General features: G+C 38.9%; 1 long non-coding RNA gene across 2 annotated transcripts; it reads right to left on the reverse strand.

Moving 5' to 3' along the window:
• Positions 1–8,957: 8,957 nt before the first annotated feature.
• On the reverse strand, positions 8,958–58,827 carry LOC138921819 (uncharacterized). 2 transcript variants are annotated; one of them, XR_011434688.1, is made up of 5 exons: positions 58,710–58,827; positions 50,437–50,503; positions 13,696–13,859; positions 11,566–11,626; positions 8,958–9,813 (listed from the first exon to the last, which is right to left on the reverse strand). It is a non-coding gene; the product is annotated as an uncharacterized lncRNA (long non-coding RNA). The 2 variants fall into 2 exon arrangements; XR_011434687.1 differs by having other exon boundaries at positions 58,691–58,826.
• Positions 58,828–72,089: the final 13,262 nt, after the last annotated feature.

Here is a 72,089-nt window from a genome sequence, read left to right on the forward strand (position 1 = left end):
GGATAAATCTCAAATGTATTATTCTAAGTGAAAGAAGGCAGATTTACAAAGTTACATACCATATGATTTCATTTATGTGGCATTCTGGGAAATGCAAATCTCTGAGGATAGAAAATAGAACAATAGTTGCCAGGGGCCAAGAGTAGGAGAGGGGTGTTGACTATAAAGGGGCGGGAGGGGACTTGGGGGGACTGATGGTAATGTTCTATATGTTAATATAATGGTGGTTGCTATGTGCACTTGTCAAAATGTATAGAACTGTACACTAAAAGGGTAGATTTTATTCTACGTGAATTATACCTCAGTAAACCTGAGGTGGGGGGAGATTAAGTTCTAGGGCATGGCCAGTGTCCTTTAGGACCTATCACCTTGTGTCTATGTGTGTTAGAAAAATGCTTAGGGCTGTGAATGCATACAGGGATGCAATCTTTGGGGTAATATGTATTTATGCTAAAGGCAGAGGCTAATGGGATAAATTGCAGCTGTGACTTGAATTCTGAATGGGAACAATTATTTCCTAATGTTCTAACTGAAATTCTCTAATTATTAGAAAGACAGTGAAGTGGAGTAACTGAGGGCCTGGCTTCTGTGACCAAACTGCCTGAGTTTGAATCCCAGCCTCATCAGTCATTAACTGTGTGACCTTTGTCAACTTACCTATTAGAAAACTACATGTTGGTTTGTTTTCAGCTGCATCAGCCAGCCAGTGAAAGGATAAATAATTATGTTTGCCTTCCTATTTAAGGAAGTGAAGGGAAGCTATACTGCTTGAAGGTGAAGGATAAAAATGATGATAAGCTGATAAAGCTGATTATGTGCTAGGTACTCTTTTAAGGATTTTACATGTACGAATTATTTAATTCTCACAACAACCCTATGATAGGTGCTATTGTCATCCTTGACCTACAAACGAGAAAACTGAGGTGTGGCCTAGGAGGTAAGCTGCCAAAGTTCACACAATTAGTGACTAATGGGGCTGGGCTAGCCTCTTATCCACTCCACTCCGCTGCCTTTCTAATAATTAGAGAATAGTAGATCATTAGAAGATAATTGTTCCCATCCAGAATTCAAGTCAAGTTTAATTTCCAGGATCACTTGTAATAAATGAGGGGCAATGTTCTCCCCACCCAAATTCAAAGGGGGAAATCAGGCAGTGTTCATAAAGTTGCTCATCCCCAGCCATGTTATCTCAAACTACACAGGACTTCATTTTTGCCAGGGAAATGAAAGATAAGACAATATTTTGGAAAAAGAGGAAGCAATCTGTGGGAAGGCCAAAAGGCAGGTTATGTCACAATTTATTATGAGTGTCAGCTATTTACACACTGTCCCTACCCTTGACAATTCAGTTTCTTATTATGTGACTTTTTCATAGCTGCAACTTGTCCCCTTAGCCCCGTGTGTCCTAATATTACAGCAGTGTCTTCAAAATTGTGATCCAATAGCAGAGGTCTTGACTCTACTACACACAAAAAATCCTCAGCCATATGTTCCTCTTCTTGAATTTTAGTTAAGTGAAAATCTGTAGAAAATAAATTCATTTGGATATTGTTATTTATTTATATCCTATCCTGTTCCAATAAAAGATGTGGGGCATGGTATTTTTTCTGCAATATCCATAAACATACAAATTTTCAAAAATGTATATTTCTGCAGTCTCACAATGGATGATGCACTGACCAAAAATGCTCCATATTAGAATTCATATTGGATATCACTTTCATCTTCAACCTGCAATCTTTTCCCATTTTTCTTTGTCAAAGACTTCTGGAAATGTTATGCTAAAAATAACAGACTTTTAATGCGAGTAACAGGTTAACAAAATGAAAGTTGCTATAGAAACAGGATGCACACTTTAGAAAATGGAACTGCAGGGAGAAATGGTATTTATCGACTACAGTGAACTGGCTAAAGCTTATCAATATATATCCTATAGTTTGTTTCCGGTAGTTTGGTCGCTGCTGATAGCGATATTTCCTGATATTTTCCTGAGTTTTAAGAATGTTTGGGGGCCGGCCCCGTGGCGTAGCGGTTACGTTCGCACTTCCGCTTTGGCAGCCCAGGATTCAGCGGTTCGGATCCCGGGTGCAGACATGGCACCGCTTGGCAAGCCATGCTGTGGTAGGCGTCCCACATATAAAGTAGAGGAAGATGGGCAGGGATGTTAGCTCAGGGTCAGGCTTCCTCAGCAAAAAGAGGAGGACTGGCAGTAGTTAGCTCAGGGCTAATCTTTCTCAAAAAAAAGAAAAAAGAATATTTGCAATCAAGTCAAGAGGGGGGAAGAAAAAAATATGGCTACTTCATGAATTCCTGCACCACTCAGCATAAGCAGAAGTGGGTCTATTAGGGCAGGGCCCTCATGTCTCCTTAATGCTCTGTTTTATTTAGATGTCTTAACCATTAGTACTTGAAGGGTTGTCAGAATTATTCATGTCAACAGTGGGGAGTTTCCGAATCTCTAAGAATTATCATTTACATGGGGTTTGGTGCACTTGGTTTGCTCTGAGTAGTAAGCTGGCAGTGTACTTAAGCAAAGCTTTAATGATTGGATATTTCCTGCTTAACTGCATTATTAAGGAATATTTTATTTATTATTACTCTCCAACTGCAATTTTTGACTGAATGTTGCCATGGTTTGACCGTATTCTATTAAAGAGGAAAAAACAGCAGTTTTTATATGGCATGCACCACTCTGCTTTTATAGCCTGCAGTTTTCATGCAATAAATCCAGACACTTTACAATCATTAAGAATGTGTAAGAAGAGTTGCCTCCATAACATCCTCTCTTCAGACTTCTACCTGTGCTATAAAACAAGCCACCACACAAAACATACTTTCAGGCTCAGCTCTCTAAAAGCCAAAACCCTCTGTTGTAAATAAGTCATTTCTGGTAGGAAAGTCATAGGCCCTTTGTGTTGGATGTTTTGCTACCTTGGATCCAGATGGCTGTTGCTTCTTGCCTGCTAACTTCCTTCAAATTACAATTTGCCCTCTTTCTCAGCTCATTAATAATGAGCCTCTGGTAAATTCACAGGCCTTAAATGAGATGACTATATTGCAGGGGTTAGGACGTAGCTGATTTCTGCACTGAGGTTATGTAAGGCTCTAACTAGGCGGATTTTCCCCTCCCTTCATACGTCTGGAAAACTTTCCTCTGAGGCTTTTTGAGAGGATTGTGATGAGTGCTGCTCTGGAGTTCACTGAAGTCGCCCTGGGACTCCCTTACTCTCATCCTGTCTCCCCAGCACCTGGCTCCTCCTGTGTGAGAGAGTAGTGATGGTACCAAATGGGGCTGTTTGGGCTAGATAGACAGAGGAAAAGCAAATAGGCTTAGACTTACTTGCTTTCCTACTTGAGACTGCAATTTTCTCCAAGATATGGGAATGGCTTTCTGGAGAAAATGGAACCAAGATAGATCATGGTGATTTTCCAATCTATGGAATTCCAGACTTGCAACAGTGCAAATGGCCTTTCTTTCTTCCCTTGACCCCAAGAGGCAATCCTCACAATAGGAAAGGGTCAAGTTCAGAAGCATCAATATCTGATGAAGATTTGCCACATTGGAGCATAAGCACTGTTCATTGAGCCTTGACTATATGCTGGGCATTGTCACTTATCTCATGCTTAGCTCATTCCATTTTTACAACTGCCTTGTGAAGTAAGAATTATTCTTATAATGGTTAATCAATTTTTTTCAACCCATTTCTTTTGAATGCTGGTTCTCTTTCTTGTTGAACACAGAAAGAAGTCAGAACTACTGAATTCTCTTTTTCCTTCTATCATTTTTTAATGTTACATCTTCCTTGAGCAGGAATCCTAGTCTTTTCTTCTTCATAATGTTGCTCTGAAAATAATAATTTTAAAACTCTCTTTTTGGGGTGTTTATCTTTCGATTTAATTTTGGAGACAGTATGGTATAATAGCACAGAGGTCAGCAAACTTTATCTATAAAGAGCCAGATAGTAAATACTTTACGTTTTGCAAGCTATATGGTCTGTTTCAATGACTCAACTCTTCTGTGGTAGTATGCAAAAGCAGTGTAGATATTACGAAAAGGAATTGGCATGGCTTTGTTGCAATAAAACTTAATTTACAGAAACAAGAGGCCTGCCCATGAGTCTTAGTTTGCTGACCCCTGGATTAAAAAAAAAAAGGTGGCAGGAGATGGGGGCAAAGCAAAGGGATAATCTTCAATTAATTAATTTCTAGGACCACATTATTAGCTGTATGCCTTGGGCAAATTACTTTATTTCTTTAAGGCTTAGTTTCCTTATCTGTAAAACAAGGGTGATAGTTTCTTCATGGGATTATTGTGAGGATTAAAAGACAGAAACGTGTCCTCCTGGGCTTCTCCCCTCTTTCAGTTCGGTTAACACTGATTGTTTACAATATTCTAGGCACTTGTTTAAATGCTGATGATACAACCATAAGACAAGGCCCTTGTTTCCTGCACCACCTCCCAGGAGTTCAAGGAGCATTAATCCTGCCTCAGAGGATATAGGAAGACTTCAGATCAGAGGCATTCAAGGTCAGCCTTGAAGGACGAGTGGAATATTATAGACTGAGAAGCAAAACAAAGACATTCCAAGTAGAGATAACAGCTGGAGCAAAGAGAGAAAAGTTTTGTAGAATTATGCGGTATTTCAAGGAACTATGAAAAATAGTCCAATATAGCTAGAGAACATGATGGTGGATGCTGAGGTACAAAATAATAGAGCCTACCTGATGTCTATTTCCCCTGCTTCCTTACTCATAGGTCCATGCTTTTGTCCCGGGCAGAAAATGTACCCAGCTGAAAATATTCAATCTCTCTGTCTCCCTTGTAGCTAGAGGTAGCCATGTGACACAGTTCTAGTCAATGAGATGTAGGTAGAAGTCTCTGGTGATGAGGGCTCAGTGAGCCAAGGAGTCAAAAGAAAGATTTCTTGGATTCTCAAGTTCTGGTAGTAGTGCTCCTTTATTCAGAGAATAGCATGGGGACAGGACCCACAGGGAGTGAAGAGCTGCCAGCATGGGGACTGGACCCATGGGCAGTGAAGAGTTGCAGTGAGTTGAGGGTAGGGCTAAATTTATAAGGCATAGGTATGTGAATTATTTCTTTACAAGACAAAGGAAAGATTATGTAAAAATGTCATTAAAATGGTATCAGTGCAGGTGGGGTCTGGTTATCGGGTGGTCCTATAACTTTGGCTAGGAAGCAGGTCAGATCAAGTCAGGATGTCCTATGCTTCCTGGAGGATGATATAGATCAGTATGTAGGGCAGGACGCCTTGGGCTTCTCTCCCTGGGGCAGCCTTGATCAGCATCATCTGGGAAGGGCTTCTTTTTCTGAATAAATAGAAAACAACTATATAGGAGAAGGCTGTCTTATGATCTTGAAAGTGGATGCAACACTTGGAGATTCAGTAGCCCTTTCACAATCGTGAAAACAAAAGCCACATATTAACAGTGGCCAGGCAGAAAGACAAAAGGAATCTGTGTTCCCTGTGGCATTGCTTAGCCACCACACCGGCCCTAATGACCTATTTCCAAGTTGTGAAGAGTGTCAAACGTTATACTAACTGATATACAACGGAGTTGGAAGTGGTAAGAAAGATGCTGAAAAAGTAGATTAGGTTCAAATTGCGAAGAGTATCAAATGTTATACTATGGAGTTTAGACTCTTTCCTTAGACAAATGAGAAATACCAAGAGTTTTTATGCAAAGGAGAGATATAAAATGATTTATTTAATGGTAGACCATTAAGCTCTAAGTATATGCCAGGCACTATGGGGAACTACACAGACAAAACAAAACAAAACAAATAGACACACTAACAAATACAATTATTACAAATAAGGATGTCTTATGAAAGAAACAATTGGTTTTGCTAAAGATTAATCAGAGTGGCCTACTTTAGATGTGGTAGGAAGGCCTCTTAGGAGTGGTAACTATAGAGCTCAGACCTAAAAGATGAGAAGCTGGTCATGCAAATACTGATAAAAATAGCATTCTAAGCAGAAGGGCCAGCATTTGCAAAGGCCTGAAGCAGAAAAGAGTTTAGCAGCTTCTAAGAACTTTAAGAAGCTCATCGTGACTGGAGATTATTCCCCAAATCGGGAGTGGAAGGTTTGAGATGAGGTTGGAGAGATAGGCAGGGCCTTCTAGGTTATGGCAGGGAGTTTTAAATGAACAGGAAGCCATTGAGGGGTTTGAAGCAAGTGATATGATCCAAGTCATGATTTCAAAGAGTGTCCTTGATATCGTGTAGAAAATGGATTAGAAAGGAGCAGGAATAGAATGGTGTAGACCAGATAGCATTTGTTGTAGTAGTCTAGGTGGAAGATGATGGAGGGATAAGGGTTGCCTAGTCCAAGGTGTTGACTATGGGATGAAGAAATGTGGATACTTGAGGTACATTAGCATGACTTGCTGTGTAGATTGGATGTAGGAGGTTAGCGAAAAGGAGGAATCAAGGATGATTGTTTCTAAACTGAGCTTCTAGGTGGAGAGTGATACCATTTATTGGGATGCAGAGGATTGTGAGAGGGAATATATTTTGCATGAGAAAGTAATTGTTCTGTTTTAGGCATGTTAAGTTTGAGATGCTTATGAGACATCCAAGTGGAAACATCAAGTAGGCTGTTGGATATGTGGGATGTGTGAGTCTGAGATTCAGAGAATTCCTCTGGCTGGAGAAAAAATTATGACTCATCAGCAAAATTATAATATTTTAATCCAAGAGAATAGATGAGCTCACCTTGGAATATTGCATAAAGAAAGAGAAGATATGAGGTCTGTTTGGGAAAAGTAGGTGGAGAATGAGTTAGAGAGAAGAGAGACCAGGAACAGGAAAACCAGCTTAGAAATTGCTGTGTTGGTTTTGCGTGAGAAGTAAAGGAGGTCTGAAGTAGAGTAGGAGCAGTGGAAATGGAGAAAAAGGAATGGATTTAAGAAATAATTCACAGGAAGAATCCACAGAACTTGCAGCCTGATTGGCTGCAAGAGCGAGAAAGTTGAAGTCAGAGGTTGGTCTGCGATTCCCCCTTGCTTGCTTGACTGAATCTTGATGCTCTCAATCAGTCTGTAACACACAGAAGGAATAGACAGTTCCAGGGTGAGACAACAAATTTAATTTGGGTACTACGAGGGTGAACATCAGAGAGGCTTAAAGGCTGGGACTGCTGGGTAATGTTTCTGAAACATCACCTAAACCTTAAGCAAATGCTCGGGAATGGTCTGTAGTTGTTTTGAAGCTGATGGGAAGGTGGACAGTTTCCAGAAGAGTCTTGTGGGTTGTGGAGGACTTTTAGAAGGCTGTGAACCTGCATGAGAATAGCAAGGAGAATTTCTTGTGTTTAGTGAAACACTTGGTCCATGTTGGCTGTGTCATCCACAGCTGAACGTCCCTGTAGGGAGCTTTGGGGAGCTAGAATGCCTTCCCTCCACCTGGGGGTATTTTATAGATCTTCTACTTCATTTAACCATCTTCATAGAAACTTTACATTTCCAGCTGCATCTATTGTTGTCTTTCTGTGGATTATACCACTGATTCACAGTTCAAATAGAATTGCTGCAAAGTCCTTGGATCCTGATAGTTGAGTTGACAAGGAAAACTTGAGAAACCACAAAGATGTTAATAATAGAATGCTAAGACAAGTGGACCATCTTTGTTGAAAAAAAAGGAGAAGAAGAAGAAGTATGGCTAGGAATAAAGGAAGAAGTGTTTCAGTGAAGTATGTGAATTGTCTCCTTGATTCCACACAGCTTGGCATCCTGGAGTGAATACTGGAAATGGTCACAGTCATAATTTCCTGCTTACTTCTATTGGTTCAAGCCAAAGGGTCAAAGATACCTGAGGTACAGCAGAAAATGAGATTATGAAATCCAGTCTGGGTAGTAGCGGAGATTGAGACCAAAGCTGTTTGTCGGCGGAAATTGGACACTCCTGGCATTTTAGATTTGGACAGGGTAGAGTGAAGATTAAGTAGAGAAAATTCCTTGCCTTTTCTTTTAGATTTTGTCAGAGGCAGCAGATTTTTAGAACAATAAGAATTTAAGAAATAAGAAGTTTTAAACATGGGAGGAAGTGGTGGTAATGATGATAAAATTAAGTAATGCTCTATCTTCACTGACCTTACATGAAAAAGTAGATAAAGAATACCTGGGTCCACATTAGAGTTTTAATTATGAATAACTATGCTTTAAATTTTGTGTACTAAATCTTTCCCTTTGCTGTCAGCTCTGACCTTGGAGCTCTGTGATTTGTGCAATCTAATTGGGGTTTGAGAAATGTGTTCAAAGACAGCTACTCCAGAATAATTTTCTCTTTGGGTCAGGCATTCTTCAAGTGGAAATCACAAGTGTTTCAAAGAGGTATAAAACGTCCATTGATTAAGGTGTACAAGAACAAGAAGCAATTTCTTTTTGAAACTTCCGGGTGAAAGATAAATATTTGGCTGCATAGAGGCAGGCCAGGAGGTGTTGTTTTAAACATGATTGAGAAATAGATAGCTACGTGTCATCATTTTCAAGATAACTCACGGTTACTGAGTATTCTAATTGAAATGGCATGTGGCAATGCAACTAAAATGCTAAATAATTGACTTTATAATTATAGATATAATTTTGCTTAGGACAATCAAGCGTCCTAAACTAAAAAGGGGGAGGTTGGCCTCTCCAACGTTACAAATCTTGAGACTGCCAGAAGGGGACACATGTATATGTTTTCAGCAATCTCAGACCTAGGAAATAAGGAAGGATTTGACAAATACTCTTCCCTGATACTTTAGGGTAAGATGGAGAAATAACACAAAAGTATTTTTTTAAGTTGCACGAAGTGGAGAGAGTCTTAAAGAATAAGCGGACACTAGTGAGAAAAACAAATGTCAAAGTGAGTTAATAGAGGGTCAGGCACTCTCACACGGACGGCTTGTGCTAGTCTGCTCAGGCACTATAATAAAATACCACAGACTGAATGGCCTAAACAACAGACATTTATTTTCTCATGGTTCTAGAGGCTAGAAGTTCAAGCTCAAGATTCTGGCTGATTCAGGTTCTGGTGAGAAGTCTCTTCCAGGGTTGCAGACAGCCACCAGCAGGGAATCTAATGTCTTGGCTCCTGCTTTCTATAGGTATCTCCATAAGTTTTCATGTCCTTTGCCATTGAAGAAACTTTACATCTTCCATAACAGTGTCTGTTGGTGTCTTTCTGTCAATCACATCACTGTCCTGTTGTGACGACTGAGCAGGTGCCTTTTGAATTTTCTATGCCTTTCTTCCATCCTGCGGTGTTGTGTATTAGGCATTAGAAAATGTAGAAATGAAACCTAAATTGGCACCACTCTCCTGTATTTCCCTTTGGTTTTTTTCTCCTCCTTTTATCTTTTGGGCACATCAGAGGACCCCTGTGTAGTCACATGGCTTTCTTTAGATTCCTCCTTCTTTTTACTTCTCTTTAGTCTAATTCCTTATTACATTATAAGAATTTCGAGAACCTCTCATCTCTCTTGAATACTTTTTAGAAACCCTGATCATGAGATTGTAATCACATTCTATCTGACTTTTTAAGCATATGATATTCTAAAGTCTGGGGTACTTTTATTTATGTTGCCAACATTTCACTTTTACAAACTCCAAGATAACTTTCTTCCAAAGTTGCTGTCATATTCATTTTAAAAACTCTATTATTCTTGTTGGTAGGAATTAAGCCCAAAGTCAGAGTTCAGCTTGATATTCTCCTCTATGTGTGGATATGACGTTGTCAGTAAGAAAAGTCAAGAGTGTGTCAAATACTTAGTGGACTGAAAGGTCCTTGAGATGTAGGTTCCTTGCCTATAAACCAGATATAGAGACAGTATTAGGAAAGTATAGTCTATTTATGGAGTTGTAATTGCTGAAATGCTTTTTATTCTGTTTTTAACTTTTATATTTACATCATTTCAGACCTACAGAAAAGTTGCTACAATTACAAAGAACCCCCATATACCCTTCATCCGGATGCCCAAATACCCCACATTTCCTCTAAATTTGCAAACAATTTTAAATGAAAGACACAGGCAGAAACACAAGATGCTTCTAAGCTGTGCAAATGATGACCCCAAATATTACATCTCCCTCCATCACACAAACCCCTCACCTGCCGCACAGCCAGACCTTGGCAGCTTCCTAGTTGCTCCCTTCCGTTTAGATCACGCTGCATGTGTCTGTCACCCTCACTAGACATTGTCTTACCACTTGGATAGTAGCAACTGTCTGTTATCTATCTTGTAATCCTTAGCCTACTATTCAGTGCCCAGCACATTGTAGAACTAAGCTGTGGGTGTGGAATAATTTTATCCTTTCATAGGTTTGGGTTTGCTGTTGGTTTTGTTGTTTTAGCATTGGTTCCCTTCTGAAACAGATGGTCCCTTTCATACACAGTTCTTCCAGTAAATATAGACTTTTAGGCATATAAAGCCATAGCTGAGATTCTTATGTCCAGAATCCATGAGTTGGTGCCAGAGAATATGGGCATGGGAAACAATTTTGATTCAAGAAAGAGTAAGGGTGTTGACGGTGTTCAAGAGAGCCTTAAAAAAGCAGTTTGGCAAAGGACATAAAAGTTATAAAAATGTTCCAGATCGTTATGTGTTTCAATAGGGTAGTATTGCTGGTTAACTAAAAATTGAAGGTTTGCAGGGTTCAACAGTGAACTTTTAACCTAGTCAATACAGCTCAGATTGTGGAATGAAAGCTAGTTAGGTTCCACATGCAAATATTCAAGTCTAAAAATATTGGGAAATATAGTATAGCGCTGATGACATCATGTGCTAAAGAAGTGACTGGAACACAAATACGAATGCAAGAAAAAAAGAGAGATAACCATCCATTGTTTTAGTAAACATCTGTTATAATCATATCTTGCCATCATCTTTCAAAAGGCTTTTCTACATTTGAGGAAAACCCTATCTCATGAGTCCTGCCTCCACAATGTTGAAGTCTGAACTCAAATTCTCAGCATCCTTTAAAGCAAGCATGCAGTCATGTGACTTAGGCTCGGTGAATCAGACATATCTATAACAGACTTTAATTTGAAAATAAGCAAAAAAGGAAACAATCCAGGTATGGAGTTTCTGTTCGTGCCGGCCCAGATAGTAGCTAAGGCATTTGGCTTTCAAATGGCAGTGGGTTCTAGTGCTGCAAACTTGCGCTCCTGATGCAGAAGTAGCATTGTGGCTGGCAGCAGTAATGTTGAGTAGAGTCAAATTTTCGGCATTTAGTGGTTTTTCATCAGGCCAATTCTGGGATATGGTTTTGACCATTTCTCTAGGAGATAATTATTTGAGCTAACCCTTTGTCTTTACCTGTAATCTTTTTTACAGTTGAAACCACTAAATTAGATTTTGTTGTTTGCAACTACCTTATAAAATATTAGAAATATTCCCCACTTAATTCTTCGTCTAGGAGGCAAGTAATCAACAATGTTGAAGCTATCAAGAGAGAAGAAGTGGAAATACAGCCTTTAAGAAAAGTAAATACAGAAACTCAAATGGAATAAAGGCATTCTTGGATAGCTTATATTTCATTTGACTCCTCAGCTCTTACCTCACACCCACCTTGAATTCATAGTTGGCCTTTTATAGGAGTTCCCCAAACAGAACCAACTCTACAAAACATGATCAGAAGTGGGTATTATCTCTAAGGAATTCATGGACAGATAAAGGAAAGGTCTCATTTTACCGTCTTAAAATAGTACACATGTTCCCATTAGACATCTCTAGTGCTTTCCTAAAGTTCTTATCCGGGCGACAGAAAGGATAGAAGGGGTGGATTCTGATATCAGAAACAGGAATTTTTAACCATGTTTTAAATGTGGAGAATACCTTGAAAATACACTTCCCATGGAATGGGTACCATACACTTACAAATTCTTCTCTTTTAAAGATCTAAGCAAATCTCTTAAAATTCTATATCAATTTTCAGGGGTATTAAATATCTGGAAAATATTTTCTCTTCTTTTCATTTTTTAAATGGGGATATAGCCAACAATAACTGTAGAGTGAGGGTGAAGGGGAAAGTAGAAATTGTTCTTTGTTGTCTTTTTTTTTTTCAGTCTATGTCTTCTTGTGTTTGTGTGTGTGTGTTAGGGATAGAGAGGTTACATAGATATATTTAAGTGGCCATGGGCCAGCATGCTTTCTGTGAATTTTCCTGGCATTTCTCCCAATTATTTAAATGTTCCATGCTAATAGGCTTGCTCATCACAGCCCTCAGGAAGATCAGACCCGGGTCCTTTAGAAGAGCCAGAGAGTGTCTTTTTTTCCCCATAGCTGACTGCCTCTATTTGTTTTCATTAGTGGAAATGAAAACAAATGGAATCCCTAGGTGCCCCAGGCAGAAGGGATGCGGCGGCCCCCACTGCTGCTGCCTGCAGATTTCCAAGCTCATTCAGAAACCTTCCCAAGAGAGGAACGCTAGGGCTCTCCCCTTCAGAAGCTCAGGGCACATTATTCCGAACTATTTCAAAAGAGGAGAATCTCGGCCAATCAAAATGCAGCACTAATATTAGCTTATTTTCAACCCGAATGATAGCTCTGTAGAATAAAAGCCTCCTCAGATCTCACCATTTCTAGGCTGCTTGCTTCCTCAGCCCGCATTTAGCCGCCATCTTCAGAACACTGAATCTATGTTGCTGTCTTTGGAATTTTGCATGAACAAAGGATCTCATAAATAGCCGCAGTTAATTGTTGGAATTTATGTTTACAAAAGTTCCTTTCCTGTTTTGCAAACTCAGGCTCAGCTCTGCAGCTTTGAAAAGCTGCTTCCCCTCAGCAGATGTTCTGACACTCACTGGCTGTGTTCTTGTCTGCACTCATTTGTCTCACCCAGCTATCCACTTCCACAACACCAGATCGCCTGGAAGTGCAATTTCTTCTCTCCTCTGCACAGCCCCCTCCACTAGTGACTTACCCACTGCTTCACTCCACAAACCACAGCTACGGAGTTCTGCATCACCCTCTATATTGCAGTTATTTCTGCTTCTGTGGCTTTTCACAGTTGGACACTAAAGCCTTCATTTTTTTTCTGCTGACACCATCTCCCCATGCTTAAGCTTTTCTGTCACAGTGGGAGAAATGACCACTATAAAAATTCAGTCGGCCATCAAGAAAGTCTTAGAGTAATATTTGACCCTTTTCTCTCTTTTGTTTCTTTAATATGTAAAGTAATCACTATATGCTGTAGAAACATGTTTCCTCTAATCTTTATCACCTTATCCATTACTATAGTCAAATGCCTGGCCTTATCTCTAATCCAAGCGCTAGTAATAGTATCCTCACTGATCATCACATCTGGGGCCTTAAGTCAATAAATGTTTATTGATAGGCCAGGAAACATTTATTGAGAAGTTGCTTCTGGATGCAGACTCCCTTTTTGTCCATGTTCTCAGGCTTTTAGAGAAGTGTGAAGACCACACATTTTTTGTTTTACAGAATATCTCCTTTCCTATTTTCCTCCAAATGGTCATATGATCAGACCTCTCTTCCTCGAGGGGTCGATGTGGGGGTCAAAGATGGGAATGAAAAGAGGATGAGCAAACGATTCAAAGAGAGGGACTGAGACCTGTCACAGCTCTGTGATAGGTTAACAGCATCTGTGTGTCAGGGGAGTAAGTTTACATATAGCAGGTTGTGAAATTTGACAATGTGTAGTAAATCAAGTGTTTTCTTTGTTTACCGAACTGTCTTTAATATTCTGTGCCAACCAATGTGTTTGAGGCTGTGGGAGATATAAAGATGTGAAGATGCGGTTTCTTCCTCTCCTCATTTATTGCATATTCTCACTTAGATCAGGGCCTCTTTCTTCTTCAGCAACCACCTGCACAGATAAGCCTACAGCAGCTGCAGAAAGGGCAGAGAGTTAGGAGGGTAGATGGGGCTTCCCAAACCATACACTGAAGATGTCAACATCTGGTCTGATGTTCTGTGGCGTCTCACCATTGTCCCTCCCTCCGTGTATCTGAGTGGTTTTCAAAGCTTGGTATGCATTGGAATTACTGGGAAACATAAAAACTAAATATAACATCTAAAAATTGGTAAATTTTATGCTGTGTGTATTTTACCATAATTTAAAAATATGTGGTGGGTCTTCTATGTATCCTCAAGGAAGTGGAGCATAACTCTCCACTCCTTAAGTGTGGGCTGTGCATAGTAACTTTCCTCCAAAGAGGACAACATGGAAAGGGGGAAGAAAGTGTAACTTTACAGTGGAGAAACCCGACAAACACTATCTCAGTCAGATGATCAAGGACAACATCAACAGTGATAAATCATGTTGATAGCATGCATCGTTGACATTTTACCTCTGTGCTCTTTCTCTCCAAAATCTATAACCGCAGTCTAACCATAAGAAAAACATCAAAACAATCCCAATTGAGGGACAGTCTACAAAATACCTGACCAGTAATCCTCAAAATTGTCAAGGTCATCAAAAACAAGGAAAGCGTGAGAAACTGTCACAACTCAGGAGCTTAAGGAGACACGACAACCAAATATAATGTGGTATCTGGATGGGATCCTGATACCAAAAAAAAAAAAGAAAAAGAACATTAGGGAAAAACAGAGGAAATATGAATAAAGTATAGACATTAGTTAATAGTAATGTTTCAGGATCAGTTCATTAATTGTCACAAGTGTTCCATCCTATTGTAAGGTGTTAATAGGAGAAACTAGATGTAGGATATACAGGAAGTCTCTGTCCTATTTTTTGCATTAATTCCATAAATCTAAAACTGTTCTAAAAGAAAAGGTTCATTAAGTAGATAAATATGCTTGGATCTCACCCCAGGTAGATCTATATCTTTGGGTGTGGGATCTGTGCAGCTGTAGTTTTACAAGCTCCCCAGGGGACTCCAATGCAAGCAAAGTTTAAGAATCATTGATTCATCTGGCCCTGCCCTCGGCAGGTCAAAATTCTGATGTTAGCTTGCTGTCTCACTTCACCTACCTTTGCCTTCCTCAGCTCTTACAACTAGATTTATGGATAAGCCTCATCTCTTGGCCCAGACCCAGCCCATTTCCTAGGTCAAATCTGAGCACACAAAGAGATCCAGCTTATAACGAGAGTGAGCTCAGGCTGGGGCTGGACATTTTTTTCCTGTATCCCACTCAGATTTTAGATGATGTTCAGTAGTTCCTGTCTCCTCTTAGCCAGCCAGGAACGAGTGTGTAGGAATGTCCTTCCATGTTGATTCCTTTTCTGTGGTCTCTTTAGGGAACTGCTAATATCAGGACTTTCTCTTGGGTAGGGGCCTCAGACCTCTTATATAGAGACCTCACCTTTGCTAGTTTCCTTCACTGAAGAATCTGGCCTTCCTCCTCAGTCACTGATTAGACCCTCGTGAGAGTAGACAGAGCCTCTACAATGATTCTGCCATGACTCTTGTGTCATTGACTTCCAGTCGTCTGAAAGTTTCCCCTACGAGGTACCATCTGCCAGGTGAGACCTCTTGAGCTCTGTGTCGTGAATTGTCCAACTTCCTACCCCAGGCTCTTCAGGCTCTGGATAAGGTTCCCCACTCCACACTTGGAATGTTAGAAATGATCCTCTCTCAACTTCATCTTGGTGGCCCTCTTTTGCTCACCATAACATGTTAAGACTTGAGTCCATTCCCATTTTAACAACAGTTCTGTCAAGCCAAACTTCCTTTTCTCCTCTGATGGATGTGCTACCCCATTATTGAAATACTTTAGTCTGGTAACAACACTTTCACATCTTCTGTCCTCCACTAAAACTTCATCTTTATCCCACACTCACTCATTCCATTCTGCTCCATTTCATCTATATATTCTTCTCTTTCTTTCTGCCATCACTAGTGGAATTCCTTCAATTCTCTCTCCCACAAATATTATCAGATATTCGAAGAAAATCTATAATTTGAAAAACAGAAAACAAACAAACAGAAAAACGAAGGAATTTAGAAGAAACAGAGACAATACAGGAAATAGAAGAAAACTTAAAAGAGAAGGAAAAGATCTATAATTATTGTCCTAAAAGAGAAGAGTGAAAATATTTCATCTATAAAACAAAACAAAATCCTATATTAAAAAAATGCAAAAATAATAAAGTTCTTGGAATGTAAAATTTATACAGAAAATTTAAAACATCATTAGAAAATTTGTTCTGTTTGGTTTTTGCTTGTGCTTTTACTGCTGGGCAGGAAGTTGATAGGTCTTCTTGAATTTCTTGCCTACTTGAAATGAACAAATCAGCCTTCTTTAGCTCCTGCTGCTGGATGTGTGAGGCTGCTCTGGGGTCCTTGACCATGTAGCTAGTTTGATAAATGGACCTGAAATCTACACTGCAGGGCCATTCATATCTCAAGGACCACCTGAGCAGGTGGGTCTCAATATCAAGATTTAGACTGAGGATCAGAAAGTTCCCTTTTAGCTTCAGGCTCAAATCAGATTCTTAAACCTGGATCTTACCTGACATTCCTGTACTTGGTGGGTTTTTTGGGATCAACTGTCAAGCTATTAATGAAGTCCTATTTGGGCTCCATCTGATTCCTGACCTTTGTGTGTTTGCTTTAACAGACAGAATCCCAGATGGGAAGAGGAGTGAATGGTAACCGGAACGCTTGACATATCCTTTCCCTCCAATAACTAGAAAGAGGTGTCAAAAAACTAAGGCATGTCTCAAACATGGATGCTGTGGGGGCCTGGAATTGGCCACCCCAAGATATGTCTCTTTGGCATGAGGATTTAGGGCTGGTTACTTTGCAGACAGGAAAGCAACTGAAAAGTAGAATTTACTTACCCTTTGTTAGGAGACATTTACACTGTAAAGGAAATCTCCATCTGTAAAGATGCCTCCCTCTCCGTACCAGGAAGAAGGGGATGACCTTATCTCTAGAAACTCCTATCGATACAGAATGCAAGGACTTAAATCTGCATAATAATCTTATTCCTGTTTCTGGTAACCTCCTGTAACTGACTCCCCCCACCCCCAACATCCTCCTTTGTCTTTAGCTGGATCTGATATTTAAGGTGGTGGCTTCAGCCATTTTGGCGAGTTGCTCAGCTTGCCTGAGCCTCTCCCATGTATGCATGTTATAAAGCTTTGTTTAATTTTCTCCTGCTATTCTGTCTCATGTGAATTTAATTCATTCTCCGGCCAGAAGAACCCAGAGAGGATAGAGGAAATGTTTTCCTCCCCAACATTGTTTAAGGAACTTTTAGTGACCAAAAATAAAATAAAATAAAACAAAATATAATAAATTCCAAACATTTTATCAGGACATCCACATGCCTCTACAGTCTGCCTCTGCAGAGGGCTTATGTTCTATGCTCCCACCCATTACTCTTATTAACCAAAACAATACCAACAAAAATGATAGTTTTATGGAGTACTTACTTTATGTCAAGCATTGTACTAAGTACTTTACAAATGCTATTTTATTTATCCCTCATAAAAAATATTTCAATAGGCAAGTACAATTGTTATTGCCATTTTACAGATTAGAAAACTGAGGTACAGAGAGATCAAGTAAATTGCTCATTATAAAGTAAGGAAAGGGGCTTGAATTAGAATATAGGATGACTGACTCTGGGCTATTTTCTCATTCCTAAACTTGCTTGGTGGTGCCTTAGCAAAATACTGGTTCTTTTCCTAGAGTCTTTCTCCCTTCCATCTCTCTATTGAAAGCTTGTTTGTTACTCAAAGACCAACTCAAATGTCATTTCTTCCAGGAAACATTCTTCTCTCAAAATTTCTCTCTCTTTCTCCTCAGTATTCTCATCATTTTTTTTTGAAGTACCCCTATGACTTAGGTCTAGTTCCCCATAAGCAGACCCAAAGATGAAGTTTTGTGTGTGAGTGATTTCTGAAGGAAGTGCTCCCAGGAGAAAATGCTATGGGTGAGGTGAAGCAGGACAAGGAAGGGGAGGAAGGCAAGCAAAGGAGAGATTCAGGCAGAGCCACAGCTTCTGTTTGAACTCTGAAGTGTAAGTTACACCTTGGTTTATCTTGGCCCAAGGCAAGCAAGCTAGAATTTCCCCCTCGCCTGCCAGTCATTGGCTAAGCCCCTGATCCCTGGAAGACAGAAACTCCCAGGCGGTTTAGGCTTTCGGTATCTCAAGGCAAAGTGGCCTTAATAGCCAAGGGGAGTTCTCTAGTAAGAACACAGAAGCCATGGGCCCTTAGATACAAAACCACCCAAAAACTGGAGAGGGGTTTGCAGAAATGGTAAAAGGGGTCTGAGGGTATCTGAGTGGAACCTCAATAGTGTCTAGTAATCTCTCTAATAGAATTTATGATATTACTACATCTTCTCTATTATTTATTTCAGTAGGTATATTCTTTACTACACTACTTGATGACACCCCCTGCGTCTTTTTCTTTGCACTTAACAAATATTATTTGGGTTTAATTCACCTAAATTGTGAAGAGAGGCTGTGACAGACTTATCAATTCTCAAGGTTCCTCTGAAAACTCCTCCCTCCCACCTATGCTGGGTCCCATTCTGGTTAAAATTCCCAAAGACATCAACCTCTACTGAAAGTTCCCTTTTAAATATGATGAGGGGAGAGTGCAGAGGACTTAGCCAAGGACTACCTCCAAGGGCTATTTCCATTTTAATAGAGAAATCATCACTGCATGGCCAAGTTAGCCCTTCTACCCTTCTAGAACCCAAGAAGTTTCTGCCTTCTCAATACCATCCTTTACTCCCTTCTTAATCTCAATACTGAGTAAAGAAAATTTGAGGGTGACTTTGTAGGTGACGTAAGGTAAAAACAGACAGTACAATCATAATAGGCATAAGTGAATACCTCATTTCACAACATAAAGATGGGGAGAAAGCTCTGCATGTTGAGTTGCTGCCACTGTGAATTGCTGTCTGTGAGACAGTCTGCTCAGAGGCTCAGAAAACCGTTCTGCGTCAGCGCCTGCTCATGGCTGGAAGCTGACACTGGTGCAGAGCCACTTGGTTTTCAAAAAATACAGGCAGCAAGAATAGAAGTGAAGAGGGATCCCTGAAATTACTTGTGTTATAAGGTAGAAGCAGGAGATCATTCTTTATCAAATTTCTGCGTAATAATATTCAACATTATTGAGTACTCACTGTTGGCCAGCCGATACATGAGTGTTAGAGATGTTATCCAGTTTATCCTCATAACTACCCTTTGATATAAGCCCTTAACAATATCCTTATTTTCAAAATGAGGTAACTGGGATTTGGGAACTTAAATCACATGACAAAGGTCAGATAACGTAGAAATTGTAGAGATGTGAATACAAGAATAAATGACTGATGTCAGCATCTGCTCTCAGAACCTTCTGCCCTTCTCCCTCCCCACACAGAATCAGAGGATGGGGCTCTTCCTTCAAGCTCTCTCATCAATATCATCCAATTATTTGAAAGTCCCACATTGGAGATAATGTTCCTCCCAATGGAACCTTAAAATATCTAGAAAGCACTAAACACAAACTTCTTAAGTCCCACCTCAGAATCCCTGATCGTGTACAGCTCCGCTGAAGTTTATGTTAATTATAAATAGAACATTGGTGTGTAAAAATAATAGAAATAAGAATTCAGGGAAAGTATTCATCTTATTAAACAAAATGACTTGGTATTCATGTGTTTGAAAGCATTGGAATTAGGTAGTAATGTTCGCTAAATTCTAAAACTATGTAGATCGAACTGTGTTCTAGAATATGTGGTAAACAATTCATCCATATGTGTCTACATGTAGAGAATAACACATTTGTAATTCTATGGTTTAGGCCTTTTATTATTTCAAGCTGGTTTTACCTCTACTAATCTTATTCAATTAAGCTTTTAATTAAACAACTTTCAAGTAAACTATTAATTAAACGATGTGCTATTTTTTTCTTAAAGCAATGATAATTTCTGGTATATGCAGCTGTTGAGGGTAGACAGAGTTCTAAATTTCATTCAATATTTTAAATTTTGTTTCATTCTTTCTTCAGTTAAATTTAACGACCAATATTCAAGGGCAGAAAATGTTGCATGCCTGTTTTTCTTATGGTATGAGGGCCCCACTAGGAGACAGGTGGCATGCTTCAGTTACAATTTTTGAGGGGAGGTTAATGAAAAGACTATTTACAAAGACGTGGCTGGGGTTTATGGAAACCAGAAGGGATAGCACAGTACCTGGGGCTAGTAACAAGGGTTTAGGCCCATTACTTATTAACTACCCTAGGCCCAAAAAGCCTTGGAGTCTAAGATGTTACCAGGACGTGGGGACCTAGGGAGAGGATTGTGCAGAAGGGCTGTTGACAGGTGCTAAGACACAGATGGCTTGCTGTGTCCCTGCAGGAAGACAGCTGAGACAATACATCCCCAAACTTGCTCTCGTCTCTCCTTCTGATCTCCCCCCACTAGTGGAGCCCAAAGGGAAGCCAGAGGGTAAGGGAGACTGTTGATGGTCCACCCAGGTCCACCCTCCAGAGCATTGAGCAAAGATACTGGCACACTTAGGAAACAGTGTCCCTGTGGTGTGGGCACTAGGTTCCCCTCATCTTTGTACCTCCTAAACAAAGCAAGGACTTAGCTAAAGCGAGATGAAGAAGTGACTTCCTCTCATTGTTGGAAAAGAGTTCACCTGTGTAATCTGTGGAATATCAAGAGACCAAACCAGAGCTTTTGTGTTATTCTGAAGTACAACAATCAGATTTACTTCAAAACCCACTAATTTGATGCTTTCTCAAATAAGAAAATGAGGGGCCTACTTACGACTATTTCTATCTCCTGAGTTCACTAAGAGTCAGAAATTGAGTTTATTAATTAAAGAATTTTTTCCTTTACTTGTTCTAACTTAAATGCCCACCTTTTGGATCTGTGCACAAAATTGAAGTCTCACTTTGGAACTTTGTTTTGTATTTTCCTCCTTTTCACAGTTTGCTTTCTGTTTCTCTGTCTTCTCCCTCCCTTTCCCATTCAGTGGTTGAGATCCTGGAGATAGAGCATAACTCATTTGGGACAAAATCCAAGAAATCAAAGGCCACTTTCTTATTTCACTCAGCCCAGTTAAGTGACAACCACTGCAAGATGCACTCGATGCCCTCATCTCCTCTTTTGCTCTTAGGTTTATATGATCTCCAAATCCCCATCACCATGATTTTTTCTCACAGAAGCAAGGCAGAAACCAATTAGAATGCTCGCCTGGCTACATCCCATCCATACACAAATTACCTGATAGTGGAGAAGTGGGGTTCCACTGGCCTCTGGTTCAAGTTGCCTTCATATCTTTTATCTTCTCCAGGGCTGTATCCAAAAGGAACACTTTCTAGCCCCGCATCACATAGTTTGATCTTATTTTTCCTCCTCAATTCCCACTTTCTTCTTTACTACTTTCTGCAAATAGTCCTTGCTCTACCCACCTCCTTCTTGTCTTTCTGTGTTAAAACTCATTGAATAAGTGTCCACTGGACACGTAGTTGTGTTAACTACAAATAAAGCCTCCTTCTGGCCTAGCCCCCTCCTTTAACACAGAAGAGTGTTTCTTTGTTGCTTAGAGTCTGCCATTCCACTCCACCTCCCACTGTACTTGCTGGAAATCTCTCATCTTCTTCTTGCCCACAAAATTATTTTCTCACTTTCTTTGATTTCAGCTCATCCTCTCTCCTTAACCTTGCTTAATTTGTATCTTTCCCCCTTTATCTACTCAATGCTTATACAGTAGTCTCCCCGTATCTGTGGTTTCACTTTCCACAGTTTCAGTTACCTGCTATTAACTGTGGTCCAAAAATATTACATGGAAAATTCCAGAAATAAACAACTCATAAGTTTTAAATTGTGCTCTGTTCTGAGCAGCATGAGGAAACCTCACACCGTCCTGACGTGAATCATCCCTTTGTCCAGCGGATCCACGCTGTATACGCTACCATTAGTCACTTTTGTTGCCATCTTGGTTATGAGCTTGACTGTCGGGCACCACAGTGCTTGTGTTCAAGTAACCCTTATTTTACTTGATAATGGCTCCAAAGCTCGAGAGTAGTGATGCGGTAATTTGAATATGCCAGAGAGAAGTTGTAATGTGCTTCCTTTAAGTGAAAAGGTGTAAATTCTTGACTTAATAAGGAAAGAAAAAAAATTATATGCTGAGGTTACTAAGATCCATGGTAACTTTTATTACAGTATATTGTTCTATTTTATTATTAGTTGTTGTTAATCTCTTGCTGTACCTAATTTATAAATTAAACTTTATCATAGGTGTGTATGTATAGGAAAAAACATACTATCTATAGGGTTTGGTTACTATTCCCAGTTTCATGCATCCACTGGGGGTCTTGGTACTTATCCCCTGAGGATAAGAGGGGACTACTGTATATTCACTCTGAAGTAATTTATTTCATGCCAAATTATTGTACTATTGATAATTGTTTTATTTTTATAATTATCCTTATGGCTATGATTATCATCATTGTGAAACCAATGTATGTATTTTATTCCTAAAACTAGAAAATGAGTTTCCAGTAACTATGCTGTTTGCTGTGTTTTATACTGAAGGAATACTGAAAGAGCTATCTTGCCTGCCTTCTCAACCCTGCAACCCAACTTTGTTTATAGGACTTTCTTCAGTACACATTGTGTATTGATGACGGAATTAGGCATTAAGTGCTCTGTGACATGGCAACAAATAACCTGAGAGAGGCAGTGCTGATTTAGAAAAGAACTGTATAGACCAACTAATAGGAAAAACAACAAACATTTAACTTTGTAAATTAAGTATTTGTGTTCCTAAGAATGAAAGTAGTAAGAAGATAAGGCAAGTGAAGGGACAACTGTGACTTGTTGGAACAGGACAAAGAAAGAAATCCCAGCCTCTCCTCCTGGTATGGTCTAACAGCTTCATGGGAGAAATAGGGTATACTTCTGGTTGATGAAGACATCAAGTCAACCTGCTCACTCTCTGGACAGACTGGTGCAGTTCAGCCCACAATCATACTAATAGACCTACTCAATGAGAAATGGAAATGTGAACTTAATGCTTATTTAGTCCTCTTTGTCTGCCTTCCAAGGCTCTCTCGATGTTGGTTCTTCATGTAGCCTGTTTGGAAATGAGGTAGCTTCATTGAGAAACTATTCATTCATTTTCTTTAGAGGAAATACATGATTATATTTCACTTTATAAACAAGAGAAAGTCACGGTAAAGATAGATCAAGCATAGGGTTTTAGAGTTTGGAAAGTTCTCTCCCGTGACAAATGCCATTTGTAGGCTATGGAGCGCTTTGTTTGCAAGTGAGCACAAGCCATTTTTTGACCAATTTGGTACAAATGCCAAAAGAGAAGAGTACACTTTACAAAAGGAATATAGAAAATATCAGCCATGAACCCTTTTGATGGTAAGAGGAGGAGGGTCAGTAAATTAAAAAGTATCATTGAAACTAGAATTATTTACTAAAGAGATTCAAAACAATTATTTTCTCATATAGATGTTCTCACACTACCCAAGGCCTGGGCATTTGAGTTTTAAAATCAACATCATTATCATTATTATTACTCATCATTAATTGTGCACTATGATGAATTTGGCTCTTCTGCTCGCTAGCTGTGTATTTACTTCTCTATGCCTCAGAGCCCTCATCTGTAAAATAGGAATTGAAATAATACACACTTCATGAGGTTGTTGTAAGAATAAATGAACTAATCCATATAAAGTGCTTCAACAGTGCCTGATATTTACTGTTCTCAGTGGCAACTATTATTTGAATAACTGTAATTATTATCACTTTTCTCTTTTCCTGTTAGTTCATCTGTGAAGATTAAAATAACTACAGTTATGTGTTGCTTAACGACAGGGATATATTCTGAGAAATGAGTCGTTTGGCGATTTCGTCGTTGTGTGAACATTATAGAGTATGTTTACACAAACCTAGATGGTATGGTCTATGACACACTTAGGCTATATGGTACTAATCTTAATGGGACCACTGTCGTATATGTAGTCTGTCGTTGACTGAAACGCCACTATGTAGTGCATGACCTTATTATTATTGTCCTAGTTTTACAGACGAAGAAAATGAAGCTCAGAGAACTTAAGCAATTCTCTCAAGATGATACAGCTGGTCAGTGTAAGAGCCTGTGCAAATGACTGTGTTAGCAATTATAATCTAAATTTCATTAGTAAGGTAAGTAAATGCTTATTGTTTTAACTATGTTGAAAATAGGCTGTGTTTGGTACTATTTATTCAATGACATTTTCATCACAAAAAGATCTCTGCCTACAGGCTTCCTAGGCCCCATTTATTTTCCCATCTTTACTTCCCAGGCCCTCCCTCAGCAAGTAGAGGTGGACAGGGAGAGAAGAGGTTAGGGTGGCAAGCAAGCAGCAGAACCAGGATGGAGGAGAGTGCTGATACTCTTTGTCCATTTATTCTCAGAACTCAAATGTTAACTCGGCTTCAGCAGCAATTCATCTTGTAAATCAATTTGGCAAGGCATCAGCTTTAAAATCCATTACATTGAATCAGGAGTGGAGTTTACGGCTAATATGCCAACAGGACACTCATACACGGCAGTGACCTTTTAAGCTGGCGTAAACCAGTGTTCTTGCTCGGCTCTGCCTCTCTCCACGACACTGAGTCACTTATGTTCCTGCCTGTTACCTCAGGCAGAACGAAGGGCTGAAGTGTTGACTCATTCTCCTTAGAAAACTAGATATTAGTAGAATGATGACATTGTTTCTTATTCCAGATTCTCTCTTCAAATTCTACTTACCATAACAACTGTCATCGAATCATTTTTCTTAACGGAAAGAAGTTTAATGTTTTTTTCTTTTTACTCATTTGTCAGTTACTTAAAATCTGGCTTCTCTCACTGAAACTTGACAGAAAGTGTTTTCTGGAAAGCCACTCATGATGTCCTAATTACCAAACGCTGGAACTTCTTTTTCTTCTTATCTTTTGCAATGCTTATCCAGCACTTGATCACGTGAACCAATCTTTCTGTCTTGAAAATCCCTATTCCCTTTGCTCCGTAGCATTCCGATATTCTGGAATTTTGCTCACCCATCTGAAGACTAGTCAATATCAAGCCTTTCAGTCTCTTGTAGATAATTCATGAGCTTGTTTCATGAACTTCTATGGTAGACAGAATACTGGCCCCCAAAGATGTCTATATCCTTATCCCAGAACCTCCAAATATGTTACTTTACATGGCAAAGGGGAGTTTGTAGATGTGATTATATTAAGGATCTTTAAATGGGGAGATTATTCCTGAATTATACAGGTAGGTTCAAAGTAATCACAAGCATCCTTATAAAAAGGAGGCAGGAGGGTCAGAGTCAGAGCAGGAGATGTAACAATGGAAGCAGAACAATGGAAGCCGAGGTAAGACAGAGTTAAAAAGAGAAAGATTTGAAGATGGTACATTCTAGCTTTGAAGATGGTGGTAGAGCCCATAGCCAAGGAAAGTACATGGAAATGGATTTTCCCCTGGAGCCTCTAGAGGGAATACAGCACTGCCTACACCTTGATTTTAGGACTTCTGACCTCCCAAACTATAAGGTGATAAATTTGTGTTGTTTTAAGCCACTAAGTTTGTGGTGACTTGTTATAGCAGCAATAGGAAACTAATACAATTGTCTTTTTCAACTCCTTACGTCTCACTCTGAAAATTCTCCAAATTCCAGAACTGGCTTTTCAATTGAAGTAACCAAGTAGATACTTCACCAGCACTTCAAACTCAATTAGTCCAAAATTAAAATTATCATCTTTCTCCAAAAATTTATTCCTCCTATGGACTTTTCTGACTACATTCATTCATTCACTTATTGGCTGTTTAATTAATTTATTTATTCACAAACCAAATGTTTAATGAGTGCCTACTATGCCAGATACTGTTGAGATTCTTAGAATGCAGAAGTGAACAAAAGACAAAATCTCTGCCCTGATGAGAATCACATTCTAGGGAAGAAATAGACAAAAACAGGAAACAAACAAATAAATAAAATAGTTTCATCTTAGTGAAAGTTTTATGAAGACTTTCAAGCAAGGTAAGGGGATAGAGAATAATGTGAGGTAGAGTGGGGAGTGGAGGTGATGGCCGTTTGAAATAGGATAGCCAGAGAAGGCCTATCTGTGGAGGTGATATTTGAGTAGAGACCTGATTAAAGAGGAGCAAAAATGAGAATATCAGGAGGAATAGCATTCTAGGCAGATGATACAGCAAATAGAAAAGCCTTGAGGCAGGGATGAATTTGGATTGTTCATGTTCAAGTGATTGTAAGAAGATTGGAGTGAGCAAAGCGGAGAGTGGTAAAGAGATGGGGACAGAAGGATAGGCAGAGATTTCTTCAGCCGTAAGCAGGAATTCTGATTGTTTTCTAAGTGTGATGAGAAACCATTAGAGAATTTTGAATGAGGGCATGGTATGATCTGATTTGTAATTTAAAAAAATCACTGAGGCTGCTCTACAGGATGAAGGGAGAAAGGGCAAGTCCAGTTAGGAAGCTAAGTAATGAATGATAGTGGCTTCACCCAAGGTGGTAGCAGTGGTGGTGGTCAGAATCAGGATATATATCAAAGGTAGAGCCAATCATAACTGCCTAAGGGCTGATGTGGAGTGAGGACAGGAAAGAGTTGAGGATAATCCCCTAAGTTTTGAGAAACTGAAAAAAAATGTAGTTGCCATTAACTGAAATGAGGAAGACTGCAAAAGTAGCAGGTTTGGGAACAAATACCAAAAGTTTGGTTTCTGACATATTAAGATTGACATGCCTTTAGACATCAAAGTGGAGATGTCACATAGGTGGTTGAATACTGATATGTATGTAAGTTTGCTGCTCAAACGGGCACTCTGGACTGAAGACAAATTTGGAAATTATCAACATACATGGTGTTCAAAGCCACAAGACTCGATGAATTCACTTAAAGAAATACTGAAGATAAAGAAGAGCAGCTGTCTAAGGGGTGAGCCCCGAGGGACACTAATATAGAGAGATAAGAAGAGGAGGAGAGGGGCTGGCCCCGTGGCCGAGTGGTTAAGTTCACGCACTCCGCTGCAGGTGGCCCAGTGTTTCGTCAGTTCAAATCCTGGGCGCAGACATGGCGCTGCTCATTGAGCCATGCTGAGGTGGCGTCCCACATGCCATAACTAGAGGGACCCACAACTAAGAATATACAACTATGTACCGGGGGGCTTTGGGGAGAAAAAGGAAAAAATAAAATCTTTTAAAAAAAGAAGAGGAGCAGATGCCAGCAAGGGAGATTAAGAAGGACCAGCCAATGATGTAGGAGGAAAGCCAGGAGAACGTAGCTCAAACACCAAATGAAAAATGTATTTTCAGGGGCCTGCCCGGTGGCACAGCAGTTAAGTGCGCAGGTTCTGCTTCAGCAGCCCGGGGTTCACTGGTTTGGATCCTGAGTGCAGACATGGCACTGCTTGGCAAGCCATGCTGTGGTGGGCATCCCACATATAAAGTGGAGGAAGATGGGCACGGATGTTAGCTCAGGGCCAGTTTTCCTCAGCAAATAGAGGAGGATTGGCAGCAGTTAGCTCAGGGCTACTCTTCCTCAAAAAAAAATGTATTTTCAAAAGAGAGGAATGGTCATCTCTGTTAGATGCTGTTGAATAATTTTGTAAAATGAAGACAGATAATTTAGCACTTGACTTGGTGATATGGAGTTCTGTTCACCAAAAGTAGTTGCCATGCAATGGAGAGGGAAAATTTTTGGTGAGAGTGGGTTAAAGAGAGAAAAGGAGATGAGGAATTTGAGACGCTATGTATAGACAACACTTGGCAGAGTTTTGCTATGAATAGGAAGAGGAAAATGAGATCATAGCTGGATGAAACATGAAATAATGTCAGTTATCTACTTTTTAATATTGGAAATATTATATCTAAGGTGTGAGATTTTATAGCAAGTTTATATGATAATAAGAGTGATAAGAGAGAGGATCATTTCCAGAGCAAAGACCTCAGGCGGTACAGAGAAAGGCGATTCAGTGTATAAGTATAGGAGTTATTATTATTCACTCATTTTTACAGGTAGCAGAGAGAGAATATCAGTTATGATAGAAGAGGCTATGGATTTGATGAGAATAACAAAGGATGTGGGTATGTTGGAAGGTTGGAGAACAGAAAAAAAGGTAGGGAAGAGACATCGTAAAAAGTAGCACAGCAACTTTACAAGCAAAATGAAGCATATTTGCTAAGCACTGATGAGGGCCCACTTGGCCGATGGTTAGGAGTACAGATAAGATTTAAGAATAGTTGGAATGAAGGTAATGGGTTAGTGATCTGGAGACATAGAAGGCTGTGCTGAGAGCTTCCGATGTTTGAAGTTAGGATCATGAATTAGGCTGAGTGACCAGGAGTGCAATATATGATGACTTCTGAAAGATGAGCCAAGGATTGTGAGGTCTGGGGTAATACAATTGAAAAACCTGTGATTTTTGATAAAGAATGGAGGCAAAATGATTGGGAAGCAAGAAGGACACCTTCCTGACCTCATTGTCCTATAAGTAGCATTTAAAAGGGCTGCAAAGGAGGTATTGTTCTCAGGAAACAATGTGCTTCTATTATGATTAGAACAAGAAGGGAAAGAGAACATTAAGAGATGAAGTAAAGGGTGTAGGGGATTTTGCTGACGAAAAACCATGAGTTTCAGAGGATGTAGGACTGAGGATCAGGGAAGTGTGGGCCATGAGATCAGACTTAACACATGTACAGAGCTGGATGTGGAGAAAGTCTGGATGATGATGGATGACCTGAGAGATTTGGATTTCTGGTAGTGATTGATGAAAACAGGGATTGGAGGGAGGTTGATGGGATGGGAGGAGAAAGTGATTAGTCTTAAAATAGTCTATTAGAAGAAAGGAGAGCATCAGTTCTATTGAGACCGATAGTTGACATCAATGGCCCTGACAATGTCAAACTGTGTTGTAGATCCTGTCTTATCTGGAGCACACTGAGCCCTGTAGACCTCATTTATAGACTACAGAGAATCGTCCCAGCCCAGAGGAGAAGTCCACCAGAAACAGGTGCTCTTTAGGCCTATCTTGAATCCTGCTGTGTGTAGTGGTGTTATAGCCAAGGGATAAGTGTCATCTTACCAGGCCCTCTCGCCCAGACTTCCTGTTTGCATCCTGGGCCTCCATGTCCAACTTTCTACTCAGGTTCTTCATTTCAATGGCTCAAAGGTATCTCAGATTGAGTAAGTTCAACAGAGCACTCATGACCTCCAAACCCTACAGCTTCAAATTTGATCCTCTTTCAGTGTCTCCTCTCTTATTTAATGATGCAAACCAGAAATCCAAGTATCCTTGCCACTCATTTCAAACTTGTTGCCTAGTTCTGCTAACTCTACTCCCACAATATACCCCAATTCTGTCCACTCTTTCTATTTCCAGTACAAATACCATTCTAGAACAAGCCACCATCATCTCTCTTCTGTTTTATTATAACAACCTCCCGACCGGAGTCACTCCTTCCATTCTTGCTTCTTGATTGATTGATCTTTTTTAAACATAAGACATGTTATGTTTCTCTCCAGCTGAATAGGCTTTCATGTACTTCCAATATACTTAAAATAAAATCTCTATTCCTTGTCATGATATCTAAGGTTCCACATGAACCAGTCCCAGCTCACCAAACCCCAGCTCACAGGCCTTTCTGATCTTTGGTCATGATATGTTTATTTTAAACATTGGGCTTTTGTATTTGTTATTCCCTCTACCTAGAACTCTCATCTCCAGATTTTTCAAATGGCTGCCCCTTTCTTATCATTCAGGCCTTACAGCAAATGTCACCTTCTCAAGACAGCTTTGTCTTAACAGGCAATATATAGTAGCCAACCCTCACTTCTAGTAGGCTTTAGTCACTGTCACATTACTATGTTATATTTATCCTTATTGGAATTTATTTTATTTACTTGTTTACTTGTTTATTGCCTGTTTCTCTCTTCTAGAATATAATCTGTATAAGAGCAGGAGCTTAATTATGTCTCCACAATATCCTCAGTACCTAGAAAAGTGCTTGGTACATAGCAGTCATTCACTAGTATTTGTTGAATGAACATCAAGGGTTTCTATTGTTAAATAATTACACTCCCCATGGATTGAATATCTTCACACTCACAAGATTACCAGTCAAAAATTTTAATGTATCGTTATTTAATGTGCAGCCATTTAAATTGCTCCTTAATGTCTTCTTTGGGTTTACATTTCTGCTTTTGCTCTTTTTCAAGGATGAGGCAACTCTGATGATTTTGAGGGACCTAGAAAAGATTACACTATCACAATAACTTCCTAGATCTCTTCTGAAAAGCAACATGCTTTTTAGTGTGCAAAATTATTTGGATGAAATCATATTTGGCATTTAAATGCTTCTGTTTACCACTGACATTTCAGTATATTTACTTAGCTCTCTTTGGGAAAAAAAAAACAAGATCTCTCTTTCTCTTTCATTCTCTATCTATTTCTACACATGCACACACACACACACACACACACACACACACACGTATTCTGCTTAGAACTCGCTATTTTTGAACATCAGTGTACATTTCAGCAAACATTTGTTTCATAGTAATAGCCACTTATTAGAAAAAGATCTGTTTGTTTCGAAAGGATTACCCTTTTGTCTTTCAGAAAAATATATCAATAACCACTGGAGTATAGAGAAATCTTTACTTTCTTGATTTTTTTTCACTGCACTACTGGATGTCATTTGCTGGTGAGCTTGGGATAATGGTTGGTGGAAGTTCACGTTTCTAAAAGAATCCCGCTGAGGCTACGTGGAAAGATTAGTAATGGCTAAGAATTGCAGGCTGCTCAGTTAATTGATTTTTTTCTATCCAGAGGATAGCCATTTCTTTATTTTCACTGTAGTTGGCATATAATAGACTGATCTCAAGGTGTACATTTGAACTCTCTCCAGTTGTGAGAACATGTGCTTTTAAAAGGAAAGCTTGGTGCCAATTTAATAAAGGAAATTATATGGGCTGACATTAACCCTTCCCAGTTTTTCCCTGGGTGTACGTTATCATCATTCTCATGGCTTAAAGCTGAGCCAGAAGACAAATAACAAAAGGACAATAAATAAGCGTATTTATAGTGAGTGCCACATGCCTCCTTTCTTATTATATGTAGAGTCTTCGTTCTTCATACAACTGGAAAGAAAAGCTCTTTTTGATTCTATTTCTAAGGAGCATAGATAATATTTTCCTTTCAAACCAATCATAATTTCATAATCATCATATCTGTTAAATATTTTTCATTTCTGAATCCATGAATCTTTATGAACATTAATGTTGAGAGCTCCACTCTGAAGCAAGATAGTTTGATCCCACAAATCAGATAATCTATTTGCTTGTTGCCAGGACACCCTGCAGAATTTCCAGAGTTGGAGAATCAAAGGGCTGTCCTTTCCTATTCCATCTTCCCTAAAGGGAAGGCAGCTTATGCAGACAACATCCTATTTGTTTCTGACGTAGGTGCCAACCCTATTGGCAGTTCTGAATTGACTAAGATTCCATTGCCAACAGGGTAATGCATTGGTTATAATTAATACATTAGTTGTAAGTAAAGCAAGTTTGAACTAGCAATATTTTATCTCTGGGACTCTTGGTTCAATTGGACTTTCCAGGTCAGGTACAACTTGAATGAGAATGTAGAATTTCCAAGTCTCTTGGCTCTGAGTATGGTCAGAAGAATAGGATTAATGGTTGACATTTGATTCATGAAATATGTCAATAATTCTTTTTTGTTTCTCTCCAAGACAGTTGTATAGGTGTTGAAGGAGGAGAAAGGGATTGTATGTTTTACAGAAAGTACAATCCCTTGGTGTTGTAAAAAAACAAACAAACTATTTTTCTGTGTATTAAACAACTCCTTTTCTGCTATAAAGTAAAAGGATAATTTGTGAAGAAAAATTTTTATCTGCAGTCATGGAACATATTAAAACACCAGTTGAAATTCCTGGTAGCTGGTCTTCCTTTCAAAAATACTTCAACTCATTTTGTATTTATTTTGAGGAGAAATCAACATTTTAGTTAACAATATAAATCTGAAAGGTGATTATCGATTGAAAAAGGGAAAAATAACCTATATTCAGATACCAAACATATCAGTTAATTTTTGCTGTGTAAAAAACTATCCCAAAGCTTGGTGGTTTAAAACAGCAATGATTTACTGAGCAAACAGTTCGTGGGGTTGACGGTTTAGGTTATGCTTATCTGAGGAGTTCTGTTCTCTGCTGGGGTCATTCATGCCTTTATGGTCAGCTCCTGTGTTGGCTATGGGCTGGCTTTTCTGTGTTGGATATTGGACAGTTTATCTCTCCTCCATGTAGTTTCTGATACTGCAGTAGGCTTCTGGGCAGTGTTCTAATAGGTCACGGCCAAGCATACAAGTCCTCTTGAGATCTAGTCTCATAACTGGCTTAACATAATTTCACCTACGTTCTACTGGCCAAAGCTAATCCCAAGACCAAGAGGTGGGGACTGCTAATTCAGAGAAAGGAAAGCCAGAGATGCTAAAGTGGGTGATTCCATGGATAGAGGTATCCTGCCCAAGAATAGGTCTTAATTATGGAGGTCAGAGCCTGATATCCTTCAGGCTTAAACATGTACAAACAAATCTTCCTGCTGTGATCTCACACTCAAAATGCAACCTTTTGATTTAATTTGGTTTTTCATGTGGTATGCTGAAAATTTCCTGATCAGTGCACTTGAGTGTCATTTATATTCCTTATTATAAATGGGTAAATTGGCACTCAGTTCCACTCAAGCTCTTCCTTCCCCATCTTTTTTCCTTCTCTCCCTCCCATTATAAAAGTATCTTCTTTCTCCCTCTGAACCCTGGGTTCTGTGGTACCCAGATAGTGAAACGATGGGTTCTGTTCCAGCACAGGCTCTTTGTCTTTTGACACCACAAATTATCTCCTCTTCCTCTGGGGCAACAACTGGCCTTTGGCATGGCCACCATCACGTTTACCCTAGAAGGAGCCACAATGGTTCCAAGACCCAGGTCTGATCATCTGGACCCACAGAGACTTTGCCTTCTCCAGTGACTGTCCAGTGGGGTCAGGTGGCCTTTAATGCCCCATGGAGTGAACATTAACCAGTGAGACAGGAGATAGAAAGGAAGCGGCAGATAAATTGCTTGCCCTTCTTCTCTTCCCAACACAACCAGATAGTTCAGGAAAGCAGTGGTTCCACACATCCTTTCTGAAGATATCCTACATGACCAATTAGCCAGTTTCCCTGCACAACTGTGAACATCTTGGTCACACATCACTTTCCATTAGCTTTTGCTCCTTCCTTGACTGCAATTCCATTTTCCCTCGTTCTTGCTTCAATAATATTGCACTCTACCTCAAAAGCAAGCATGTACACTGTGTATCCTGCCTTCATGCTCTGTTTTTTAGAGAACTCAGGATAAAACAAAACATGGAAGACTAACTTTTCATGCATTTGTTCATTCCTACTAAGTAAACATGGATTTAGGGGATTTATTTGTTTTGAGTTCTGACCAACAAATCAATAATGGTCCTATTTTGGACTGACCCTGATTGGTTGGGGCGTGTTGTAGCTTATTTTGCTGAGGTATAACTCTCAATCTCCCATGCTTCGAGACAGATGAGTGGAGTCACCCAGCCAGAGAATGAAGGCAGTCTGCCTACAGCAAAGCCGTGATGGAGAGGATGAGCAGTTTGAGAGAATTATTCTCTGTGTGGGCATTTTTTTTACTTACAATGCAAAATGAATTTTTTGCTGATCCACAGTGATGACAGAAACTCTTTATTTTATTATAATCACCTATGAATATATACAGACGTAAACCTAAGAATGAATTGCTTATGCTATTATCCCTTATACAATTATAAAATCAAAATTAAAAATTGAATTTATCACAGCACACAACTAATAAAATTTAAATAAACAACATTAATTTTATATAGCAGATAATTTTTTGTTGAAGCCAAACTAGTTCACAATTGATAGTACGTATACAAATATAGTGTGCTATGTGATGACTTGATTCTCCTGTTTTCTTTGTTTAAACAATTTTGAGGATATTATTTAGTCCTTTCATCATGTGAATGGGTCATTCACATATTAATTCCGCCTCTGCCTTTTTCCATGAGCCCCAAACAATTAAAGTAGAACATTGCCCCAAAGCATACAGTAGTTTTCAGGATGTCACATCAGCCTCTTATGCAAATAAGTAGCTTAAATCAAAACTGAATATTTATAGCGACTAATTTTTTTTTAAAGAAGAGTCTAGTTTTTTTCCCCCTTATAATTGTTTAAAGAAATCAGTATTTGCACAATGGTAAGTGTTATAAAGTTTTCATTTGCGGCATTGTGGAAGGTGAACAAGAGCAAAGAATGTGCTTACTAGCATATTAGAACTTGAATGCTGTCACTCCGTAATACTTTTGGGCAAAGCACATGCATTGAAATAAAGTAATGTTCACTTATAAGGTGATCAACCACATTATGCTGAACATGCTATTCTTGTTAATTTCAAACATAATTTGAATGGAAACACATTAAAACATTTAAAAAATTAAGCATTAAAAAAATCTTGTAATAAACTCATGGACACAAAATATTCTTTCCATGGACTAGTAAAAAAGGAAGTACTCCATTGGGGAGACATGCCCTATGGCTGTGATTTTTAATTTATTTATCATCTCTTTGTCAGGCGAGAAAAAAGCCATTTGTCCTCATCCCAGAAAAACTTACACATGTGTGCACAAACTGTAAGCTCGGTAAGTTTATGAATGCCCTGATGCCAATCCAAGGACTGGTATAACTACTTATTGCATTGAATTCCTCCAATTATCTTGGTAAATAGTATCCTATAGAGAAATCTCAGAGTACCATAATTATTCTCCCTTTTGTATGTTAATTGGATTTTTTCAAGATTCGCTTAGGATACTCTTTTTCTTAACCTTTGAATATCAGTAACTTCACCAGTAACTTTTCCTGGGAAATGGTCAACCTAATTTGACCATCAGAGTCAAGACTCTTATTTCAAAAACACTTCTACTAAATCTTTGAATACTCTTTTTTATCTTCTCTGTTCCTCTTTCCTTTCATCGCTTTTCATATCTGTCTTCTTTTTATAATAATTTTATATCTAATTTCTTTTTTTTTTTTTCAAAGATTGGCACCTGGGCTAACAACTGTTGCCAATCTTTTTTTTTTTTTTCTGCTTTTATCTCCCCAACGGCCCCCGCACCCCGTACACAGTTATATATCTTAGTTGCATGTCCTTCCAGTTGTGGGATGTGGGACGCAGCCTCAACGTGGCCTGACAGCAGTGCCATGTCTGCGCCCAGGATCCGAACCCTGGGCCGCCACAGTGGAGCGCGCGAAATTAACCACTGGGCCATGGAGCCGGCCCCCTCTAATTTCTTTGTGATTACACTTCATGTGATTTTTTTCGAAGCTTGACTTTCATATCCCTGATTGTGGGTTCAAATATTGTTTACTCTAGTTATAATGGCATCCAATGTGACATTTACCTCCATAAGCATTTTCATTTACTTCTAATACTTATTTTTATTTCTCATCTTTCTTTTCATTGACAGTTTATTTACCATCTCCTGCTTTAAGCCTTTTTTAAACAAGATAGTGCTGCCTGTATCTTTTCTGAAATTATAGACAAATTTATTTTTAACTCTTAGCCTTTAAGTCACGCTTGCTGTAATACATGTTATCAATTTGCTTTTTGATTATGTTTTTCCTTTCTTTGTTTTGTGGTTTCTACTCATAGGTTAAGGAGTTGTTTTTTTTTCAATTGGACTGGCTATTGATGAATTTAAAGGGCCCTCTTACTAGTCCTGACCTCCTCACCTCCAGAGGTTTTTATGTGAGAATAAAACTTTCGTCAGTCTTACACTAGTATTTGGGAGGATATCTCTGCTACTTATAATCAAATATAATTCCTAATTAATACATGTTCAATTTATAATGGAGATAAAACATCTATGAATATTTATATACCAGATGTCATTTTGTCATCATTCTTAAAACAAAAACTACAAGAAATGTAAGGAAAAATAGAGAAAGTTATGTTAGTATTAGTAGGCTTTGATTTAATTTTCCTAGGTCATATTAGATCAACTATACAAAATTATAAAAGATATGGAAGAAAAAAATGCCATACTTCTGTATGTCGAACTCGAATTAACTGATAGAAAAAGTAGAAAATATGCTGGCAAATCTGTAGAAGACTTGAACAACGGGCTTCATAAACTTGGCTTTCAGTAACTGAGAAAAGAAAGGTGAATTAAAATTTACTACAATTCTTTTGAAGGCTATGGCCTCATTCTGTCCTGTCACCTTTTGCTTTGTTTATTTGGGGAGTATGTTATCTGAAACATACAAACCTAGAATTGTCATATCTTGTTGATGGGTTAACCTTTACATCATAATAAAATGTCTCTTTTATTGGGGATGTTTTTTGCCTAAAAGTTTACTTTATCTGATATTAGTCCAGCTACACCAGATTTCTTATGGTAAGTTGTTGTACATATATTTTTCAAATCTTTACTTTAAAAATTCTTATATTTTTGTATTTAAGGTATGGATCTTGTAAATAGAATATAGTTGGACTTTGGTTTTTATCCAGTCTGATAATCTCTGGAATATTTACATCACCTACATTTAATGTAATATTGATATATTTGTATTTAAACCTACCATCATATTTGCATTTCTACATGTTCCATATACTTTATATTCTTTTTTAAATCTCCTTCCTTCCCTTTTTGGCATTGATAAAATATTCTTTTTTATTCAATTTCTAATCTATTAGCTTATTACTTATACATTCTTTTACTCTTCAAGATTACTCTAGAGATTAAAATATGAATCCTTTATTCATTAGGTTCTAACATAAATTAGATGTTTTCCCACACCCCGGAAAACATAAGGACCCTAGAACACATTAATTTCATTTATACTCTGTGGTAGATTGTATTTTTTTCAGATTCAGAGATATATTTTGATTTCTGTATTCTTTGTAAAAGAATCCTGCCAAATGTCACATGATATGAAGTGCCTCCCTGTGGTAAATATGCTTGACTGATTCACACAAGACTTGGCTATATGACGTACATGGGCCAAAGAAATATAAATAGAAGCAATTGTATGTGATATCCAAGCAGAAACTTTAGTGCCATTGGACAATTTTGCCATTTCTCTGTTTGTTCGGCTATGAGAATAGCATGTCCCAAATAGTGGTTACTTCTACTGGCTGGGTAATGAAAGGAAGACGATACATGGAGAGTTACTAAAGTCAACTGAGAGTTACTACAGCCAACATATAATGTGAAAAAAAATTGCTATGTTAATCCATTGAGACTTCGGGGATTGTTACCGCCACATAACATAACCTATGGATGCTGACCCGAACATCCCTTACTTTCTTTTGTGATAACATTAAAATGTATGTTAACAGTTTTGGGCATTATTCTTACAGTTTTATGCAGTTTATATTCATTTGGAATTACTTACATGCTCACATTTTTTTTTTAACTCTTCATTCCTTCTGACCTCTCTGTGTTTCTGTCTGAAATTATTTTCCTTCTGCATGAAGAACTTCCTTTAGTAATTCCCTTTCTGTGGGTATGCTGGTGATCAATTTTCTTAGTTTCTGTTTTTCTGAAATATCTTTATTTTTGCTTTCCTTTTGAAGAATATTTTTGGTGAATATAGAGGTATAGGTTGGCAGTTGTTTTCTTTCAGCATTTTGCAAATTCCGTAGCTTTCTGGCTTCCATCATTTCAGTTGAGAAGTTCTTTAGAATTTATAGTATTTCTCCTTTGAAGGTAAATATATTTTCCCTATGGTTGTCGTCAAGATTTTCTCACTGTCTTTGTTTTTCAGTAGTTTTGCTCTGATGTGTTTAGAAGTGTTTTTCTTTATAAGTATCTTGTTTGCAGCTTCTAGTACTTCTCAAGTCTGTAGGTTGGTATGTTTCATTAGTTTTGGGAAATGACAGACATCACCTATTTAAATTTGTTTCTATCTCCCCTTCTTCTGGAATCCAAATTTCATATATGCTAGATGTTTTCACCGTGCACCATATATATCTAATGCTCTTTTTTTTGTATTTTCTATCCTTTGTCTCTTCATGCTTCACTTCTGAGCACTTTATTTTAAACTATATTTCAGTTTTATAGTTTTTTATTAGCTATGTCTAATCTCCTCTTAAATGTATCTATTGTATTCTTAATTTAGTTATTGTATTTTTTCTATTATAAAATTTCCATTGGATTCTTTTTTTACTTGTAGTTTCTAGTTCTCTACTGGAATCTCTGAATATATTAACAACATTTATTTTAAAGTAGTGTTTGATCATTCCAATATCTGAATCTCCTGAAGGCCTGTTTCTGCTATTTAATCTTTCTCCTTGTCTATTTCCCTGCCTATTTTTTATTGCGTATTGTCCACTGTGTATGAAACACTCTAGAGGCAATTTGAAGCTCTGGATTATGTTTTCTTCCTCCAGTGAGGATCTGACTTCATTTCTGTAAGGCAGTTACAGTAGGGGCATATCACCTTTACCAATTAGGTATTGAACTCTTTCAAAGCTGGGTTTCAATCATTCTGAGGGCTGGACTATTTGTCTCTCACCATTACTCTCAAATTAGAGGTCTTTGAGGATCCCAATTTAAGTCTGTAGCGTTTAGCAGGGTCCTTCCTTCTGCACAGTTTCTGAACTTTAACCCCCTCACTCAAGCCTATGAAACTTCCAGAAGCCCTCCTCAGCTTTTCAGTCATCACCATTTGCTTAACTTCTTTTCTTTTCAGACACAATATTTTTCTCAGCTTCTCAGCCTCTCAGAAGGCAGCTTTGGATTTTTGAATGCCCATTACTATGTATTAATTTGCGTTAGTGGCTTAAAATAACACACATTTATTATCTTAGAGTGCCAGGAGTCTGGACCTGGCTTACTTGAGTGCTCTGCTCATGGTCTCACAAGGAGGCAATGAAGATGTTAGACCTGCTACATTCTCACTTGGAGGCTTGACTGTAAAGAATCTGCTTCTAAGCTATTTGGGTTGTTGCTAGAATGCTTTTCCTTCCGGCTATATGATGCAGCTTCTTGCTGGCTGGAGGTTTTCCTCAGGTCCTAAAGATCACCTGCAGTTTCCTTCCTTGTGACCCTCTCCATAGGCGGTTCACAATGTGTCAGGTTGCTTCTTCAAGGCCACCATGAGAGTATCTCACTATAAACAGCTAAAACAGAGTCTTACATAACATAATCTAATAATAGGAATGACATCCCATCACCTTTGCCGTATAACGTCACCATATCTAGTGAGTGACATCACATCTCCTTTTGTATATTCTATTTCCTAGAAGCTAGTCATAAGTCTCAACCACATTCAAAGCCTTGATGGTGGTACGAGTCTCTGCAATGCCTCCAGGAATGCAGTATTGATTTTGATTTGCTATTTTTATACTTAGAGGCAGTTCTAGTGCCTTCCACTTGGCCTTTCCGACCATAATAGTTGTCTCTCTATGTGCCAGAGAACCAAGTGGTGATTCTACAGGTTGTTGAGTATTTCTATTCAAATTATGCATTCTGAAAATGGAAAAATAACTCCATGATGGGTTTATGGGTACTCACTGAGACCACTGTGAGATGGAATTGCGTCAAAACTCCATCGATCATCTGATCTTTGACCTCCATAAGTTTCTACTCTGATTTTGTGGACAACAGTGACATTTTGGGTCATCAGGTTTTAGCGTTGGTTCAGAGCCAGTGTCCAGTAATTCCTCCAAAGTCTGATTATTTCTCATTCCCAAATGCATAGTCACCCTGATAAATGGTAAATGGCTGCAGGTTCCTTTGAGGAAGGCTAGGAAGAATATTAACAATATAGATTTTTTTGGCAGTGTAGCAGTCAATTTCCTCAAGGGGACCCAGTCTCCCTTTCATTCAAAGGATTCCAGGTTTGTGAACTGGCTCAAATCTTGGAATTGACTGAGTGGCTATTAAGGTTTGGGGATTCAAGTTAAACTTCTTTTCACTAGGCCTAGATCTGTCCTACTTATACAAATTAACTAAGAACTTAGTAAACTGCCCATCTATTTCTTTCCTAGGAACACCATGATCAACCACTCAACACTAATGATCTCTGTGAATAGCACTATTCTGATTACTGCTATGACACTGCTGTCTGTTACAGTAACCACCCTATCTTGTCTTAGGCAATCATATTAGTTTCCTAGGGCTGCTGCAACAAAGTACCACAAACTGGATGGCTTAAAACAACAGAAATTTATTCTCTCACAGTCTGGAGGCTTGAAGTATGAAATCAAGGTGTTAGAAAGGTTGGTTCCTTCTGGAGGTGCTCTGAGAGAGAATCTATTCCATACCTCTCTCCTAGCGTTTGATGGTTGTTGGCAACCCTTGGCATTCGTTGACTTGCAGCTGCATTACTCCAATCTCTGCCTTCATCATGACATGGTATTCCCCTTGTGTCTAAATTTCACTCTTCTTGTAAGGACATCAGTCATGGATTATGCTCCATCCTAACTTGATTACATCTGCAAAGCTCCTATTTCCAAATAAAGTCACATTTACAGGTACCAGGGGTTAGGACTTCAACATGTATTTTGGGAGACACAATTCAACCCACAGCAACAATTAAATGCTGCCACTTGGGCTCTGTCATCCCAGGATTCCATCATTCTCATTGCATTTATGGATTCCAGTTCTATGGATAGCAGTTCCCACTGTAATTTCTGACCTATCGTCAATAGAGGCACAAGGCTCATCAAGGATGCTGGGGCTCCCCTTCCAGATTTATTTCTCATAGCCAGGAGAAAAGGTGTGTTCTCAGAACCCTCTCAGGGTGAGTGAGCACATGTTATATGATAAAGCCATTCTGATACTCTAATATCCTTAAGCTTTGGATTCCTGCCTCTACAGTACACCAAGGCAGTTCTGGCAATCCAATTTCACTTACTTTAGGTCACCTTTGGGTTCAAGTTTCAGCCTACCAACCAAGCAAACTGTTAGAGCCATTTCAAGGACCTCAACCTAAATCATGACCACACAATCTTTGCTTAGTGGGCCTGTCATGGATTGAATTTTGTCCCTCCAAAATTCATAAGTTGAAGCCATTACACTACTGTTACTCTATTTGGAGATAGAGTCTTTAAGAGGATTATTAAGGTTAAATGATATCATAAGGGTGGGGCCTTAATCCAATAGGACTAGTGTCCTTGTAAGAAGAGGAAGAGACACCTGAGAGTTCTCCCTCTACCTTTGTGTGTGCTTAGAGGAAAGGCCATATGAGGACACATCAAGAAGGTGGCCATCAGCAAACCAGGAAGAGATGTCTCACCAGAAATCAAACTTGCTGACACCTTGACCTTGGACGTCAAACCTCCGGAACTGTGAGAAAATAAATTTCTGTTGCTTAAGCCACCCAGTCTGTAGTACTTTGTTATGGCAGCCCAAACTGATGAATACAGGCGCATATCAATAAATCCGGCCTGATCCAAATTTATATTCCTTTCACCTTGACCCCATATCTTTAAGATTGTTTTCACACACATATTCCCCAGGTTTCTGACTATGTAAATTGACAAAATCATGCAATTCTTATGGTATACAAAGCAGGTCCTCATGGGTCAGACTTTGTACTTCACCGTTTGAGGCCTCTGGGACTCGAGTCTAGTCATGGATCTAGAAGCAAAGAAGAGAGGTCAGATAAGTCCTGAAGAGGATCAACTGTGCCTTACAAGGCATCTACCTCAGGGGAGGACATTATAGGTTCTTCAGGCAAAGGAGGGCTAACTGTCTCAGGCGGGGTGGAAGGGCTGCTTCTACCAGCAAAGAAGGCTCAGCAGAACTTTGAGGTTAAAGGTCCCCAGCTTTATCAGGATCTGCCCATAGGTCCCCATTACAGTTTTTCAGGATATCATTCTTCCTTAATCCATGCCTTGATGTTATTAATAGAGATGCCTCAAGGTTGGGAATTCAGTTTGCATTAATCAACCACTGGCAGGGAGAGACCCTGAGTTTGGTTTTCAGAAATCTCGGCTCTGTGGCTACAGAAGACAAGGATTTCTTTGAGGCCAGATATAGAAGATTTAAGGTCCTTTATGTGGACAGTGAGCTGGGAATTCAAATCCCTGAGTTCATCCTTTCCCTACTTTCTGCAGCACAGTTAGGAGCAACCAGTCAATTCCATTATACTCCTTGGTTTGACTAAAATGTTCTAAGGCATCAAATACACGGTTATCTAGAACCTTGCTTTCTGTAAGTATTTGATTAGGAGTATCCAATGGTGATATTTTATGTATCTCTATTGCTACATCATGCCATTGGCTACTAGTATCTTCATTACCATTGGAAATGGAGCCATTAGTGCCTTTAAATCTAATTAGATTCCAGAACACTTTCCACATGATTCAAAGCCAATTCAGAGAACTCATCCTTAAGATTCTATTCCTCTGGAATCACTCTTAGTAGCAAAATCCGTGTTAGTTAGAGTTTAATCCGAGAAGCAGAACTACTAGGATCTATCTGCATCTGGATTTATATCAGAGTTTCTCAATAGTGATGCTATCGACATTTTGGACTGGATAATTCTTTGTTAAGGGTTGAGGGGACTGTCCCGTGTATTGAAGTTTGTTTAGGCATCTCTGGCCTCTACCCACTAGATTCCAGTAGCACAACTCCCCCACCCCCACCAAGTTGTAACAACCAAAATGTCTCCAGACATTGCCAAATGTCCCCTGAAGGGCCAAATTACCCCAAGCTGAGAACCACTGGTATCTCTATCTATCTCATCTATATGTATTTGTCTGAGAGAGATTTGTTACACGGAACTGGCGTTATGTGATTGTGGGAGTTGGTTAAGCAGTTTCTATAAGGCTGTTTTTTCCGCATATGATTCTAGGGATTCAAGTCCACAGGGAAGGCAGTCAGCAAGGTGAGATTACAAGCAGACTGAAACCAACAAGCTTGAGCTGGAACCTCACGGGGAAAGGCTAAAACCTGTGTCAGTCTTGCTGCCTCTGACCTTGGTGATGAGGCTATCAAGCAGAAGGGGGGGTTCTTCATCATAGAGCTAAACATAAATATGTGACCTAGGAGTTGGAGAGGCTGAAGGAGGATCAGGGGAAGGTAAAACACTTGCAGGCTCGGCTGCTGCTTCACACCAACGAAATGAGTCAGCACATCAGCAGCAATATGTGTGAGCTACAAAACAGCCATTGCTTCCCTTCCAGCCTCCAAACCTCCTAAGAATCTCCCTTGTAGTTGACCATAAGTGGAAACAAACAAGAGAATGAATTCTGGGAAATGTAGCGTAGCCTAAGCAAGTTGATACATTATAAAGCCATCACAAGATAATTTGTTCAAAGTAGGATTCAAACTAAGCCCACATTCACATGAAAATATTAACCAAGCTGGAAGAATTTGTAGTTACAAAGACTAACTACAAAAGAAATTATAAGCTTAAATGGATCAAAATCATATTAAATATCTAGGAAACTTTAGAACTCCACAAATTCAAAGTACGTCATACGAACTGTTCTTTTTTATTAATGAGGTTGAAAGGGAATTTGTCTGGCATAAATTTATGACCCTTGTGTATTCAAAATGATCGCAGCCAAAGCAAAACATTTAACAGAAAGATAAATTTAATGTTAACAAGTACATTTGATAATTGTCCCAGGAATGTTTATAGGTAATTGAATGGAGTTGTTTTTCAAGTAATCTATGAGAGTCAACATTTTAAATGTGCCACAGAGACATTGATCAGATTAAGCAAAGCAGCATCAACTTTCGTGTCAGAACAAAAGCATTCAGCTTCTGATTGGAGAAGATGCTGAGAATTTACTACATTTGTAGTAAGAATATCGCAACTTTTCCTCTAAGATTTCTCAGAACTTTCCTAAGGCCTCATGTGATTCATATAGTCATTCAACAAACATTTATCGAGCTGCTACTATGTGCCAGGCACTCTACTAGGTGCTTTTTATATAGCAGGAAATAAAACAGACAAAGAATCTTCCTAAGCAACAAGGCTTCCAGTGAGAGGATGTAGATAATTAATCAATAAACAAATATATGTCTAGCTGTGATCAGTGCTATGAGGGAAAATATGGAGACTAAAAAGATGGACTGTTCTAAGGTGGTGTTGGTTCACAACCTCAGGAGTTCCCCAGGTGAAACCTGAAACTGGGCCCTGTACACGGAGGGTAAGGAGAGACCAAAGAAAGAGGCAGAGCGCTCCATATCAGTAGGTGGCAGTTTTAATAAGCAAGGGAACTTACATACGAGGCTTGCTTTGGGTGGCTGCAAGAGGAATAAATCTCTGCACCCACCTGCCAGAATCTTAAAAGTTTATATACAGGCCTTATTGGGTTCTGTCATGTATATAGTCCTAATGGTCTCAGTAACACATTACTTGCTCAAGGCTGCATCCTTGAAGTGGTTCCTAATGTGGGAATGGTGGTTGGAGGGTACATTCCAAGGACAGGAGAAGAAGTGAAGAGCCTCTAAGTTCCTGGGTCAAGTTCGCAGGTCAACCAGCGGTCATGTCCTCTCGACGACCTCCTCTGACGGTGGGGTGCTGGTGCCTTTTTTAGATCAGGTATTCTGGGACAGTCTACTAAATAGGTGACCTATAAGCAGAAATCTGAATCAAGTGAGGAAGTGAGTGAATGAAGATTTCTAGAGGAGGAGCATTCTAGAGAGAGGGAATCATAAACGCAAGGGCCCAGAAGATTGGAGCTGTTGGCATATTAGAGGTCCAGCAAGGAGGCCAGCGTGCCTAGAGTAGAATGAGCTGGCGAAAGAGTTGGGAGATGAAGTCAAAAGAGATCCGTGGGGCCAGTCTCAGAGACCATGGTTAGGATTTTCTTCTGAGAAACAAAAGAAGCCCTCAGAGACTTTTAAGCAGAGAGTGATGATCTGACTTGTTTTAAAACTTTCTGTTTGCATTGTGGGAGACAATGGTGGAAACAAGGAGACCAATGAGGAAGCTTTTGCAATAATCCAGGAGAAAAGAGTGATAGTGATGGAAATAAGGAAAAGTGGTCAGATTCTGGGTATATTTTTTAAAATAGAGATTATGAGATTTGCTCATAGACACTGTCTGGGGTGAAAGAGAAAGAAGTGAGTCAAGTCAATGTAATTATTAAGAAGAACTTCATGTTTCACTTTTCTCTCTCGTTTCTTCAATAGAGTTATCTTTTATCTCCCTCCACTCACTCACCACTCTTAACACTTGCTTTTAGCTGATTAAAGTACTTACCATGTCACCTAGCCCTACAAACGCAGCACCCAATCCAACTCTACCATTTCTACTCCTCTCTTTTTCCTATCAAAACCCTAAAAACCTTCTGCATCCCCCTTCCTGCCTGTCCCCTACTCAATGTTCACCCCATCACTCCATTCAAAACCCCTATACCCTGAGACTAACTTTTGCATTTAAGTGTTGAGCAGAAAGTATCTGACGTAATTAATTCATATTCAGGTAGAAATGACTAATAGCCTAAATTAAAATAGTTTTCTTCTCGGGGAGGTTATTTCAAACAGCTTTAAAATTACCCAAACGAGCCCTTTTCTTGTGGTGAATACTCTCAAGTAGTAATGGGTTCTGTGATCACCTGCAAATTACGCTTGGTTCCTCACTGCCCCCCACCCACGCAGGGCTTATGTTGACTTTGTTCAGAGCTCAGGCTTTATGAAGAAGGAAGCTATGAGAAAATGAATCACTATCTTTAGAGAGCAACTCCTCCAGAGCTTGCTTATCATTATTAATAAATAAAGAATAGAGGTGAAAAATGTGAACAAAGTCCCTAAGAAACGCAGATGTCTGTCCCTGTTTGGAGCTGGCACTTTTGAAACCCCCTCACAGCAGCTTGTCTTGGTATAGACACTGAGGGGAAGGCTCAGTGCTCAACTTGCTTTATCACCTGAGTAGAGGTGATCTTGGGGTCTCCCTTCATTTCATCACCTTGAATTTTCGAATGACGTGGCTGGCATTTAGTTTCTATTTTTCTGTCTTTGCAGAGTAAACCTAGCTTAGCCACATTTTATATACATATAAATATATATATATATAAAATATATATAAAAAACTATATATATATAGTTTTTTAAGGCAAAAACATAATAAAACTAAAAAAAATCTCATTACTCGTTATCTCTTTCCATTTGGGAAAATATGAATGAATAAAATCTTACAGGTTTTGTAACTGGATTCAGGTATCCACTGAGTAACTAGACACAGCGAAGGTAGAGGCAGTTTCATCTACTTCAATTCTGTCACAGCAATAAAAGTATATATTTTTAGAACCACACGTCATCTCATATCGGGGATGGTACATGGAAAATAGGCTGGCTGTACTGTGTCAGTCTGCTGGTTGCTAATATAATATCCACTCTGCCTTCGTTTTTAGTTAAAAATTCCCAATTTTATTTAAAGAGATAACAGATCTTGTCAAAAATTATATTTCCCAGCCTATTGTGCTGCTAGGTTTGGCCAGGTGAATAAGACCTTCCCAATGAGATATAGGCGGAGCTGTTGTTGGGAGGGAATTTTAGAACGGCTCCTACAAAAGGAAATAGACAGCTGGTGAATGCTCCTTCTGCATTCCCCACTTGCCGCTTTTAACCTTGAATTTGATGAAATTACTAGCACCCTAGCAGCCATGTTGGATCATGAGGTAATCTTGAGGATAGAAGGCATTTGCTAAGGATATCATAGCAAAAGAGAGGAGGACACTATAGCCCTGATGATTGTGCATCCTCCACTCCAGTGCCGGATTGACTATTTTTAGATTTCTTTTATGAAAGAAAAAGATAAACTTGTAGTTCTTTTAACTCACTATTATTGAAAGTCACTGTTTAAGTAGCCACATGCAATTCCTAAATGATTTACAGTATATTGTATATTGACTTGTCCTTGGAAGCCAAAAATATTTTGGTAAACCATAGGAAAGTAGCTCAGATATATATTTTGAGCTTCCTTCCTCAGCCACTCCTGCCATTACCCACTGAGCTCCCAAACACAGTGGGCATGGTGGCAGGGATGGAGATTATGCATAGATTCAGCAACACAGACTTCCAAAGCTGACCTGGTTACAGCTACTGCTGAGTTCCCAATCTACCAGCAGCAGAAACCACTGAGTCTCCAATACGGCATCATTCCCCAGGATGAACAGCCAGCTCTTTGGCGGCGGGTTGATTACATTGGACCACTTCCACCATGTTTTATTCTTACCAGACTAGATACTTCCTTTGGATATGGATTTTCCTTCTCTGCACAAAATGCTTCTAGCAAAACTATCATCCATGGACTTATGGGATGCCTTATCCACCATCATGGTTTTGTACACAGCCTTGCTTCTGACCAAGGAACTCAACTCATTTCTTAGCGAACAAAGTGTGGTAATGGGCCCATGATCATGGAATTCACAGGTCTAACGATGTTCTTCACTATCCTGAAACAGCTGTCTTGACAGAACAGTGGAATGGCCCTTTGAAGACTCAGTTATTGCACCAGCTAAGTGGCAATACCTCACAGGGCTGAGCAAAGTTTTACAGGAGGCTGTATATGCTCTAAGTCAGCATCTGATGTATGATACTGTTTCTCCCTTAGCCAATATTCGTAAACCCAGGAATCAAGGGGTGGAAATGAGAGTGGTTCCTCTCACTATTACTTCTACTGATACACTAGAAAGAGTTTTGCTTTCTACCTCTGCGACTTAAGGCTCTGCTGATCTAGAGGCTCTAGTTCCATAGAGAGGAATGTTTCTACCAGGAGACCGAACAATCATTCCTTGGAACTGGAAGTTGAGACTGCTGCCTGGCCACTCTGCTTTCCTTTGTCACTGAATGAACAGACAGAGAAGGGGGTTACTCTGGCTAGGGTGATTAATTCTGACTACCAAGGGGAAATTGGGTTGCTACTACCATACGGTGGAGACAAGGATGAGAGTCTCTGGGATATAGGAGGTCCTCTAAGATACCTCTTGGTACTCCCACATCCTATGATTAAAGTTAGTGGAAAACTACAACTTAATTCAGGCAGGGCTGCTAATAGTCCAGATCCTTGAGGAATAAAGTTTTGGGTCACTACACCAGGTAAAGAACCTAAATAAGCAAGGTGCTTGCTAAAGACAAAGAGAATAGTTATAAATACCTACTATGCTCACATGACCATTGCAGAAATGAGGAATGTAATAGTTATGAATATGTCTTCCTTATTTTAATATTTTATTTAATATTTTAATTTTTATATATAATTTAATTTCTTTGCCTCTGTCATCCCCTTATCATCTAACGTAAGACCTGCTAATAATTGTTAACTTTATCTCACATTTAAGTTACAGGATATAAAACAGGGAGTATGAACCAAGAAGGAGAAGAATGAACATCGTCCAAAGACACAAAAGGAAGTTTTTAGCCTCTTCCGGGAAAAGGAATAGTGTGTTTCAGTTTCATGTAGGATAGTCTTTATTTCGAGATTAAGTACAGTTGAAGGAGATGTACTTAAGTTCAAATTGATAAGAATGGACCATGGTAGCTTTGTAATGTGTCAGTTTGGCTAGGTTTAACTACATTTCCCAAAATTCATTCTGTTGTTTCTGGTCAGGTTGGGCCACAAGTATATTCTACATCAATTGTTCACTGTTGTAACTTGATCATTAATATACCTGTGGTTGGCAGAATAAGGTTCTCTCAAAGATGTCCATGTTCTAATTCCTGTAATTTGTAATATATTATATGGCAAAGGGGAATTAAAGTTGATAATCAGCTGACCTAAAAGTAGAGAGATTATCTGGGTGTGCCCAATGTTATCACCAGGGTCCTCAAAAATGAAAGTGGGAGGCTTAAGAGGAGTCAATATTAGAGTGATTTGATATGAGAAAGACTTGCCTAGCCATTGTTGGCTTTGAAGATAGAAGAGAGTCATAAGTTAAGGAATATAGGTGGCCTCTAGAAACCGGAAAAGGCCAGAAAATGGGTTCTCCCCCTGGAGCCTCCAGAAGGGAACACAGCCCTACCTACATCTTGAGTTTAGCCCAGTGAGACCCATTTGGACTTCTGACATCCGGATTCATAAGAAAATACATTTTGTTGTTTTAAGTCACTAAATTTGTTACAGCAGCAATAGGAACCTAATACAGTACATCTTATTGACCTTCCTTCATTCTGTGCCTCAATCACTTCTCACTATTCTTCTTGGGTCACTTCCAAAATAAACTAATTGCACCTAGATTCTTGTCTTATTCTGCTTTCAGGAAATCTGAACTAAGATACTCCCCCTCCTCAACGAACTCTACTAAAATGATCAAGGATACATACAAATAGGATGTAATCCGTATAATGATTGGGAAATAGGGGTGAATATTATCAGTAACAAGCCAAAAATGCATTGTGCAAATTGGCTTAGATTGAGGCAAGTAATAACTGTTGCATATTTCAACAAGACTGGCTGGCAAGTAAAGGAAGTAAGCAATTACTATTATTCCACAAAACCAGGTAGATCTCCACCTCCGAGAAGGAGAGGCTATAAAAAAAAGGCTTCTAGGACAAAATAGGTGTGATAAAAATCAAAGTACATGAGGATTCATACCAAAAATCCTCCAAAAGATCAGCTAAATATAGAGGTCACTCTCAGCTTTCTCTTGGTGCAAAGAAAAGAAGGTAAAAATGCTACTATACTGGATTCTTATATGGGTGAATCTCTCAGAAGGAAAAGGTTGGGTTTCCATAACCTACCCATAAAAATTAAAACAAAATAATTCAGAGAAGAAACAGCTCGTTTTCTATTAAGTTAACTTCTTGCTAATCATATTAGCCAGAGTTCTCTAGAGAAACAGAAGCAACAGAATGTGCATGTGTGTAGACAGAGAGAGGGAGAGAGAAAGGTGTATTTTAAGGAATTGGCTCACGTGATTATGGAGAACTGGTGAGTCCCAAACCTGCAGGGTGTGCTGGCAGGCCGGAGACCCAGGGAAGAGTCGCAGTTCGAGTTCAAAGGTGATCTGCAGGCAGAATTCCCTCCTGCTCAGGGGAGGTCAATCTTTGTTCTAGTAAAGCCTTCAACTGATTGAATGAGGCCCATCCACATTATGGAAGGCAATCTGCTTTATTCATAGTCCACCAATTTAAATGTTAATATCATCCAAAAAACGCCCTCACAGAAACATCCAGAATAATGTTTGACCAAACATCTGAGCACCATGGCCCAGGCAAGTTGACACAGAAAATTAACCATTGCACTAGTTCCCAGGCTCCTTCCTGGGAAGGAAGTTTTTCCTGGGAAAATGGAGTTCTGTCCTGACACAGAAACACTGTGTTCCCGGTGTGAATGAGTGAGCTAGGCTGTGGAGGAGGTTGTTTGAAACCAATCTAAATCCTACAAAGGCTGTTTGAGCTGTGCCCATCAGGACTCATACATGCAGCCACCGAAAAGAAACCATTTAGAAAATCAATTACCTTTCCTGTCATGAGGCTTTTCTCTCAATAGCTCTCTCCCCATTCCATGTAGACAATTTAATCCAACCTGTAACAAAATATAGCTACAGCAAACAGAAATACTTTCACGTTCCCATTTTCGGGGACTAGAAGATTTGGCTTCTGACGCAGAGTCCATCTCAAATCTAAGCACTACTCAAAAAGCTTGGAGTTCTCTTGGTAAAGCCAAGGCTGCAAAAAAAAAAAACCCACTCGACTTTTGAAAAATACTCTAAGCAAAATAAAAGGGCCACTTGGGGATTCAGAATAAGTGTATCCATATGAAACTGTTTTATACCAAGAAAAGTTAAGTTAAAGAAAAAGTCTAATTTGCATCCTCAGTAAGATTTGTTGCAATTATGTACTCATTGAAAGAATATAATATAATGCTAGGAAAGATCACGTTCAGATAAAAACTAGGATTACTAAATTTAAACATGCAATGGAAGCAGTAAACAGCAGATTGAAAAATGCAAAAAAAGGAATAAACAGTTCTCAGAACAATTAGGAAAAGAATGGAGGAATCAAGAAATAAAGCTTACAAATAAAATAAATAAAAATATAAGGGTATGTTTTTCTCTTGTATTTTTCCCCGAGATAAGATGATACAAATTAAATGTAATAGGAATTTCAGGCAAATATTCTGTTTGCCCCTCTAGATTCACTCACCACCTTTCCCACCCTGCTCATTGTCCCATGCAGCTGACCTGTATACTAGATGGCTTCAAGGGACTCCTGGTTGGGTTCAGTCTATGAGACGCACTGGCAGGAGATGGGAATATGGGAGAAGAGCAAGGCCTAGACAGCTATTCCTCCAGCTGGCCATTGGTTAACAGTGGCCGTGTTTCTCTGCTGAAGGTCACAGCTCCCATACATGGCCCTCTCCTAGATACGCTGACACAACTGTGGCCCACAGCCCTTTCATGTCGTGGAAACCACTCCTTCCCTCTAGGCTTTCAGACCCAGGGGTGCATGGATTCTCCAGCTGTTTTATTCTAGGCGCTTCATCCTTCCTTTGGTTTTCTCTAACCCCTTCTATACCTTTGTATCTCATTAAACTCTACTAAATTAACTTATTTGAGAATTCCATCATTTTTTATGCTACTGGGATATAAGTACTAATTTTAAAAAATAATAGCAAGAACAGAGGAAAAACTTCAGGTGTTAGATTAGACTGGCCCATCTAGTTGGAGAAGATAATGAAAGAGGTTCTTGCTTTGAAATAAAAAAACAATCCCCTATGGTAGAGCAGAGATTAGAAAGAGAATCATAAAATCATCCAAGCAGAGGGAAAATAAGTTACCCGCGATAAAGGAACTTGAAAAGGTCAGGCTGGTATCAGATCTTTCTTCTCTAATATTAATTCTCAGAAGACACTGTAGCATCATCAACAAAATTTTGAGAGCTTACCGAAACTACTATTCATGAAAGAGAAAGTCATTCACAGTCATGCAAGAACTTAGAAAGTGTACCATCCACAAATAGCTCTGAGCAATGTTTTTAGGAAAAGGATACATTGTGACAAACCAAAAAATGAATCACGACAATTAATATCAATAGCTAGAAAATGTGATTTAAAAGCAATTGTGGTTACTACTGAGATCGTAATATTTATGTTCAATGTTGAAATAATTATTAATATGGCTGTGAAATGTAATAACATCAAACACTTTTTGAAAGACAAGATATATAATTATAAAATAAATTAGTCTAGATTTAATATCAAAGATCATTCCAACAAAAACTGTGAGGGAAGGTATGAAAATGATATGTATTTTATATTTCTTTATTCTGTTTAAATGAAAAAATTTGAGCCCATTATTTTTCAATCATTTCAAAGGAAAAACATCTTTTAATGTGTAGATAATTAACAAAATAAATAAATAAAACTTCTAAATCACAAATGAAAAGAAAGAGCAAGTTACAGTAAATGAAGTCTGAAAGAACATGCAGTAAAATATTAATAATGCTTACTCCTGAATTGTGAGGTCTTAGAGATTTTTATTTTTCATTTTTTGCTCATCCACATTTTATATTTTTCTATAATGCACATGTTTACTAGTGTAAAAATGAACTCATAATAATTTCCATATCTAATAAAATGAAATTAAACTATAATGCTTTTAATTTCTTGAAATTTGCTTATCTCCTGTTTTTCCCCAAAGGTGTTTGAGTCAGTTAATAAACAGACTTAAAATGTGAGTAAAACAGATAATGGGTCTGGATCAAGTTGGGCACATTTTGTTTTTGAAAATTCTCAAGAACTTTTAAGAGCAAGAAGGAACCCCAAGCATAAGTGGATATATTAAATAATATAATCATTTCAAAAATGCATGAAAATCTCCTAGAAATAATACTCAACAAAATCATTTTTAAAAATCAATAATCCTGAATGCTATTTAACTTCTGAGAAACCTTCTGTAGTGCACATCTTTTGAGTTTTCTGCCCAGCTCCCGCTTTCCTAAGAATTTCTCTCTTCTCACATATACGGTGGCAATGGGGGTGGCCATGTACCATGTTGTTACAGCGTGACCATGTCTTACCACAGTTCACGGGACCACAAGGGTCACCTGAACCAAGCTGGGACTCTAGATGTGGGCTTCAGAGGGCCAGGCCATCCTCTCTCTAGAGTTTTTACCTGTTAAAAACACAACATTGGGACTGTTGCTGGCCATGTTCCTCCTCATGGATTGCGAGCCAAGGGAGCTGGTTTGCAGAAAGAGGAAAGAATGAAGAGGGGCAAAGCAGGGGTGAGAAAGCTGTGATGATATACTAGCTTATTGTTCCAATTTTTTTCTGTGCTCACTCCAGCTATGTTCTCGTCCTTGGGCTCTCAAAGACAGCTCAGTATCCTGAGGCAGCACCCTGCAGTAGTTCAGATCATGGGCTGTAATATTAATTTGCCTGGACTTGAATATTCATTTCCAGCTATGGGACTACTTGCAAGTTCCACTATCACTTTGTCTTGGTTTCTTCATCTCTAAAAGGGAGATAATATTAGGCCCTAGTCAGGCTCACGTCCAAGCCACAGTTTTCTCTTCTTATGGATGTACTACTTTAATTTCTTGAGGCCTTAGATTGTTACTGGGTGTTAGTAATAAGATTTCTGCTTCAATGATGTCTTAAATCTAGCAGGGACTACTGAAGTTAATTTTAGCCAATTGACAGGTGTTACATATTTAAAGCAAGGACCTAAGATCCAAAAAGTAAATGAAAACCTAGAAACCTGACTATCTTCTTGTTTAAAGTCCTTATAAGACAGGAGTTGAAGAGCTGCTTGAATGTTTAAAAATAAAGGTTATGAAGCTTTATTTTGTTTTTCTGCTAGCAGATGTTGCCAGACCCCTACTGAAACTCTACCTTAATAGGTGCCCTGATATATATTTGCAGAATGAATGATGAACATATTATCAGAGCAAACCAAATCAATAAGCATGAAGTCAGTAAAGAAATGTCTTTGAGCATTGATTCTTAACTTGGGTGCGTCACAGAATTACTTTGTTACCGAACCAAAGTGAGTTCACCTCCTGGTGAGTTAAATCAGACTCTCCACCAGAAGTGGTTGTCTCACAAAGTAAAGTATATTTGCAGCAAATAGGAGACCATGCAGAATCATTTCCAAAGTCATGGCTCTCCTTGAACAAAGGGAAGCAGGGACATTTATTTAAGATGGGGATGAATATTCAAAAAGGAGAGGAGGGTATTTGATTGCGCAGGCTCAGTTGGAAAGCATGCTTCCACAAACACTGCAGGTTACAGTAATGAGGCCTAAGCACTTGCTGGAGAGATCTTAGCATTAAAAATAAGGCAAAGAACATAGGCGTAATTCTTGTGGTGAGGCTTGGTCTGGTTCAGGGTGATTGGTGATTGCATCTCCTTAACATAACAAAAGGAAAAAAAACAATTTCCTTCCAAACTCACCCTTGAGTTCCTCAGGGCAATCAGTTGGTGACAACTTAAGAGGACTTTTCAAAACCTACATTTCCAGGTCACATAGACAGTCCAATTGAGCTAACACTTCTGAGTAGTTCAACCAGGAAATCTGTATTTTCAAAACCTCTTCAAGTGATTCTGAGGAGCACCACAGGCTAGGAATGTAAGCTATCCCTTGGCTGAAAGACCTCAGAAATGCAAATTACTTGCTTGAGTTTAAGGGTGCCCTGAACTGAACTGGCTTGTCCCTATTACTCTACTCAATCTATCTTTGAGGCTATGCGTTCTGACAGGGGCCCTCTTGGAGGAAGGAGTCAGAATGGCCATAAGAAGCCCAGAGGTTTGTGGGAAGAGCATCTTGTTGAACTCCCATTCAGCATAAAACTGGAAAGCTGGCATTATTACAAGGTGTGATATAGCCTTAATTCTATACTCCTCCCTGTATCTATGCCCTTTGCCCTGTATCTTTGAAACGCCCTCCCACTCTATGTAGGTTGTTTGCCCTACTCCTTGGGCTCTGGGGTTGGCCATATGGCTTGCTCTGGTCATTGGGATTTTAGAAATGTGAAACAGGCAGGGGCATGGGAAATTGCTTGAGTTTTTTGCTAGCTCTTAGGTTTCTGCTTTCTGCTCACTCTTAGGCTTTTGGCTATAAGAATGTAGTCTTCTGGAGAATGAGATATGTAGATTAAAGGTAAGTAGGTAAATTGCCCAAACTGGGGATACTCTAGATAAACTGATGATCAGCCAACCTACAGAGCCTGGCCAAAAAATTGGAACTGCCTAGCCAACATATAGTTGACTGCAGATGCAGGGGTGAGCCCAACTGAGATCAGAAAAACTGTCCTGTCCACCCAAGTTTTCTTGAGTTAGTAAAGCTTTATTGTTTTAAGCCATTGAATTGTGGAATGCTTTATTACACAGCATTATTGTGGCAAGAGACAACTGATGCACAAGTAAATCAAGGTATTCATGATGCTAGGAATCATGACCAGGAATTGTGTAAATTTGAAAATTCTGGGGGCCAGCCCTGTGGCCAAGTGGTTAAGTTTGCACGCTCGGCTTTGGTGGCCCAGAGTTTCACCAGTTTGAATCCTGGGTGTGGACCTAACACTTCTCATCAAGCTATGCTGAGGTGGTGTCCCACAAGCAGAGACAGAAGAACGTACAACTAGAATATATATGTACTTGGAGACGTGGGGAGAAGAAGAAAAAAAAAGATTGGCAACAGACGTTAGCTCAGGTGCCAATCTTTAAAAAAAAAAAAAAAGAAAAAGAAAATTCCCTCAATGGATGGATTTTCTGAATTCATCTTCTTCTCTGTATCTTAGTAGGTAATATCAATAAATACCTAAAATTGGTAGGAGCCTGTGAGGAGTAGAGGTAAGGAGAAGTTAATATTAGTGGTACAGGGGAGGAAAACAATTGTTTTTCCCTCTACCCACCTAGGTTCATTGACTGGGGCCAGTGAATCAAAGTGATAAAAGACAGATTAACAAGAGAAAAAAAACCAGTTTTAATTAGTACATAAGCAGCACAGGGATTCCACACACACACACTCACACACACACACACACAAAATGAGGCTCAAGGAGGTAGCCAGATGATTGAGGCTTATGTATCTCTTAGGGTAAACAGAAAAAGGGCTTTTGGGCTTCCAAGTGGGACAGGCAAGTTATGGGTAAGTGACCAGGAAAAGTATAGTAAGTAAGGATTGTTTAGTCAGGTTTGTCATACAGATTTAAATCGATGCCTTCTCTATTGCTAAGAGTTGTTAAGAGTCTTTTTCCTTCTGGTAAGGAGAGGGAGATACCTCTGCAAATGGAAACTTCCTTTACAAAAGGAAAACTTGTGCCATGTTTTTCCTGTGCCTGCTGATTTTCAATGGTCTTTAGCTCAAAATAATCCATATGCAAAAGAGACATATTTTGGGGTTGAATATTCTCGTACCCATCATTAGAAACATCTCTAAAAAGAAGAGGAAATTTGTGGTTAGAGAAAGGTGTGGAATCTAGGGCAAGAAAGAAATGAGAATGTAGGCAATGGAATGGGGCATGAAAAGTGGTCCTGAAAAGTAATAGTTAAAGAATCTGTAATGGAACCTGAGTGTTCATTTTGCTTTTTAACCATGATCTGATTCCTACTGGAAGTGATCCACTCAGCCACTGCTACAGTTGCACAGATTGTAGTGTGATCCCAGACTGAAATCCTCAGCTGAGGCTTCAGTCTGAGTCTTCCAAGTCAATTCTTTGTGGAAGACCCTTTAGCATGTTCCCTTGCTATAGTCCAGCTGTAAGGAAAACTGTGCACTCTCAGTGGAAACAATTGCTGTGTGGGTACCCAGATTGCTTCAGCCTATTTGACTAAGTTCCCACTCTTGGTTTTATGGAATAACAGCAAGTTGAAATAAAAAAATGAAAGGCATTTGTTTTAAAATGCCACGAAAAGTGCTCTGGGGTTTAGCCTTTCCAGAAAGCTGGATTCCCTACCTAATTCCCTACCTCCTTATGATTTTAGAAAAAAATCATAAAATAATTAGAAGATAGTGTAAGTGTGTGTACAATATTGGTACATTACAATGGCAGGATCAACAAGGAAAATATCAAGAGAATAATAGATCTGATTAAGTAAAAACCGAAAGCAGCTGTATTATAAAAAAATGAAATAAATCAAAATGAGAAGCAAATAACAAATGAATAAAATATTTATAATGTGTATGATAGACAAAGGTTTGATATCTCAAATGTAGAAGAAACTCTTCTAAAATAATGAGAAATGACAAATTGCTGTAGTAGAAAAATGGGCAAAACATAAACTGTCATTTCACATAATAAGATATATTATGACCAACAGGCATATAAGATATTCAAATTCACTAGTAATAAAGGATGCAAATTAAGACTTCTGCCTCTAGCCAAGATGCAGTAACAGGACTAGATTTACCATTTATCTGAAACAACTAAATAAAAGAGAAATAAACGTATGAAATGACAGTTTTCAAGACACTGGATATCAAGCAATGAAGGACAATGATCCCTATGAGATGGGAAACAAATGAGGTGAATCCTATGATTACGCAGGTTACTGACTGAAGAGAGTTTCCAGGCTGAGGCACACAGAGGGGCAACCCAGGCAGAGCGTGGCAAACTCCCTGAGTTGAGAAGACAGAGCTGAAAACTCAGGGAGATCAGGCTATCTAGAGTTCACAGGACAGAACACTGGAAAGGAGAGAGATTCAGAGAGAGAGAACTTCAGAAACCCAGGGATCTGGAGATGGCCCTCCTTGAGAAATGAAACCATGTGTGATAGGAAACTATGCAAAGCCAGTGAAAGAAGCGTTTGGAAGGATTAAGGTACTACAGAGTATGCATACAAGGCTGGGAATAGTGCCTGTTCCCACTAGCCAGACTGGAGAATTTGTAATTCATGAGAAATTGGGTGAACAATTTAGAAAGATTTTGTCTCATTATAAGGGAATAATCAGCCCTAATGGCTACCCCAAAATATGGCAACTTGGCATATTGAATATTTTAAGCTGAAGGACTTTGAGAAACGACAGGTGCAGGAAAGACTTTCTGATCTTCCCCTGAAGCAGCTCGTAAGACTCTCGTGTAAAAAGTGCCCTCCTTTTACCCGAAGGAAATGAGCACTCATCTTTAAGGAATCTGAAAGAACAGGTCTTGTTGTTTCCCCAGTTTACTACACTTAGCTTGTACCCTTTTCGTCCTATCACATTTTCCCATAAATTTCCAGTCTTTATCAAATCGAGCATAAAAAGTGCTCAGATTTAACTGTTTCTTCAAGTCTTCATTTTCTTATGAAGCCTCCCATGTCACATAAAACATATTAAATAAATTTGTATGCTTTTCTCTTGGTAATCTGTCTTTTGTTACAGAGGCCCCAGCTGAGAACTAAGAAGGGTGGAGGGAAAATTATTCTTTTCCCTCCCCTACAACCCAATAGTGTGTACTGCTCCAGACGTAACAAATCATAAAAGCAAGGCATGAGCGATCAAGTTTTTTCAAGAAACGTAACTGTGTACCAGTAAAAAGGGCTTAAAAATATTTATAGGAATACAAGAATATCCAGGACCCAAGGTAAAATTCACGATATATGCATCCAATCAAAGATTTTTAAGCATGCAAAGAAGCAGAATAACCATAAGAGAATTGACCCATATGAGAATAATCAATAGAAGATGCACAAAATTAACACAGTTGCTAAAATTCACAGACAAGAACGTTAAAATAGTTATAAGTATATTTTGTATGCTTAAAAGTTTAAGTAGAGATGATACCGAACCTGAAATGAGTTCGCTCACCCCTTGTGCAGCAAGCCAATCCCTGACACTGGGTGTGGTGGAAGAAAGCAGGAATTTTATTTTTGCATAGCACTGAGCAAGGAGAGAGGGCAGCTAACGCTGAAATCCCAAACTCCCCAAAAAGCTAAAAGGAAGGGTTTTTATTTGGGGTTTTAGGTAGGGGAGGGGGAGCATATGGCCTTGCTGGTTGGAGCTTTCCCACCAGCCTGTCTTTGGCCTTGAGACTACTTGCAGAGAGGAGGGAGCCCATGACCTTGCTGGTCAGCAACTTTCCCACCAGACTGTATTTCTTTGCAGGGAGGAGATAATCCAGGTGCTTGTCCTTGGCGGTGTCTGTCTCCATGGAGGATAGTGGATTCTGGAGCCAGGAAGCCAGAGAGTAAGCAGGGAATGAGTGCTTTGGTTTTAACCCCATATATGCTGGGTTTAATGTGGGGAAACTGATATCAGGGTCAATATCAGAGACATGAAAGATATTAAAAAGACCTAAATTTAACTTATAGAAATGAAAACTATAATGTATGAGATGAAAAATACACTGGATGGGATTAAGAAAATATTAGTCATTGCAGACGAAAAGTTAAGTGAACATGAAGACATAGCAATAGAAATAATCCAAAATGAAACACAGAGAAAAAAGAAAATTTAAAAAACAAACAGACTATATGCAAAAAAAGAACATAGATACATACCTCATATCTTATACACAAATTAATTCAAAATGGATCATAGACCTAAATGTAAAACATAAACCTTGAAAACTTCTAAAAGAAAACAAGGCAAAAATCTGCGTCACCTTGGGTTTGGTGATAAGTTTTTAGATACAAGACCAAAAGCATGATTCATGAAAAAAATATTGGTAGATTGGACTTGATCAAATAAAAACTTTACTCTGCAAAAGGCACTGTTATGAATATGAAAAACGACAAGCCACAGACCAGGAGAACATATTTGCTAATCACATATCTGATAAAGGACTTGTATTCGGAATATCTAAAGAACTCAACAATATGAAAACAACTCAATTGAAAATGGGCAAAAGATCTGAACAGACACTTCACCAAAGAGGATATACAGATGGCAAATAAGGATATGACGTGATGCTCAACATCGCTTGCTATCAGGGCAATGCAAATTAAAACCACAATGAGATATCCCCACACAACTATTAGAAAGGCTAAAATGAAAGTAATACCTGATGATACCAAGTGCTGCAGAGTATTCTGAACAACTGGAGCTTTCATTCAGTGCTGGTAGGAGTGGAAAATGGTACAGCCAATCTGGAAAATGGTTTGGTATTTTCTTATAAAGTTTAATATATACTTACCACATGACTCAGCAATCCCACTACCAGGTAGTTATTTAGAGAAATAAAAACTCAAGAGTTCATGAATGTTCATAGCAGTTCTAGTCATAATTTCTAAAAACTGGAAGTAATTCAAATGTCTATCAGCAGTTTGCAAGATAAATTGTGTATATTCATACAATAAAACACCACTCAGCTATAAAAAGGAACAAATTATTGATATGTGCTATTACATGGATGAATCTCAAAGGCATTATACAGTGGGAAAAAAAGCCAATCTTAAAAGTTTATATACAATATGATTCCATTTAAATGGCATTTGAAGAAGCAAAATTATAGGGATGGAGAACAGATCAGTGCACACCAGCCATTAGGAGTGGAAGGAGGTTATAACTACATGAGGGAGTTTTTTAATGTAATGAAACAGCTCTGTATCATGATTATGGCGGTTGTTATACAAATCTATACATGTGTTTAAACTCATAAAACTGTATACATACACACACACACACAGCACAATGAAATACCATTATACAACCATCTGGATGGCTAAAATGCAAAAGACTGACAATACCAAGTATTGGCAAGGATGTGCGGCAATTGGATCTATCATATGTTACTAGTAAGGTACATGTTTGTGAAATCACTTTGTAAAACTCTTCAGCACCATTTGCTAAATTTGAACATATCCACATCTTATTACCTAGCACTTTCACTCCTTCATAAATATAGAACATAAATGCATACATATGTTCACACATGTACAAGTATAAGAATGTTCATAGGTCAAAATGGAAACTCCTCAAATGCCTATCAACAAAAAAATGGACAATAATCTGTGGCATATTAGCACAATGAAATAGCATATAGCAAAGAAAATTAATAAACTACTGCTACATCTAACAACATACACGAATCTCAGAAATATAATATTGAGCAAAAAAACCAGACACACACACAAATGCTTATCATGATTTCTTTTTCAGAATGCTCAAAAAGAGACAATTCAGACATATTATAGATCAGGATAATGATTATCGTTGGAGAGGAAGCAGGATTTTTAGAGGCTGGGGTGTGATGATATGACACAAGATCATTCCTGTGGTATTGGTAATACTCTATTTCTTTTTCCGTCTGATGATGACCATTAAAATAAAGAGTTACATAGTAGATTGCCAGATCTAAAGGTGCTAATGTTTATTTCTCTATGTTTTGGCCATTTGCTTTTATATTAAAGTCAATAAGGTGCAACCACTTTGGTTTATTGGTGCCAATAAAATTAAAATAGAAATACTGCCTAGGAATACCAATAATAATACAAAACATGCAAACTGCCTTCCTCAGAGCAGTGGATCTTAAGATTTAGGGAACCTTCATCCACTGCTGGGTTTCAGACCCAGTGGGCATGTAGCCCTCAGGGAAAGAGCCCTCTAGGAATAATTTGCATCAAAATTTTGAGCTTGAGCCAATTGGCATGAATAATTTGAAAACAGAGTGTGAGGAACTGAGTTGAAGTTTCTTCCCATTATTGACCCATTTGTGGACTGGTGTCAAGGAAAAAAGGTTGTAAGTAGAAGCTAGAGGATATATTTTCTTGGGCATTCCCCACTTTCTTCCCACTCAAGTGTCCCAAAGCATTTGGCTTAATCATTTCAAGATTTCTATAACTTTGGGACAGGTTTCAAGCCTTTCAGTGTACACATTTGCTTCTTTATTCTCAATGCCTCTCCTCGTACATAACATATAGTAAAAATCCAATCAATCCAAATCTATTTCATGTAAAAAGGAAAGTAAGATGGATAGAAGGAAGAAAGGGAGGAAGAAACATTTATTTCATAGGATTCCTAGAAGAATAGAAGGAATGGTGGTGACACAATATTTGCAATGATGATTAAAAGTTTCCAAAATTGAAGAAAGACATGTTCTCATATAAAAGATATTCAAAGCACCAAGCAAGATGAACAAAAATAAATTTCCTACAAACCTCTTAGTGAAACTAGAGAAACCAAGGATAAAGATGAAAATCTTAAAAGCTATAAGAGAGAGAGAGAGAAGAAGAAAAGTAGGATGATTTTCTGTAAAAAAGAAATACACTTTAGTCAAGATGGTTTTGTAAGGACATGCTATGAACTTCAAGTACATTGACATCATGGAAAAAATATTAAGAAGGGAAAGTAAAAGGATATAATTGGACTTATAGGCAAGATAAGCATGTCAAAAATTAAAAATGAAACAGGAACCAGAAGAGTGAGCAAAGGTGAAACCATAAGCTAGCTGGACCTTAGGGCTAAAGCCAGAGATGACCAGGTGCTTAACAACTAAAGGCAACAAAGAATTAAGTAGGTAGCCAGAATTGAGGCCCCTCCCTGCGGAAAGGAGGTTGAAAATTGCTCTGCCAGTTTCTAACATGGGCTTCAGCTCATGAAACACAATAGGCCCAGGGCAGTGGACGATATAGACAGAGCTGCCAACTCTTTCTGTAACTCAGTCAGCCATATCTCTAAATAAGCACTGCCAATTGTCAAATTTGACTAGTTCCAGATGGGGATACTAGGCAACTTGAGTGGAGGGATAACAAAGAAAGCAAGAGCGAAAAAACAAATGAACAACCTCAATAGGCCTATATTGCTTGGGTGGGCTGTGGCGATCATCCCCATTGCTGTCAATGAGCCAAACTATGCAACTATGTCTCCTGATATCAGTCCCAGCCTATGGAGAATAGCTATCACCAAACTCCTCAGTAATGCTGGTGCTCTTCCCAACAGTGCACACCTGACGGCTTTGGTGAATACTATGTCCTCGGGGCCTTCCAATGGAAGATAAATCTCTGGTGGATCTCCTGGCTTCACATAATATATCCATTTCAGCATGCCCATTTCCCTGACTCTTTTCATTCCTTCCTTCACTCTTTGCCATGGCAACTGAGGCATTTCCACTTTGTTTAGCCACCACTTAGGGCTATCACTTGGGCTCCTTAGAGCCATAGTAGTAGTAACTTTGCCTTATCCCCTCAGGCTCTTGCCTGGGTATTATTTCCTTTGTCCTGAGAGAGTGTTTCCAAGTTGATAAACTCTTCCTCATCCTGTGTTATATTCTGGCCCACTTGATCAAGCACCCTCAAAATTCAATCAGTTGATGCAAATAATCCATAACCAATCTATAAATCAAAATTGAGGTGAGTTTATTATGAGCCAAATGTGAGGACTATATAGCCCGAGGCCTTCCTTCCCCAAGGAAGGGCACAAAGAAGTGGGGTGTACAGAGTGGTTATATACCCTCAAAGAACATGTTTCACATATGATTGAAATGTCCCTTTTACAATAGTCACGAGACTGCTCTGTCAGCACAGCGATTGATGGACATGGCAGGTAGTAGGTCTGCTGTCTTGGTGCATAGAGCAGGGTAGCAGGTCTGTCGTCTCAAGCTCGGTGGTCACAAGTGAGCACAGCAATTAGTTCCTAGCGTAGGGAGAGATGCTTATCCTTAAGGAAAGGTGGATGTGGGGCAAGTTTCACCTTTATCTCAAGGGTATTTGTTCTTGTCTGTGGGACATAGCTAAGGCTTAAAGCAGATATACAACGCATGCTCAACAGCCCCCGTCAGACCCTTCTGAAAGAACAAGGTCAGGCCAAATTAGGTTTACACCAAATGGCTTCCTCATATACTCCAATATCTCCTATTGCTTGCCATTTGTTCTGTCAAATCCCAAGCGTACTCCCCTGGTTCCTGCCAGTAAATGTTAGCCAATTCTTGCAGCTTTTCAGATGCAATATTTTCTTCCCTTATTAGCTAGTATATGTTGGATTTAACCCTGGTTTTCAGTCTGGCACCAAGGAGAGGAGGTGGGGGAAGCTTCTGAGGGGAGTGTCTTTTGCCCTCTGGGGAGAGGCCTCTGCAGTGTCTTCCTATACAGGGGAATTGCTACCTTTTCAATTAGGTGGGCTGGGCCACTTCTGCAAGGCTCCTGAGGGTTCAGAGGAGTCTGCCTAGCTATAATCTTTGGGAGGATCTACCCAGAAGTTTACATCCCACATATTAGTCTTCCAGACTTTTCCAACTAGGGCCTTGACATTAGTGTAACAGACCTCCTTTGATTGAGCATGGACTTGTCTTTAAAGCTCCTCAAACTTCACTATCAGATCTTGATATTTTTCGTCAGCTGGTGTATCTGTAAGCTACCAAAGAGGCCCTCTAGTTCTCAAATTTAGTGTTTATCTATTTTTAAAATGCCTTCATTTGCTCCTTATCATTCTGTAGGGTTTCTGTGCAACTTCATGAAAATTGTCCAAGCTCATTGAGTTTATATACGTGGTTTCCCCAGACCTTTCCAATGCTTGTAACATCACATTGGTCAGGGTGATTCCTTTCATCAGGATGTTTGTCCAAGTCATTGCCAGTGAACGTTTTAGCAATTGTGCCACTGTACTCCACATACCACTTGGGATGGGGTTCTTTTTCTAGCCAAGTAGTAAATTAATGTCTCCAAACCCCATCTTACTGCATGCTTTCTTGGACCACTTGTGTCAGTTGAAGTCCTTTGGTAAGCAGATGCTAAGATAGAATTGGAAGTGCAAGAGATCTATGGTGGTTAACATCTTTGAAAGAAAAGGAGACAGGGAACAGGAGTAGACAGAGAAAGCCTTTATGCTACAGTGAATGTCTGACATCTGATGAAGGAGGGGGCAAGGAATTAAGTAGGAATAGGCTCAGACTGAGGTGCATCTCTGGCCGGTGCAACAAGGTACTCCAGAGCACAGGTTGCTTCTAGAGGAGTTCTGCCTTGGGTAGGATTGGCTAGGCCCTGGCATGCCTGTTATGCTCAGGTGGTGGCTAGAGCTGCCTGCGGAGACTGTGCTCTGACTCATAAACTGCAGTGGATTTCAAAGGTGCTGCACCTGGAGGCTGTCAGCTAACTGTGTACCTCCCAGCAGGCTTTCTCTGAATAGACATCTGAGCGGCCCACTTTCATGGCTGCCATATGATTTGAAAAAGTAATTTTAAAATGATAATGCTCGAAATAACAAGCAAACTTATAAGAAAAAGGGCTAACAAAATATGTGCAAGCCATTTGTAAAAAAATTACAAAACATTACAGAAGGAACTAAAAGAAGTTCTGATTAAATGGAGAGAGAGCTCATGCTCATGCATAAGACAAATCGATACAATAAAATGTTGATTCAGTCTATTCTGATTTCTGAAGTCAATGACATTACAATCACAACATTCAACAGTATTTTTCATAGAATTTATCAAGATAATCCTAAAATTCACATGGATGTTTTGGGGGGTGTTTTTAGTGTCCAAAAATAGTCAAGTCAATAAAAGAAACAAAACAAAGTGTGGATACTCGCCCTAGCAGATATTAAGATTTAATATAAAGATATAGTAATTAATTACTGTGAGTCTTTGCAGGGACAAATAAACCCAGGAAAAAGAATAGAGAGCCCATAAACAAATGCATGCAGATATGGAAATTTAGTGGGTGATAGAGTTGTCATTGGACAAATCAATGGGAAAAAGTAGACTAGTCTATAAATTGTGTGGGACAATTGGACATTTTAGCAATCTAGCGAATAACAGACTTGTGGGAAGAGATTCCTCGTCCCAAAGCTGGCTGTAAGTGCCAATTAATTTAGGCACAGCTACAGAGCTTAATAGAAGTGGAATAGCCAAACAGAGCCAGAGCAGATGCTGCATAAACTGGCATGGCTTTTTCATTTTCCACTTCCCCTAAATTCATAAAGTTTGAATATCTGCCAGAGACACTCTCAGAGCAGAAAATGGCCTAATTCTTATTGTGCCACTGCCCTGCTAGGTTCGAGCTTACATCGCTAGTCCAAAGAACTTTCATAAAAAACCTAGTTCTCCTGTTTAAGGAATATTCACACAAAACATGGGTCTACTTTTATAAAATTATATTCAGCTAGAACAAAGGCAATCCTTTGTCTAGTGAGAGAAGGAAGAACCATCGCCCAGATCAATAACTTTGCCGCCATCTCTTCAGTGTACTAAAAGTCTATCTCTCCACAGACCACCTCCTAGTTCTCATTTAATATCCTCTTACCTCAGTGGGCTCTGACACTACGCTTTCCCTGTGGGCCATGATCTCAAATTCTTTCCCCAGAGTTATCTATGTAAAAATAACCAAATATGATGAAAACTTTACAATATTATTTAAAAACTAAATTCCAAATGGAATAAATAACTCAATGTGAAAAGTGAACTACAAGTTTTAAAATTGCCTGTAGGAGAATATAAACGTAACTTTGGATTTGAGACAATTTTAAAAGCTACAAACAAAATACTTTCTAAGGCGAAACATTGGTACATTTTGACTAAATAAATATTTAAAAAAATTTATACAACGACATCATCAGAAGAGTGAAAAGATTAGCGACAAGGTACAGACTAGGAGAAGATATTTGTGATGCATACAAATAGCAAAGTATTAGCTTCCAGAATGTATAATGATGCCTACAAATCAATAACACAAATAACTCAATAGCTAAATGGGTACAGAATATGAACAAGCAATTAACAGAAGAGGAAATTCAAACGGCCGATACATTAAAAATGTCTTCCACTTTGCTAGAAATCAGGAAAATAAAAATTTATAAAACAATGAGAGGGGCCAGCCCCATGGCCGGGTGGTTAAGTTCGTGTGCTCGGCTGCGGCAGCCCAGGGTTTCACTGGTTCGGATCCTGGGCACGGACATGGCACTGCTCATCAAGCCACGTGCCACAACTGGAAGAACCCACAACTAAAGTATACAACTATGTACTGGGGGCATTTGGGAAGAAAAAGCAGAAAGAAAAAAAAAAGAAGATTGGCAACAGTTGTTAGCTCAGGTGCCAATCTTTAAAAAAAAAAACAGTGAGGTATCATGTCACAGCTATCTGGTTGGCAAAAAATACGATGTCTGTCAATATTTCTTGATTAGGATATGGAGAAATAGTAACTTGAGTACTCTGCTAGTGGGAGTTTAAATTGATAATACTCATTTGGGAAGTAATTTAGCAATGGTTAGACAAGTTGAAGATGCATATCCTACAACTCAGTAATTTCACTTCTAACTGTTTTCTAGTAAACGCTAGTGTCAGGAAGTGAATATTTTCATGTTTCTGCACTGTTTGGCCTCCTGAGCAAAGAAAATGGACAGGTTAGCGAATGTCTCCTTTACCCCAGACCCACTGGCTCCTCACTTTCCTAGGTATTATACTTGGAACCCTGCGCTCCCATTCAAAGTAAAGTAAGACTTATCTCCCTTGGAGCCATGGATACCTCCCAGGCTGAGGGTGAAAAGCCCATGTGAAAGCTTTCGGATTCTCTTCCCTGCTGAAGTAAGCGTGGAGGGCATGTGTTGACAGCAGAACTCCAAGTCAAAGCAGCCTGAATTGCTGAGTTATGAGGGGAAAATAGTTGCGTTGGAGGGTCTTCTAACCTACAGTGGACTTTGTGTGCATGAGAAATAAAATTTATGTGATAAGCCACTAGGATTTAGGGGTTGTTTATAACCAAAGTCTAAACTTAACTTATTTTAATATAATAATGTTATTGACTTTTTCAAAGGATAAGCTCTTTGATTTATTTGTTAAATATAGCAGTTTTGTTTTTTATCAACAATTTCTGGTTTGCTTCATTTTCTTTCTGCTTCCCTTAGGTTTAATTTTGTGTTCTTTTTCTAACCTCCTGAGTGTGATTAATTTATTTTTATTTTTGCTTGGTTGTTAATATAAGTATTTCGGGTTAAGATATTTTCCTCCGAGTAATGCTTTAACTTTTATCTGATACAAAGCATTTATATAATTGTGCTTATTTATGTTTGTAATGATATTTTCGCTCATATCCGTTTTCTGGAAAAGAAGTTGTATTTGACTTTAGAGATGGTAATTTTTTTCTTTCTGTTTTTGTTGTTCATTTCAACTTTTGTGGTATTGTGATCAGGGAATTTTTTCAGCTTCTTAAATACATCCCAAAGTTGGTCAACCTTGTGTATCTTATTATACAAATCTTCTAGAGCCTTCTTATTTTTTTCTTTCTTGCTTGTTCTAATTTGACATATATAGAAGACTGGCTCCAACAATTATAGATTGTGCATTACTTAAAAGGGCACAGAAAACATTTACCAAAATTTACCATATGTTGGACCATAGAATAAATTTCAAAGGAATGAAATCATTCAGGATATGTAGAAATAAGCCAGACGTCATTAACAAAAAGATAACCAGAAAATCCCCTTGTGTTTGGAAGTTTAGCAACATAAGTTTCAAAAGACAATGAGTCAAAGAAGCAATTACAGTAGAAATTAAAGAATATTCCAAACTAAATAATAATTAAAACATAAGCTAACTTGTGAAATGCATCTAAAGATATGCATATAAGGGAATTTATAAACTTAAATGCGTATATTCTGTTTATTCCTGAGGATGTGTGAAAAGGTACTCAACCTTATTAGTTATCAAAAAATGCAAATTAAAACCAAAATGAGGAATCACTATATATCTACAGAATAGCTAAAATGGAGAAAAATGAAAATATTAAGTATTGTGAGGCTGTAGAGCAATTGGAACTCTCATATATTGCTGGTACAACTGTAAGTTTACACAACGATTTTCGAATACTGGGAGTTCTTACTATTTACTGCGTATCCTATGATCCAATAATTTCATTCCTAGATATATACCAAAAGAAATATATACATACGTGCATCAAAAGTTACGTGCAAAAATGTTCATAGCAGCATTATTTTTAACAGCCAAATCCAGGAAACAGATCAGATATTCATCAGTAGAATGGATAAATGGATTAAATACATTTATACAAAATATAACAATAAAAACTAATGAACTATTTCTATGTACAATGACACTGATGAATCGCTCACAAAACTATAATGTTGAGCAAAAAATTCCAGACATAAAAGCGTACATAATGCATGATTCGATTTATATAAAATTCAAACTCAGGCAAAATTAATATATGGGAATGGGAGTTAAAATAGTGGTTACCTCTAGGGAGAAGGGCGGGGTTAACACCTTGGAGGGGGCAGTAAGATCACTTGTGGAGTGCTGATAATGTTCTAGTTCTTGATCTGGATGGTAGTTTATATTGTGATTATTTCTTGAGGTGAAAACCTATGATTTGTATTCTTTATTTTATGTATTCTGTGTTTCTTAACAATGTTAAACCACTGAACTGGAAATTACTATTTTGTCACACATGGCAGTTATGAACAGGTAAATAATGATCTGAACCAACTTTGAGTTGCAGAGACGTACACAATAAAATGCTTGGGTTGAAAAAAAAGAATAGTTCAAATTGGCAAGCTTCCACTGCATTAGCTCCCATTAGAAGCCTAGGTATTATACTTGGAACCCTGTGCTCCCATTCAAAGTAAAGTAAGACATATCTCCCTTGGAGCCATGGATACCTCCCAGGCTGAGGGTGAAAAGCCCATGTTTTGAAAAAGGAAGGGTCAATTCCATACTTCAAGGCTCTGAAGTGTTTTTACTCACAACATTTCTGATACTGAACAAGAGATTTTTTTTTCCCTCCTGGAACCAAATATCGTGGTGTCTTTCCTAACACCACTTCTCCAATTCTCTGACACAAACTAGGTGTCCAACAATTCAATTCAGTTCTGGCACAATTCAATTCAATTCTGGCAGTAACTATCCAGAGTTAGCGCAGACACCATAGGTTAAGGGCTCAGTCTCACAAGACTGTTCCTACTGCAGACACCAGTTGTAGTATTGGATCACCAAATTACCCACACTTCTGTCTGACTTGGCTACAAATTGGGTGTTCCCATGACCCCCTGCCTCAGGATCACACAACTCAGGAAAGTGCTTTACTTGCCATTACCAGTGTATTCTAAAAGTTACAACTCAGGAACAGGCAAATGGAAGAAATACATAGAGCAAGGTATGCGGCAAACATATGGAGCAGGCACAATACCCTGCTAGTACCTCGATGTGTTCACCAACCTGGAAGCTCTCCGAACCCCAGTGTTCAGAGGTTTTATGGAGGCTTCATTACATAGGCACACGATGGATTAAATCACTGGTCATTGGTGATTATCTCAACCTTCAACCCCTCTTCGCTCCCCAGAGTTAGGGTGGGAGGATGGGGAGGTGGGGGCAGTGGAGCTGAAAGTTCCAACCCTCTAATCATGGCTTGGTCTTTCTGGTGACCAGCCTCCATCCTGAATCTATCAAGGGGCTCTAGCCAGCAGTCATCTCATTAGCATACAAGACACTCATTACTCAGGAGATTCCAAGGAGCTATGTGCCAGGAACCAGGAACAAACACAAAATATATATTTCTTATTGTATCACAGGGCTGTAAATAATAAGTGCTATCTGATTCTTCCCCAAAACAATTCAGTTTTATTCACATTAAACATTTGCTCTTTTGTTTAGCCCTCTTCTGTATTTCTACTTTTAGTGTCTTGTCAATTTTTATAAATGTCTTTCTTAGCTCCTTTCTTTCTCCTGCATCCCACAACTTCTTTGCTCTAGCCTCAAAATGTATTAAGTAGAGACCATTTCTCACGCTCTAACCAGTTAGCCTGGTCAAAACCACCTGAAGAATTAAAAATTTTCCTAACTCATCTCTCTGCTTCTACCCTTGCCCTCTGGTCTAGTCTCCACAAAGATGCCAGAGGAATCCCATTAAAAGCAAGTTAGAAACGTAAGTTAGAGAAAGTTACTCCTCTATTTGAAACATTCCAATGGTTTCCCATTCACTGAAAGTCAAATTTGAAACCTTCACCCTAATCTACAAGACCCTATAAGATCTGACCCTATCTCTTACCCCTCTCCCCTCTCTAACTCTATTCCAGTCACACTGCTTTCTTTTCTACTTCTCACATGATTAGCATGGTTCTTCCTCAGAGCCTTTGCACTTGATGTTCCTCCAACCAGGAATTCTTTTTCCACAGATGGCAATTTCAGATCTGGGCAGGAAAACAAAGTGATCCTAAGAACATCTCACTGTACTAGAAAACTAGAAAATGCTCGAAGACTAATGAGATCGTGTCGAAAAGATATAGGAGTTGGCTTGAAAGGGCCCTTACTGGTCAAAAGTGGGACAATTTGAGCATTAAAAAAAAATAATAGTAATTTATTTTAGCAAAATAAATAAATAAAAATCCATGAGTCCATAATAATATGGAGAGAGAGAGAGAGAAAGACTCTTCTTTGGAAAGTATGCTAGTTAATAAATCTAATAGGAATGATAAAATTATAAAACCACCATTTTGCAATCCCTAATCTAATAAAACTCAGGAAGAATCATCAGTGGATGCTAAGACTTCGATGAAAGCTATTAGAATATTTGCATGGTGCTAATCAGTGTGGTAGCCCACACATTACATACAAACTGGGAAGGGGAAAAAATGTACTTTCACAATGGGGAAACTGATAAACCCCTACCTTAACCAAGTGATCAAACCTAGCATCCATTAATAGTGGGACAGGCTGGAATTATGAGCTTCTTGATACGCAATATACAATATGAAGTTCACAGCATCGCTTAATCAAGCCTCTAGATCTAACATTTTGTCTGTATCACAGATTGGGAGAAGATAAATTAAATTACACCATGAAAAAACAACCAGACAAATCAAGCTTGTGGGACATTCTATAGGATGGCTGGCCTAGAATCTTTGTTAGAGATGATCATCCAAAGGATGTGACTGCAGGCTGACCTGCAAGCTAGACGCAGGCAATTGGGGGCTCCTCATTCATCCCCTGTCCTTGGAATGTATGTACCGCCCACCATTCCACACTAGGAGCTTTTACAAGGACACAGCATTGAGAGAGTAAGGTGGTGTTGAGAGCATCTAGCCTGCATACAGGACTGAACTCCATGAACACCTCTATATAAACCTTTACGATTCTGGTGGGCAGGTGTGGAGATCTACTCATCTTGCTAGCTGCCCAAGACAAGCCTCCTATGTAAGTCCCCTTGCTTATTAAACCTGCCACCTACCAATTTGGAGTGGCCTGCCTCTTTCTTCAGTCTCTCTTTGCGCTTTGTGTACAGGGGCCAGTTTGCAAACCAACAATCT

Source organism: Equus caballus, chromosome X (genome assembly GCF_041296265.1).
Source record: "Equus caballus isolate H_3958 breed thoroughbred chromosome X, TB-T2T, whole genome shotgun sequence".
Classification (NCBI taxonomy): domain Eukaryota; kingdom Metazoa; phylum Chordata; class Mammalia; order Perissodactyla; family Equidae; genus Equus; species Equus caballus.